This window comes from Oryzias latipes, chromosome 20, assembly GCF_053564925.1.
Source record: "Oryzias latipes strain Hd-rR chromosome 20, Olatipes_Hd-rR_3.1".
Taxonomy (NCBI): Eukaryota; Metazoa; Chordata; class Actinopteri; order Beloniformes; family Adrianichthyidae; genus Oryzias; species Oryzias latipes.
In genome coordinates this window covers 13,740,843-13,811,549 of record NC_136256.1, presented here as the reverse complement: position 1 = coordinate 13,811,549, position 70,707 = coordinate 13,740,843, and the positions used below count along the sequence as shown (strand labels likewise).

Here is a 70,707-nt window from a genome sequence, read left to right as displayed (position 1 = left end):
CGCCCCCTGAATTCCCTGCTAGTTGGTATACCAGCAACTAAAAGATCAGGTACGCAGAGGATCGTATGGACTCCTGACTGTAAGGCCTCTTTTGATGCTCTGAAAGAGGCATTGACGCAAGCACCAATTCTGGCATACGCAGATTTTAACAAGCCTTTTGTGGTGTATACTGATGCCAGTCATCACGGACTTGGAGCTGTCCTTGCTCAAGTGCAGGAGGGGAGGGAGCGTGTGATAGCGTACGCCAGCCGGAGCTTGCATCCCTCTGAGCGTAATGACGCGAACTACAGCTCATTTAAGTTGGAGTTGCTGGCACTGAAATGGGCTATCACAGAGAAGTTTAAGGACTATCTGATGGGGGCCAAATTTACTGTGTTCACGGACAACAATCCACTTGCACACCTGCAAACTGCCCGGCTGGGGGCTGTGGAACAGCGTTGGGTTGCCCAGCTGGCATCTTTTGACTATGACATCAAATACCGATCAGGAAAGAATAACACTAATGCAGATGCTCTCTCCAGATTTCCTGCCTCTGTGATTCAGGATGACCCGGACACGGATGCTCCAGCCATAGCTTCCACTGCAGCGGTGGAGTTGACCCCAGAAGGGTCCGAATGGGAAGAAGCCCAAGCTACTGACCCAGACATCCAGATGGTGAGACGGTATGTGGAGAAGCAAGAAAAGCCTAGGAAAGCAGACCGTCAGGCCATGTCCAGCAGAGGGCAGCGTCTCCTACAACACTGGAAAAGGCTGCAACTCAGGCATAATGTCTTATGCCGTAAGGTAATGGACAACAAGTCGCATGAAACCCATTATCAGATAATCTGCCCAAGTTCCAGGTGTCAAGAGGTTTGGAGGAGAGTCCACGAAGCTGCTGCCCATGCGGGTATTGACAAGACCCTTGTAAGCCTCCGAAAGAACTTTTATTGGCCTGGCATGGAGGGAGAGGTACGTCAGTTTCACCAGGGGTGTGCTGCTTGTAGTCTGCAGAAGAGTAGGGTGGAGCCCAAAGCCCCATTGCACCCAGTGACTGTTTCTTACCCTCTCGAGGTAATCGCGTTGGACTTCTTGTCATTGGGCCGCACCGCTGACGAATTCCCATATATTCTAGTGGCCACGGATCAGTTCACTCGTTTTGCTTGGGCCATTCCTACTAGGGACCAAACGGCGCAAACAACAGTTAAAGCAATATGGGCGAACATCATCCAAAACTTTGGTTGCCCAACACGTTTCCATTCGGACCGGGGGACTAACTTTGAGTCGGCTCTAATGAAGGAGTTATGCGAGGCCTATGGGGTTGTCAAGAGTCGGACCACACCTTACCACCCGGCTGGTAACGGTAGTGCTGAACGATTCAACCAGACTCTGCTTAAAATGCTGCGTGCTTTGGAGGAGGAGAAGCAAAACTTTTGGCCACAATACCTGGCTGAGCTTGTGCATGCCTATAATAATACTGTCCATTCAGCCACTGGTTACACGCCTTCTTTTTTAATGTTCGGTCGTCACTTGCGCCTTCCGGTTGATCTTAACCTAGCTGTGGGGCCCCAACAACCCGGTTACCTTGTAGGTGGGTGGGTGAAGGACCACCATCAGAAAATGTCTGTAGCCTACCGCATTGCTAGAGACCAGATGAAGACTGCTTCCTTCCAGCAGAAGCGACATTATGACCGCTCTGCTAAAGCGTTGCCTTTTTTGCCTGGTGAGAGGGTGTTGGTACGCCTTCGAAATAAGCGGGGTAGGGGAAAGCTGGCACCGTGGTGGTCCCCAGAACCATTTGTTGTTTTAGAACAGGTAGGCGACACAGGACTGGTCTACAGAATTCGGCCTGAGAAAGGTGGTCAGGAGAAAACATTGCACAGGAACTCTATGAAGCCCTGTGTACTGCCTCCAGTGGTTCCACAGCCAGCTGAACAGCTGCAAGAACCAGAGACTGCCTTACCTGTATTTTATGGATTTTTACCAACGGCGGCTCAAGAACGGGTGAATGTGGAGCCACTTCCCAGACGTTCCACTCGGACTAATCGGGGGAAGCCCCCAGCTCGGTATGGCGATTGAACGCTTAAGGTTGCAGGGACTGACAACCTCAAACTGTGGGGGGATGTGATGATGTGGGAGGATTGCATGTTGTAGGGTGTTTTTCTTTTGCATGTTTGCATGTTTGTGGTACTACTTGTTTGTTGCATGCTTTCTATGGACACCCCCCCTTGTAACATAGCGCGCCGATCCACCACACCTGCTCCTCATCAAGAGGGACTTATAAAAGTCCCGACGAGGAAAGCCAAAGCAGGGCGCACGCCGACAGCAGGCGCATGCACGCGGGGCGCGAGTGGAACGTCGGGACCGCCAGACGTCGGGAAGACTCGCTGTGATCGGGACACACACTCTGAGAGCGCTGGGCGCTGGGACCATCAGTCTGCAGAGCGATCGACACGCAAGGGCAGGGCAGGGACCCTGCCTGTGTGTAAGTAGCCGAACGGGCTTCAGCAGACTGGTGGAAATAGGTGGGAGGGCTAGTGGCAGCCTGCATCAGGAATTGCTTTTCGTGCTGCCGCTTGCCTGTTTCCGCAGATTCCAGCGTGTCCAGGAGAGCCAGCTGGAGGTGACGCGGAGGAGTGCCAGTCACAAATCACAGAGGCGGAACGGAGCCCGCCCCCCAGGTCTTTGTGTGTATGACTGGAGGGATCCTCGGAACAACGTCGGGGGAAGAGAGACGTCTCCTGGTTTGGGATCAGTGATTCCCCCCTTTGAGCTGCATTTTTAAACCAGTTTTAACTGTTCTTTGGACTTTTAGCTCTCTTTTATCCTTTTTAACTGTTCCTGGGATTTTTATCGTGTTTTACTGTTTTAATCCGTCCCTAGAATTTTTAGACGCATTTTATGCTTGTTTTAAGTGTCTTTTAACTGAAACTTTGTGGCCTTTCATATGTTTTTTCCATCGGAATAAATTGTCATTGTGGCCAAGAATTTGGGTCCTCTTTGGTGGTGTGCGTGCGCTCTCCCCAGATCATTCCTCTAGCCCTTCAATACCCTCATTCAATTTTTTGTTGTTTACCCCAACTTTCAACCCTCCAGGCCTTACAAATATGTGATGGAATCATTGAATGCAATGATGATGCCGGACTTTTGGCCATACAGGGCAGTTGGGCCGGAAATGGCCAGACTGGCCGCAGTAGAAGCAGAGCCGCTAGTAGATGCGGCGTTGACTTTCCTCAGGAGTGAGAGTCATCCTGCCGAGCTGCACTGGCTCCTCACTGCAGCGCGGCGTGCTCTGTTCCTGGGGAGGCGTGGTCGCGGTGTCCCGCTGAGTTGCAGGTGGAGGAAACACCGGCAGATGGAGGGCGTGACCGGCGTGGAGCTGGCTGGAGGAGAGGGTCCAGCTGCTCTTTCCCTGCGTCTCTCCCGAAGGCGGTTATCCAGTCTTATGGAGAGGGAAATTAACTCCTCTAGACTAGATGTTTCATCACAAGCTGCTAGTTCGTCTTTAATCTCCCCTCTTAAACCCTGGTCGAATATTCTGGTTAGCGCTTTTTCATCCCAACCACACTCCGCAGCAGAAGTACGAAAGTCAATGGATTACTCCGAGACAGAACCGGAACCTTGGCGTAAGAAGAGCAGGTGATTTCCAGACAATTTACTCCGGTGGAAAGGTGTTGGAGGGCGTTCATAATATCCTGGTGTGCTTGGTCGTGCCGTCCAACAAGAGCCCCTTGGGAGGAGAGGGCATGTCTAACCTCTTCAAGCTCTGCGGGATCCATGTTGGCCGGATTTTTCTCTTAGGTTGAGTGGGAGGATCCCAAAGCAGAGACTGAAGCTGATGGCAGGTTGACAATTTTATTCCTCAGGAACAAAAACTAAATCAGACAGGATGCTGAAATTCCGGAGCTACACCGATAAACAGGACAGGTGCTAAGAGCCACTGAATAATAATAAATCCGGCAGGGAGCAGTGACAGGCTCAGGCGTTTAAAGACAGTGACGCAATGAAGATCAGGTGTGCAGTGTAGAGAGGTATCGGGGAAAAGGTCAGCCACGCCCCAACTGCTCACACAGATCAAAACATTATGTTTACATAAATGGTTAAAGAGTCACAGTAAGTCATGGAATGTCAACACTGGAACTAAAGCTTTGGTGTTAAAGGGTTAAGCAAAAGTCTTGGATCTGGGAACAAACCAAACAAAGCTGAAAATCCTAAATCAGAGCCAGATTAAACCATATCTGAGCAGTTTACTGGACAGGCAAAGTTACAATGTTACAGTAGTTTTCGTCATCGCTGGTTTCTTTGTTCTCCTCCTCTTTTTCCTCTGTTTGTTTTTCACTCTTTGCACTCGCACTCTCTATGAAAGAGGGTGGACTAAATTCTTCATAGAGATTTGTCTCATCTCCATAATCATGTCCTTTGTCTTCATCTGCTTTGTACGTTAGTTTTGATGGAAAGGCTTCTCCAAGAAAATTTTCATAATCTGCCTCACAAATCCCTCTGTCCTCTCTGGTGAACCCTGAAACACAAAAAAGCATGGTTAAATGGCCCCTTCACAAAATATAAATATTTGAAAACCTTATGAACACACACTTTGAGTCTGGAAAAGAACCACTGGCTGTTTGGGTTTTCTTCTCCTGTGGACGAGATAGGCCAGGAACAAGACGAAGAGCAACAGGAGCAGGATTCCACCAAATACTGTACAGATCAGCAGCAGCAAAGATTCTGGAAGAGACAATATTTTACAATTTTATTTCAGTAAAGGAGAAATAAATGCTTCTTGTTGGAAAACATCAACAAGGGGTTAAAGCTTTGTAAAGTTAGAAGCAGTTGGAAGAATTTGAATCAAAAATATCAAAATGGCACGAAATCTAGTCAAACCAAAGTGTTTGGTTCATGTCACAGAAGAATCCAAAGAAAAGCTTAGTGGAATTTACTCTGTAAATAAAACGGTCAATTACAAAGAGCAAAGTAATGCTAGACTTCTGTTGGGTTCAAACAACTCCTGAACAAAAAGTATGTCCCCAAATATATAGTACAAAGCGAAGCAAGTAAAGTAAAAATGTGCATCTTACGGGAGCTAACCACCCCATTCACATGAAATGGGGCAGGCCAGCTCTGGCACCTTCCTTAAAACTAAAGTGGGACATACGTCATAAGTGCGTGCAACTTACTTTTGCCTTACAGATACTTTACGATACACATACCACAGAAATGAGCAACATTTGTACATTTAATTTCAGTGAAACCCCATAAGCGGGATGTACAAGGCTTAAGGGAACTCCGAGACTCACCTATGCTCACCCCGTCCCGTCCAGGTGCATGTGACTAATGCTTAAGAGTAAACCACTAGATGGGTCAACTACAATGATGGAAATGAATTATATTAACTCAAACTGTAAACTGGCAACTTGGATTGGTTTGGGAGGGGATGTCATGGTGCCTCTGGCAGAGAGAGGGGGGGATAGGAGGGCGATTATGGGGGGGTAAAGCCATGAAGCAGCATAAAGCAACAAGTTGCTGGATGATTATCATTACGGTAAGGGGCTGGGCCTGTCCACACACACACTCAAATGTTATAAACATACATGTTGGCTCCAAAAATGTCCATTTGTCAACATGTATACAATACAAATAGTGTTCAGACACGCATACTTTGCCTTCAAACCAACTAGTGTGAAATATTTCATTCAAGGCTGCATCCGCCACCCAGGCCAGGGCAATAAGGACTGCCCACGGGGCCACCAGAACCAGAAAGCAGGGAGGCATGGGGGGGACAGAGAGTGCAGCTCCGCCCCAACCAGGAGAATAGCCCCCCCACCCCCCCGCTGCGCAGGGAGGGCCCAACGCAGGGCCCAGCCCCACAAGAGTGCCCACAGCTGCAGAACAGTGCCCACAGCCCCAGACGAACATCTCGTCACCACCCAGGAGTTCTGGGCAGCCCCCCGCCCCAACCCCAGGTACGAGCCAGGACCCCCCAAGTGAGACCTGCCCCGCACTCCAGGCAGCCACCCACACGGCCCACGGTTGGTCCAGGAAGGAGCAAGGCAGAAACCAGATGCCCCTGCTCAGGAGGAAGACATCCAGGAGAAGAGGGGGTCCACAAGAGGTGTTGTAATCATGGCCCGACCAGGCTTGTCCACAGTTGGAAATTTGGTGAGGACCAGCGCTCGGGGGCAAAGACCAGAACCTACACGACAGGGACATGGACACCCCCCAGCTCAGGTGTGTTGTGATCCCCGGCTCTTGGTTTTGCCAGAAAGCTCAGGGATCCCTGTCCCTGGCCGGGCCCAGAAAGCCAGCACCCAGGCAACACGGCCGCCGTTGCCAAGGGCCCAGTACCTCCTACCAGGGATATGGTAGGTGACAGATGGTCCAAGGTCCCACCTTCCTTGTGAAATGTGTGTGTGTGTGTGTGTTTGTGAGGGTGTGTGTGTGCATGTGTGTGTGTTTATGTTGGAATGTATATATGGAGGAGTTAAGGGTGTGTGTACTAAAGGGGGTGCAGTTAAAAGTGGCGGGTAGGGCACTGAGGGGACATCTCCTGATTACTCACAGTGTTGTCCCATCGCCCTCCCCACCAAGGGGCCCTAAATATCTATGGTGCAGTTAAAATTGGCAGGTAGGGCGCTAAAAGGACATCTGCAGCTTGCTGACAGTGATGTCCAAGCACCCCCCTTACCAAGGGCCCTACATGTCTATGTTGCAAATATAACCGAGAGGGGATGGGGCCCATTCCATACAGCAACCAGGGGAGGGGGAACCACTGGCAAGTAGGCCCCCCCACAAGGTGCAACGCAGGCTGACCCCCCCCCCCATCACCCTAATAAGAGATTGGGGTGATGGGGCAGCTTCCCCTCGGACATTGTTTCTTACGTTTCTAAGTTGGGGACAGCTGGTAGACTGTCCCCCGGTGGTCAAACAGCCATCCCCCCTGGATAAATAAAGGTTAAATAAAAATGAATAAAAATCTGCGTCCCGCAACAATAAATAATCAAACTCACCTTACATTCTCCTGTTTTCCTTCCGGGTTCCAGCATCCAGGTCTGTACTGGTTCTTTGAAATCATGACAGAACAAACTGGCCAAACTCCTGACCCAGCTGACCCTGAAGAACTCACCATCTTACAGCAAGGAATCCTTCTCGACCGTCAATCGCATGCGCCAACCCAGATGTCTTCTGCACAATACGACCTTTACCGCCGTCTTGACGGTATGACACAAACTCTCATAGAACTAACGGGACAAATATCCAGTCCTACTTTTTCAGCTCCTCTTCCACGTTCCGGCAAAATTCCGGACCCCACTTCCGCCACGTCACCGGAAAACCTCTGCCTCCAGCCAGAGCCGTTCTATGGAAATGTCAAAGCCTGTGGAGTATTTCTACTTCAATTCCAGTTAATTTTCTAACAGGCACCCAGGTATTACCAGACCGATCACAGCAAAATTACCTTGATTGTTAATGCCCTCTGTAACAAAGCACTACAATGGGCTCAAGCCTTTCTGGCTGCTAATCCCATCTCCCACTTAGCCTTTGACAGGTTCATAAGAGAATTCTGCTTGTCACTGAAGCTCTCCGATCAGATGTCCGCCTTCGAGAATGCCAGGCCGTAAACAAAACCGTAAGCAGTCACCTAACGCTTCTTTCCGCTCCCCAACGACCCACGTTCCTCCTCCATCAGGACTCGAGTCCCCTCGTAACATCACAGGGAAACCCATACAGGTCGGGCACTCAAAATTAACTGCGGAAGAAAGACAAAAACGCAAAGAAGAAGGTTTGTGTTTCTAGTGTGGTAACCACGGCCACTTAGTGACTCAATGTGGGCATCGTTCAAGTTCCAGAACCCCCCCGATAGTGGACAGGCCACAGGGGGAAATTTTGTTAACACTGACGAAAACATTTTTCTCTTTGCCCCTCTTAAAATTTGTCACAACTCTGAGGTTCATGATTTCAAAGCTCTTACTGATTCTGGCGCAGAACAAAGCCTCATAGATCAATACTTAGTAACCTGACTTTCTCCACCTACTGAATCCCTTAATTCTCCCATCAAAGCTGCTGGGTTAGGTGGTCAACACCTTTCCAGAATTACTCACTGTACTAAACCCGTTCTACTTCTTTCTTCCGGCAATTACAGAGAATACCTCCAGTTTTTTGTCACGCAATCCCCTCAGTCCCCAAGAGTTCTAGGGTTTTCTTGGCTTAAACGTCATAACCCTCAGATTAATGGCATCACTAACTGGAGTACGTTTTGTTTGGCTAACTGCCTCCACTCCACTATTCCATCCACGACCACCGCAGTTACCAACGTAGTGGATAACGTGGACCTATCCAGACTACCCTCTTGTTACCACATACCAAAACGGTATTTTGTGAAACCAAAGCCAGCACTTTACCACCTCACAGCCCCTTTGATTGTGCCATCAACCCCCTTAATGACGCTGCCTTGCCTAAGGGGAAATTATTTAATCTATTCAGCCCTGAAAAGGCAGCAATGGAAAATTACATAAAGGAGGGCCTCTCCTCAGTTTACATCTGTCCCTCTTCCTCCCCGGTCGGTGCAGGGGTTTTTTTCGTTGAGAAGAAAGACAAGTCCTTATGACCCTGCATTGATTACCGTTAACTTAACCAAATCACTGTAAAATATAAATACTCACTCCCTCTCATCATCTCTGTTTTTGACTCCGTTCGGGAGGCTCACATTTTTTCCAAGTTGGGTCTATGTAACACTTATCACCTGGTACGAATCTTCTAAAGAAACATTTCTTCGATCCATCTATGAAGAAGGATGTACGCAAATACGTCGCTGCCTATACCACCTGTGCTCGCTCCAAGACGTCCAACTCTCCTCCTGCTGGTCATCTGCTCCCTCTGCCCACTCCTGGTCATCCCTGGTCCCACATTGCCGTGGACTTCATGTATGGACTGCCTGCCTCTCTCATGGCAATACTGTTATTTTCACCATTATTGACTGTTTCTCCAAATCTGCTAAATTTAGTCCCCTTCCCCACCATTCTACTGCTACTGATACCGCCGACATTCTGGTCAACCATGTTTTCCGCCATCATGGCATCCCCTCGGACATTGTTTCTGACCGCGGTCCTCAGTTCATCTCTCAGGTCTGGAAGGCATTCTGCTCTGCTCCGGGAGCCACAGCTAGTCTAACGTCAGGATACCATCCTCAGTCCAATGGCCAGGCGGACAGAGCCAACTAGGAGCTGGAAGCGGCACTCAGATGTCTGGCAGCTCAGATCAATGCGGACTGGCCCGGTATGGGTAGATTATGCCCATAATACTCACCATCTTCTGCCATGAGGATGTCTCCTTTCAAAGCCTCCTTTGGGTACTCATCACCTCTGTTTCCGTCACAGGAACTCGATCTGGCAGTGCCCTCGGTCCAGCTCCACCTCCAACGGTGCCAACAAATTTGGCACCAGACCAGGGCCGCTCTCCTCCGCAACAAGAAGAGCAACTGCCAGATAGCCAACTACCACAGGGTGGTGGGACCAGCGTATCAGCCAGGTCAAAGGGTGTGGCTTTCGTTGCGCCTCTGGTTGCCCGCTGCCCTCAAGGTTCATCCTTCCTTCCACGTCTTCCAGATCCTATCCACGAAAGCCCTCTATGCCCGCTGTCTGCTTCACCTCCACCCGCCAGTGTCATCGACAGTGCCCCGGCCTTCACCGTCATCCGGGGGCTGGACGTCCGGCGCCGTGGTCGCAACTTTCAGTTCCTAGTGGACTGGGAGGGTTATGGTCCAGAGGAAGGCTCTTGGATCTCCCGTTCCCTCATTCTGGACCATTCCCACGTGGACGACTTCTTCGACATCGTTGAAGGGGGGGGGGATGTACTGTCATGGCGCCTCTGGCAGCACTCCTCCCCCTCCCCTCTCTGCTCTGCTCCTGAGGATTCCCAGCTGTGTTCACTCAACTCATCAACCTCCAGCAGTCTTAAGGAGATCCAGCCGCAGCATTCATCGCCAGTTCATTGCTCCTCCATGGAAATACATACCATGAGTGTTTACCTGGGATTCACCTCCAGAGCTATCGGTCCTGTTCCTGTTCATGTTTATGCCAACCCTCCAGCCACGCCACGACTCCAAGTCAAGATTCCCCAGTTCTCACCTTGTTACTCATCTGCAATCCTCAGCCGTCATCCTCGCCTTGGATCTGCGTTCCACAACAATAAATCATCGAACTTACTTTACAATCTCCTGTTTTCCTACCAGGTTTCAGCATCTGGGTCTGTTTCGCTTCTTTGAAATCATGACGGGGGATACAATTTTGGAAAACCTTACTGTTTAATATTGTAATTATTGGTTGCTGTACCTTGTGTTTCTGTGCTCATGTACAATCAGATGTATAGAAATAATTTTCTTCTGACTGACCCTATTGTTCATGGCTTGTTAAATTTTGACCTATCTTGCATTCATAAATAAATTGGCATTAACAATAATCAATAAACAATGAATCAATCTTTTACATACTAATGTAAATTTGGAACCATCTGAAACCAGCTCCCAGAGGTCATTATAAACTGCTAATGCTTTAAATTTGGGAACAGAGTGTGGGAGGTTGGTTTTATCATTGGTGTGTTTCACTTTACTTACGCCTCACAACAACAGTGATGGGTGCTGACTCAGCAGAGGCCACGGTGCGTCCAGACAGGGTAACCTGGTACAGACAGCTGTAGTTACCCTGGTGTTTTAACTCTGCCACAGGAAAGGTAAAGGACGCTGCGTTGTTGACTGCTGGGCTGTTGGTAGTCATGTTGAATCCAGACATGAAGAGAAAGAAATGACCATGAGGAGATTTGGGGTTAATGGAGCAGGTGATGGTAAAGTTCAGACCACCAGTGATCTCTGCTTCTCCAGGACCCCAGACCAACTCTGCACCAGGAGAAGTTAGTGTGATGTTGGGCGCCTGTAGGCTCACTGTGAAAACACAAAACAATGAGGTAATTTAAGTTTTTCAGATCATCTATTGGAGATGAAGCCAACTAATCAGGATGCTTTTGAGGTGTACGTTTCATTTTGAAATTGTTTAAGGGACGAAAGTCAAAATCCAGAATTTAAGAGTTTTTCTGGATTTATACAATTTTATGTGATTACATGTGATTAAAAGAAAACCCAAATTCACTGTAGATGACTAATTTATGAATAGTTTTTAATAATTTTTCTTAAAGATGCAGACCAATTGACATTCTTAATACTTCAGGTATGTTTCCAAATGTCCCTCCATCTGTTGGTATTTCTGAATATTAAGGAGGCGGAAAGTTCCACATTTGAACAGTGAGACAATCTCAGGTTAGCCAGCACAGAGGAGTGGGCTTGTTCTGTAGTTCTATTTATTATGACTCAGAAGATGATGTCTGACATCACCAAAAGCAGGACATCATAAACCAGTGTGCCGTGGGAGATGGTCAGGTGTTCCGTGGAAAATTTCCCTCATCAACTGATCTAAAAACATTTACCATCTCCAGGATATCAGCTCTGTGTTCATCCAAACAGGCCCTGATAAAACACTGAGTAGTTTGGAATATAAATGATCACAAAATACTTTTTTCTTTGTGTTTATTTGATTCTATCGAAGATACTTTGATAAGAATGACAGTACAGCGATTTAGCCACAACTTCAGCTGTTTTTTGGAAAAGTCCCGCCCCTTTAACTGTCTCCACCAATCATTCTTGGGGGCTAAATCACAAGTCATCAGTCTGACCAATCAGAAGTGGTTAAAGTCTTCACTTCCTTGTCCCGATTTAGCTCGTAAAGTCTCTCAACAGTCTCTCTTCCAACAAAAATACCAGCTAAAGCTCGTCTTTAGCAATGTACCTTTCCACAGAATCCGGTGTCAAACCATGGAACAAGTGAACAAAACAATGAAGCTCAGAGAAGCGATCTCCGGCCGTTTGCACACCACATCTCCCATGATGCATTGGGTTAAAGTTACAGTGTCTCAGCACACAATGATATGATGTTGTTAGACGTCATGAAACCACAACGAACACACATCAAATAGTTTTTAAATCTTCTAACTTAACTTTTATTACATTGTTTAGAAGAAGAAAAAACAGCTGCAACTTCCAGCTTTTTCTGCCACAATTATCACAAAAATGCATGTGAGATGGATCAAAACAGACTATGAGTTTCTCCTGTTTTTTTTTTTTTTTTGGATGCTGATGTGCTGCGGGATTTTGTTCAAGGTTAAGGTGTGCCGTGGCTCAAAAAAGGTTGAAAAACACTGTCAAAAAAGATATTACAAGATACTGGGGTGTTGTCTCTTAAAAGAGGCAAATGCTGTACGTCCATAAAGATGACCTTAAACATCCGTAAAACTGAAAAGATGGGTTAACTTCTTTCTAATATTAAGCCTTATTACAGCAATAGAGATTGTTAATTGAAGTGTTGTGACAAAAACAAAAAGCAACAACAAATTTCTTATTTTAAGGCCGGTTCTCCAACTTCTGACTACAACTAAGAAAGAGGTTTTTTAAAGCATTTCAGTTTTTGGTTGAGAAAATTCTCACACTCAGGGAAAACTGCAAAAAATAGAAGCTTATGAACAAAAAAACACAATTTATATTTCAGCCAAAGAGATGTAGTTCTTCAAGACTTTCCGAATTGTGTGGATTTCTTACCGTTTACAGAAACTCTGACAGAGTTGCTTAATGGAGAAGTGAAATTTCGATGTGGTCCTTTTTTCTGATACTGACACTGGTACGACCCGTCATTTTCGATGTCAGCTTTGGAGATTGCAAAGTTGGCTGAATTGTTCCTTGAGGTTTGAGTCTCTTTAAATGAACTCTGAGTATTCATCAGGATGAAAGTTCCACCAAGGACTTGAGTTGGAATTGAACAAGTGAATCCAAATTTCTGACCCCAGGAAACATTAGTAGAACTCACAGAGAGTCTGGGCTTAAAGTAGTACACTGAAAAAATGTAGAAAATATTAAAAAAGAGTGAATCTGACTCCTTTCTCATGTTTTGCATTGCTTTAATTTTTAATTAAAAACAAAATGATATTTTTCTTACCACTAATATTGATACTAAGCAGGTCGCTTAGAGGTGAAGTGAACGTTTGACCAGAAACAGTTTTCTCGTAGTGACACTGGTACGATCCATCATGATCAAAATTCACTTTAGAGATGGTGAAGGTTGCAGTGCGGCTGGCAGAAATTTGTGTCTGTCTGAAGGAACCTGAGATCTTCTGGAGAAAAAAGGTTTCTCCTAAAAGTTCAGCTGCAGTGGAACAGGTGATTCTGAGTTCCTGACCCCAGGAGACCTTTCCAACAGGATCCATGGAGATGCTGGGCTTTACAAGACTTTCTGTTGGAAGTTTAGTTAAAGCAAATTGAAACACTCCTAACTGTGATTTTTGGTCTAGCTGATATTCTAAATATGAAATAGTACAGTGACTCACCTGAACAGATGACACCAGCATCTTCACCATGATTACAGTTATGTTTTCCATAACCGTTGTGACCACACTGTGTCAATGAGCTTTCACTGCCTGAACACTCCACATCATCCAGCCAGATTTTGCCTGATCCTTGACCAAAAAGAGCTGATCGTGGGGCATGTAGAGCTGTCCCACAGGACAACTGTCTACAGACCACTTTTGCATCATTTAGATTCCACTTGTCGTGACAGACTGTTCCCCAGACTCCATCGTGTAGGACTTCAACTCTTCCAGAGCAGCGAGTCGATCCAGATCCAACCAGCCTGATCTGACCTTAAAACACATCACAAAAAGGCTATTTCTATTATTTGTTTTGAACTGCAAATTAAGCAAAGGAAATAGGAGAATACACTTACCTGAGGCAAATGAGCTCAACAGACATAAGACTGAATTTTTTTGGGGAAAAAAGGTTCTTAATTAAATTAGAGACACAATTTTAAATCTCTCAGAATGCCTTATTTTGTAAACTGACTCTTACCTAAAGTCAGAAACTGAGAGTTTCTTTGCTGTTTGCTGAACATGGCTGAGATATTCCTGCAGTGTGTCACCAATTTGGATACAAAAAGAAAAATGGTGTTACATTTTTGCAGGAGAGCAAATGTTTCTTACTTCCTCTTTTGTGAATCATCTGTTTTGAAAGAAAAAAAACAGGGCGTATTTTCTGTGTTTGTCATTCAATAGAAAATTGCTGATTGTGTTTTCTATTAAAAAAAATAAAAGAACTTGGGATGATGTCATGATCAATGTGCATGACTTCTTGTTTCCATGAGTAAAGGTGATGAGATTTTTTTGGTAAATTGGCAAGAAAAATGTAGAGCACTTTAAAAATGCAACCAAGAAATTGCAGCAAGAAGGTATTACAAAGTCACAAAACCATGCACACTCAGTGAACACAGCAAAAAATTCTGGCTATAGCTTCAAAGAAATTCACCATTGAGCTCTCCCTAATGGAAATTCTTAATTCTTCTAATAAAAACATTCTGTCCACATCTCGGGCGTGCAGATTTGCCGTCTTAATTAAAATCTAACTCCATGTGTAGGCACCTGTCCTCTCTTAGTTCTGACGCCTACCTTAAAGGTGAGTCAATTTAAGTACCTTTCAGTACCTTTTGCTGTGTCATAAAAGTATTTGTTAAAGTCCTGTAAGATATAAAAAAGGAAATCCTAATCTTCAAAAGAATTAGCACTTCCAGTAAATATTTTGAAACTGAATCATGGCATCTGGACCTAAAGTCTTCTTTTTTGAAACCTTTCACCACTCATCTAAGTGACTTCATCTGTCCCTGTGGTGCTGGCTTAAAGCCTAGTGTATGTCCTATAGGTGGTTAACTAAAAAGACCCCACACCCAAAGAAAGAAGAAGCACTGCAGTTTACACTCACTGAGCAGTTTTTAAGGCACACCAGTCCAACGGCTTGTTAATGAAAATTTCTCATTTGCCAATCACATGGCAGCAGATCAATGCATTTAGACAAGTAGGCATGGTCAAGACAATCTGCTGCAGTCCAAACTGAGCATCAGAATGAGGAAAAAAGATGATTTAAATGACTTTGAGCATGACAGGATTGTTGGTGAGAGTCCCCGGTCTGCGTATTTCAGAAGCTGCTGATAAACTTGCTCCAAAAATTGAAAACATTATTCATCCTTTTTTTATTAATGTAACATAATTTTGCACATATTTTAACATTTGATACTTGATCAAATTTGGCTATGAAAATTTCTACAACAGTGTTTTTTTTATTTTACTGATATAGTATTTTATTAATCATATACACAACTTTTATAAGTAACATAATCTGAAAATATTTTGGATAAGTTATCTGCATTTACTTTATTGATTTTAAAAGTGAATGACCCTGGGAGTATTTCAGGCAGGCAGCTCCAGCAGTGTGTTTACCTGGTTACTCCTCCCTGCGGGCGGTTCAGTCTAATCAACTCGCCTGTTCAGCATCCTACTTAAGTCCAGGTGAGGTCCAATCCTCTTCTTCCATTTCTGCGAGCTCTGCGTTCGTCACCCCACCCTCCTGCCCGGCTTCCACCTGTGAGCTCTGTTTAGGGTTGGTTTAATACCCAAAGTTTCCTATTAAGATCTTTATTTATGTGTCTGAACGGAGCCTTATGCCAAACTAAAAGAAATATGGGAAAAATCTTCTTTACTGCAAGAGTTGTCTGACTGAAGTTAATTTTTTAAAATAATAATTTAGGCAATTTATCTTTGTCATGTGCTTTATTGATATTTCAGGAATCTTAATTCTGTCTGATAAAATGTATGAACCTGATAATGATAAATCATGTAATAAAATAGTTACGGTAGAACAGGGGTGGGATTGTATAAGTTTTCTTCCTTCCACTCCCTTTCAAGCAATATTTATTAATATGTCTAATTATCCTAAGTTTGATTTGTCATTGCATGAATCTATAACTGATGATTGTATTATTTTTGTGTATTATTCTTATTTGATTGCTTGAAATAAACCATTTAAAAATTAATGGGATTTTCACAAACAACTATCATTATTGATTTGCAGGAAATGGTCTAAAAAGAGAAAATATCCAGTGGGCGACAGTTCTGTGGGCAGAAATGCCTTGTTGATATCATTGGTCAGAGGAAAAAAGTCAGGCTGATTCCAGCTGATGGAAAGACAACAGTAACTCAAATAGGTCTGCACATGAGCATCTCTGAACACACAACGTGTCCAACCTTGAGGCAGATGGGCTACAGCAGCAGATAACCAGACTGGGTCCACTTCTTTCAGCTAAGAACATGATACTGAGGCTACAATTCACACAGACTCACCAAAATCTGGGCATGAGTCTCCATTTTTGTGACCATCTTGAGATGGTAGGGTCAGAATTTGGCATAAACAACATGAAAGCATGAATCCATCCTTCCTTGTATCAATGGTCAGGGTGGTGGTGGTGTAATGGTGTGGGGGATATCCTTAGTACCAATTGAGCATGGTAACGTAACACAGTTGAAAGTTATGGCTAGTGGATAGTGCTGTTGCCCCGTCATTGCAACTGAAGTTGCATTTGTTGTCCTTTGAGAGAGACCGTATCCCCGGGTAAAGTTGGGTCTGTGCACCATTTTGATTTCAGAATGTCTGTTACTCCTTTGAAAGGGGAGCTACAAGGTGGCGGCTGAGCATTACACAGATATATATGAACCTGAGTTCCTTTAGGAACAAAATAAATACCTGCCTTGTTGTATTTGGTCTTCACCTCAACTGCAATCCCTGAACCAACTGTTGTGTCTGATGCTCCGTGCGACTCTTCCTCTCATCAACATCAAAAACACAACGCAAAACCTCAGGGTCCCCAGAGAGGTATCAGTAAGGGAGGGTTATAGTTACAATGCCACAGCCTTCCTGAGTATTGTTGCTGACCACGTCCATCCCTTCATGACCACAGTGTACCATCTCCTGATGGCTACTTCCACCAGGATAAAGCGCCATGTCATAAAGCTTTCAAAAGAGTGTTCTTGTGTAATTAATTAGTTTATTTGGGTTTTTGTGTTGTAAAAAGTCCTACCTAATTAATAAAAAAAATATATATTATCAATTAAAAGAAAGAGTAGTTATAGTAAAATAAAAATGGGATTTTTGGAGTGATGGATTTAAGGCAGATTCTTGCAATTTAGTTTCAGTCAAAAGGGTCATGTCCCAGCTGTAGTTTTCCATTTTTTGCTGTTAGGAATGCACCAACACTTCTTAGAAAATAGGAGACGAGAAATAAAACATTATGTAAATGGTTTAAGTTGTATGCACATAAAGGCTTTTCTATCCTGATTGAGACCAAAAGCGCAGAATACATGCACAATCACAGTCCCATTCACCCATGCACACACACAATTACACACTGATGATGTCTCCCCATCATACATGGCATTAACGTCAAACAACCAGAAGTATGACAGGATTTGCTGTCATGTGATCATTTTTGTGCAAGTAATAGTGATTTGTGATTAATTAATCTAATTTTAATCTGACATAGTTGTTGCTGTAAAAGCCTCAATTTGAGACATTTTATTTAAATTGGTGACATTGTGGTGCAGTAAAATATCAAAATACAACTAAAAAAGTTGCTTCATGAAGTTTTTCTATTAGAACAGACTGCCAGATTTTACATTTACATCAACAAGGGATATTATTGTAAATCCTGAACTTTAGAGGAAAAAACCATCAGGTTTAGAGTGCTTTAATTTAACACATTAACAAAAAGCAGAGTCACTTCTGCGCAATCCCAAAAAATACGTACCATAAACTTTTTATTAATGGCCTACCATAGTGCATATGTTGACCTTATTCCACATATTTCAGCTGAGTTCCGATAAAAATGAATTTAAGCAAATAGTTGGAGCCTTATTTTATACTCTATTTGAGAAAACCACAATACTTATGGTAAAGGAGATTTGTTTTCTTTAGGCATATCCCTTCAGGGGTCGCCACAGCAAATCAGCTTTCACTGATTCCGACATTTGGTTTGGTTTTGTCACGTCCTGACACAACCCTGTATTTTATTCGGGCTGAGAACCGGCACAGAGAGACCCACAATTGGGCCCCCTTGTGGCTACATAGTTTGGCAGTAGCGTAAAGGGTCTTGCCAAAGGACCCACACTGGATTGAGCTCAACGCCACCCTGGTTTCCCAAGTGCCAGTCCTGCATACAACTGAGCCATCCAGCAGTGAGTTATGTAAAATGAAATTTATGCAATTTTTAAAAAAGGACTGATTTGTCTGTATTTATTCAATTGCAATAACGTAAAATTTTGACACCTCTATTGTAGGGTTCTACCACTGCACCACAGCAGATAAACTGTGTCATTGTCCCCCTCCCAAGTCCCAAGAGGGAGTCGAAGATCTGTGTTGCTCAGCAACAGCCCCAAAACATCACAGCTCTTAAAGGTATGCATAGAAGAATAGGCCCTGAACTTGATATACTTAATCTAAACTAGAAAAAGTTTTAAAACCAATAAAATAAAACCAAAACAGAGGAAACAAAATAAAGAATTAATGTAAGAAAAAATAAAAAAATTAATGTAAGAATCTTAAAGAAAAAAAAAACCTATTTACCAAAAAATGTACTTTCTATTTTCAATGTAAAATTATGAGACATTTGATCGGAACAGTAAGCTTACCATATGTGTTTTGCTCTAAAACAATAGTTAAATAATCCTTTCTGCCAATACAAACCATATTCTGTTATTTGCTCTTGTTTTCTGGATGAGATGATTAAAGTTTGATGAAATGAGACATGTCCATCTTTAAGGTATTTGTGTTTAACCTTTACCACCAGAGCTATTGGCAACAAAAGGACATGAACGACCCTGGGAGAATTTCAGCCAGGGAGCTCAGCAGTGCGTTTACACCTCCCAACAGGCAATTCAGCCCAATGAACTCATCTATTCCGTGTCCTACTTGAGAACTAGTTTTGCGCTTCACGCCCTCTTCATCCATTTCCACCTATGAGCTCCGTTAGGGGTAGTTCTGTACCCGAAGTTTTATATGGAGATTTTGTTTTATTGTATCTGATCAGAGCCTTCTGCCAAACTAAAAGAAATCATATGGGAAATAAAGCTATATCTACAGCATAAGTTGTCTGACTGAAATAACACACGCTTTCCCAACTACTGTGACTTTTTGACCCTTTACACAATAATGTGATTCCAACAGATTCTAAGGCGGAGTAAACCAGATTGCTGATTTTCTTCTTATTAGAGTCAGTTGGTTTGAATTTGTTGCATAAACATTTTAATATTGCAGCACATTTTGAAGGTTCTGTGTTAAAGCGACAACTCTTTATCACAGGTGACTTGAAATTATATCCTTCTTGAACTACCACAAGTCCTCAACATTTTACGCAATACACATAATTCCAACAGAATCTGAAGCAACAGTCATTAAGTGTTGCATATCAGTAATAAGATGCTTTGTCAATTACAGAATCTGTTGCAATTATGTTTATTACATAAATGGTTAAAGAGTCAAAGTAAGTCATAGAATGTCAACACTGGAACTAAAGCTGTGGTGTAAAAAGGTTAAGCAAAAGTCTTGGATCTGGGAACAAACCATACAAAGCTGAAAATCCTAAATCAGAGCCAGATTAAACCATATCTGAACAGTTTACTGGACAGGCAAAGTTACAATGTTGCAGTAGTTTTCGTCATCGCTGGTTTCTTTGTTCTCCTCCTCTTTTTCCTTTGTTTGTTTTTCACTCTTAGCACTCATACACTCTTTGAAGGATGGTGGACTACATTCTTCATAGAGATTTGTCTCATCTCCATAATGATTTCCTTTGCCTTCATCTGCTTCTGCCTCACAAATCCCTCTGTCCTCTCTGGTGAACCCTGAAACACAAAAAGCACAGTTAAATGGCCCCTTTATCAAATAGTAAATCTAAACTTTTGGAAACTTCATGAACACACACTTTGAGTCTGGAAAAGAACCGCTGGCTGTTTGGGTTGTTTTCTTCTCCTGTTGACGAGATAGACCAGGAAATAGACGAAGAGCAACAGGAGCAGGGTTCCACCAAATACTGCACAGATCAGCAGCAGCAAAGATTCTGGAAGAGACAATATTTTACAGTTTTAGATCAGTCAAGGAGAAATAAATGCTTTTTGTGGGAAAACATCAACAAGGGATGAAAGCTAAGTAAAGTTAGAAGCAGTTGGAAGAATTTGAATAAAAATATCAAAATGGCACAAAATCTACTCAAACCAAAGTGTTTGGTCCAAGTCATAAAAGAATCTAATGGAGGCTTAGTGGAATTTACTCTACCATGCTCAACCTATTTTTATGGTGTGTTTAATTTTGACCTATCTTGCATTCATAGTTAAATTGGCATAAACAATAACCAATAAACAATGACTCAATCTTTTTCATACTAATTTGGGTCCATCTAAAACCAGCCCCCAGGGGTCATACTATGAACTGCTAAAGCTTTAAATTTGGGAACAGAGTGTGGGAGGTTGGTTTTATCATTGGTGTGTTTCACTTTACTTACGCTTCACAACAACAGTGATGGGTGCTGACTCAGCAGAGTCCACGGTGCGTCCAGACAGGGTAACCTGGTACAAACAACTGTAGTTACCCTGGTGTTTTAACTCTGCCACAGGAAAGGTAAAGGAGGCTGCGTTGTTGACTGCTGGGCTGTTGGTAGTCATGTTGAATCCAGACATGACGAGAAAGAAATGACCCTGAGGAGATTTAGGGTTAATGGAGCAGGTGATGGTAAAGTTCAGACCACCAGTGATCTCTGCTTCTCCAGGACCCCAGACCAACTCTGCTCCAGGAGAAGTTAGTGAGATGTTGGGCGCCTGTAGGCTCACTGTGAAAACACAAAACAATGAGGTAATTTAAGTGTTTCAGATCATCCATTGGAGATAAAGCCAACTAATCAGGATGTTTTTGAGGTGTTCATTTCATTTTGAGATTGTTTAAGGGACGAAAGTCAAAATCCAGAATTTCAGAGTTTTTTTGTATTGATACAATTTTATGTGACCACCTGTGATTAAGGGAAACCCCAAATTTAATAATTAATTTCACTTAAAGATGCAGACCATTTGACATTCTTAATGCTTAAAGTATATTTCCAAATGTCCCTCCATCTGTTGGTGTTTCTGAATATTAAGGAGATGGAAGGTTCCACCTTTGAACAGCCAATCACAGGACAGCCAGCACAGAGAAGTGGGCTTGTACTAGTTCTATTTATTATGACTCAGAAGATGATGTCTCTTCTTTCTCTTTCGGCTTTTCCCATCAGGGGTCGCCACAGCGAATCATCCTTTTCCACCTCACTCTATCATGAACATCTTCTACCCTAACATTAGCCAACTTCATGTCCTCTGTCAAGACATCCATGTATCTCCTCTTTGGCCGTCCTCTTGCCCTCCTGCCAGGCAGCTCCATCTCCAACATCCTTCTACCAATATATCCACTATCCCTCCTCTGAACATGTCCAAACCATCTCAGTCTGGCTTCTCTGACTTTGTCGCTGACACAGGCAACATGAGCCGTCCCTCTGATGTACTCGTTCCTTATCCTGTCTAACCTGGTCACTCCTAAGGAGAACCTCAACATCTTCATCTCCGCTACCTCCATCTCAGCCTCTTGTCTCTGTCTCACTGCTACCGTCTCTAACCCATAGAGCAGAGCTGGTCTCACCACTGTCTTGTACACCTTTCCTTTGAGTCTTGCTGACACTCTTCTGTCACACAACACTCCTGACACTTTCCTCCACCCGCTCCAACCTGCCTGCACTCGCCTCTTCACCTCTTTTCCACACTCCCCATCACACTGAACTGTTGACCCCAAGTACTTAAACTCCTGCACCTTCTTCACCTCAGCCCCCTGTAACCTAACGCTTCTACCTTGATCCCTCTCGTTCAGACACATGTATTCTGTCTTACTACGACTGACCTTCATGCCTCTTCTTTCCAGAGCAAACCTCCACCTCTCTAGCTGTTCCTCCACCTGCTCTCTACTCTCACTGCAAATTACGATGTCATCCGCAAACATCATTGTCCAGGGAGATTCCTGTCTTACCTCGTCTGTCAGCCTGTCCATCAGCATAGCAAACAAAAAAGGACTCAAAGCTGATCCTTGGTGTAGTCCCACTTCCACCTTGAACTCCTCTGTCTGACCTACAGCACATCTCACCACCGTCATACTTCTCTCATACATGTCCTGAACTACTCTGACATACTTCTCTGCCACTCCAGACGACCTCATACAGTACCACAGCTCCTCCCTCGGCACCCTGTCATACGCCTTCTCTAAATCTACGAACACACAATGCAGCTCCTTCTGACCTTCTCTGTACTTTTCCATCAACATTCTCAAAGCAAAAATGGCATCAGTGGTGCTCTTACGGGGCATGAAACCATACTGCTGCTCACAAATCTCCACCTCTTTCCTAAGCCTGGCTTCCACTACTCTTTCCCACAGCTTCATTGTGTGGCTCATCAACTTTATTCCTCTATAGTTGCTGCAGTTCTGCGTGTCACCCTTGTTCTTAAAGATCGGAACCAGAACGCTTCTCCTCCATTCCTCAGGCATCTTCTCACTCTCTAGAATCCTATTGAAAAAACTCGTTAGAAATTCCACTGCTGTCTCTCCTAAGCACTTCCATACCTCCACAGGTACGTCATCAGGACCAACGGCCTTTCCGCTCTTCATCCTTTTCAGAGCCTTCCTAACCTCATCCTTTCCAATCTCTGCTACTTCCTGCTCCACAACAACCACATCTTCCTCCCTTCTTTCCCTGTCATTTTCCTCGTTCATCAGCTCCTCAAAATACTCCTTCCATCTTTTCTGTACACTCTCCTGGGTTGTTAGCACCTTTCCGTCTCTGTCCTTAATCACCCTTATCTGTTGCACGTCCTTCCCATCTCTGTCTCTCTGTCTGGCTAGCCTGTACAAGTCCTTCTCTCCTTCCTTTGTGTCTAACCTGTCATATAGCTCATCGTAAGCTTTCTGTTTGGCCTTTGCCACCTCTCTCTTCACTCTACGCTGCGCTTCCTTGTACTCCTGTCTACCTTCCTCAGTCCTTTCTACATCCCACTTCCTTTTAGCCAACCTCTTCCTCTGGACGCATTCCTGTACTTCCTCATTCCACCACCAAGTCTCTTTACCGTCTTTCCTCTTTCCAGATGACACACCTAGCACCTTCCTACCTGTTTCCCTGATAATCTCTGCTGTAGTTTCCCAGTCATCTGGAAGCTCATCCTGACCACCCAGGACCTGTCTCAACTTCTGCCTAAATTCCTCACAAGTTTCTTCATTCTGTAGCTTCCACCACTTGGTCTTCTTTTCTGTTTTCCCTCTTTTCTTCTTCCTGACCTCCAGAGTCATCTTACACACCACCATGTGGTGCTGTCTGGCTACACTCTCTCCTACCACCACCTTGCAGTCATTAACCTCTCTCAAATGACCTCGTCTACATAGGATGTAGTCCACCTGAGTACTCCTACCTCCACTTCTGTATGTCACTCTATGTTCCTCTCTCTTCTGGAAGTAAGTGTTGACTACAGCCATTTCCATCCTCTTCGCAAAGTCCACCACCATCTGTCCCTCCAGATTCCTTTCCTTCACACCAAACCTGCCCATCACCTCCTCATCACCTCTGTTGCCCTCACCAACATGCCCATTAAAGTCTGCTCCAATAACAACTCTCTCTCCTCTGGGGATACCCTCTATGACCTCATCCAACTCACTCCAGAATCTCTCCTTCACTTCTAACTCACAGCCAACCTGTGGCGCATACCCACTGACTACATTCACCATCACCCCTTCAATTTCTAACTTTAGGCTCATCATCCTGTCTGAGACTCTTTTCACCTCTAGAACACTGTTTACAAACTCCCCCTTCAGAATCACACCTACCCCGTTTCTCTTCCTATCAACACCATGATAGAACAGTTTGTATCCTCCTCCAATACTACGTGCCTTGCTGCCCTTCCACCTTGTCTCCTGCACACACAGTACATCTACCTTCCTTCTCTCCATCATGTCTGCCAGCTCTCTGCCTTTCCCTGTCATTGTGCCAACGTTAAGAGTCCCTATTCTCAAACCTATGTTCCTGCCTTTTCCCTTCTCTCTCTGGCCACGGACCCTTCTGCCTCCCCTCTTTCTTCGACCAACAGTAGTCAAATTTCCACCGACACCCTGTAGGTTAACAGCATCGGTGGCGGTCGTTGTTAACCCGGGCCTCGACCGATCCGGTATGTCAAAAGTGTTGTGGATGATTCGCATGGTTATTTTGGCAATTTTTACGCCGGATGCCCTTCCTGACGCAACCCTCTCTATTTATCCGGGCTTGGGACCGGCACAGAGGCAACTGGCTTACAACCCCTGTGGCTAGATTACTCAGAAGATGATGTCTGACATCACCAAAAGCAGGACATCATCCAGGATATTAAAAATTATTGGGGTGTTGTCTCTTAAACAAAGGGGCAAATGCTGGTTTAAGTCCACAAAGATGAGCTTACACAGTCTTAAAACTGAAAAGACTGGTTAAGTTCTTTCCAATACTAAGCCTTAATACAGCAATATGTCTCTAATCAAGAGATTGTTAATTGAAGTGACAAATACAAAAAGCAACAACAAATTTCTTATTTTAAGGCCGGTTCTCCAATTTCTGACTACAACTAAGAAAGAGGTTTTTTAAAAGCATTTCAGACTTTGGTTGAGAAAATTCTCACACTCAGGGAAAACTGCAAAAAATAGAAGCTTATGAACAAAAAAACACAATTTATATTTCAGCCAAAGAGATGTAGTTTTTCAAGACTTTCCGAATTGTGTGGATTTCTTACCGTTTACAGAAACTCAGACAGAGTTGCTTAATGGAGAAGTGAAATTTCGATGTGGTCCTTTTTTCTGATACTGACACTGGTACGACCCGTCATTTTCAATGTCAGCTTTGGAGATTGCAAAGTTGGCAGAAATGTTCCTTGAGGTTTGAGTCTCTTTAAATGAACTCTGAGTATTCATCAGGATGAAAGTTCCACCAAGGACTTGAGTTGGAATTGAACAAGTGAATCCAAATTTCTGACCCCAGGAAACATTAATAGAACTCACAGAGAGTCTGGGCTTTAGGAGGTTCACTGAAAAAATTCATAAGTGTTAAAAAAAAGTGAATCTGACTCCTTTCTCATGTTTTTCAGTAATTACATTTTTAATTAAAAAGTAAATGTTTCTTACCAGTAACATTAAGTAGGTCGCTTAGAGGTGAAGTGAACGTTTGACCAGAAACAGTTTTCTCGTAGTGACACAGGTACAATCCATCATGATCAAGATTCACTTTAGAGATGTTGAACGTTGCAGCGCGGCTGGCAGATATTTGTGTTTCTCTGAAGGAACCTGAGATCTTTTGGAGAATAAATGTTTTTTCCAAAAGTTCAGCTGCAGTGGAACAGGTGATTCTGAGTTTCTGACCCCAGGAGACCTCTCCAACAGGATCCATGGAGATGCTGGGCTTTACAAGACTTTCTGTGGGAAGTTTGGTTAAAGCAAATTTCAGTCAGACAACTCTTGCAGAAGAATATTTATTTCACAACATCTTTAGGTTGGCATTCACAACTTTGTTTTGGCATAAGGCTCCATTCAAAACCTTGAGATCATTTTTTCTTCCTTAAACTTTCGGGTAACAAAAACCCCACAATGGAGCCCACAGGTGGAAGCCGGGGAGGATGGAGGGGTGAAGAATGAGCACTAAAGTTAAGAGCACAATTGTGCACCTTACTTAAATAGACGCTGAGCAGGTGAGTTAATTGACTGACCCGCCCTAGGGGAGTAACCTGTAACTGCTGAGTGCGCCTGCCTGAAATGCGACAAGTCGCTATATAAACATTGTGATTTTTAGTCTAGCTGACATGCTAAATAAGAAATGGTACAGAGACTCAGAAGATTAAAAGTCTCCTCACCTGAGCAGATGACACCAGCATCTTCACTGTGACCACAGTTATGTTCTCCATAACCTTTGTTGCCGCATTGATTTAATGAGCTTTCACTCCCTGAACACGCTACATCATCCAGCCAGATTTTGTCTGATCCTTGACCAAAAAGAGCTGATCCAGAAACATGAAGTGCTGTCCCACAGGACAACTGTCTGCAGACTACATTTGCATCATTTAGATCCCAGTCATCATCACAGACTCTTCCCTAGACTCCATTGTGTTGGACTTCAACTCTTCCAGAGCAGCGAGTCGATCCGGACCCAACCAGTCTGATCGGATCTTAAAACACATCACAAAAATGTATGTTTTCCCTGGAAATGGTTCAGAGCCTCAGCAGAAGATTGGCAGCATCACAAACTCTGAGCAGCATGTCAGAAAAGGATTATCATAAAACTCACAATAATGTAGGAAGTCTCCTCACCTGAGCAGATGACACCAGCATCTTCACCGTGACCACAGTTATGGGTTCCATAACCTCTGTGACCACACTGTGTTAATGAGTTTTCACTGCCTGAACATGCTACATCATCCAGCCAGATTGGGTCTGATCCTTGACCAAAATGAGCTGATCCGGGAGCTTGAAAAGCTGGTTCACATGACAACTGTCTGCAGACCACATTTGCATCATTTAGATCCCAGTCATCATCGCACACTGTTCCCCATGATCCATTGTGGTAGACTTCAACTCTTCCAGAGCAGCGAGTTGATCCAGACCCAACCAGCCTGATCTGACCTTAAAACACATCACAAAAAAATCTATTTCTCTAAGTCATTTTTGTATAGCAAATTATGAAAAGGAAATAGGAGAATACACTTACCTGAGGCAAATGAGTTCAAAAGAAATGAGACTAAATAATTGGGGGGAAAACGCTTTTTTTTAATTAAATCAGAGACACAATTTTAAATCTTCAGAAAGCCAGATTTTGTAAAGTGACTCTTACCTAAAGTCAGAAACTGAGAGTTTCGTTGCTTTTTGGTGAACATGGCCGAGATATTCCTGCTGTGTGTCACCAATCTGAATGCAAAAAGAAAGGAGAGCAAATATTTGTTACTTCCTTTTTATAAGAATCTTCTGTTTCCCTTTAAAACAGGGTCCTTTTGTGGTTTTTTATTCTACATAAAACTGCTGATTGTGTTTTCCATATAAAAAGAAATGTAATGAAAGTGCATGACTTCTCCTTTCTGTGAGTAAAGGCAATGAGATATTGCGAGAAACTCAACGAGAAAAATCTAGAGTACCTTAAAAAAACAAAAAAACAATTACAGCAGGAAAGTATCACTTACTCACGAAACCATGCACACTCAGTGAACACAGCAAAAAATGCTGACTATGGCTTTAAAGAAATTCACCATCGAGCTCTCCCTTAAGGACATTCTTAATTCCTCCAGTTCTTGCCCAAATCCAAGCACAGGCAGCATTTGACTAAATTTCACGTTCTCTAAAAATCTAGTTTCTTTAATGGCAACCTTAATCTTACTTTCAATCAGTCATCATTAGCTGCGGTTACATGGGCAAAATATCTTGATCGGATCAATGGTCGGATTAAAATTCAACCATGCACATGGGCACAGAAAACCTTTTTCCGATTAGAACAAACGTACACATGGTCACACTTTCGTTCGGAATAAATCATTAGGGCATGCAAAGTGGTGTTGAAAATAACGAAAAAAGGAAACGAGTACCACAGTAAACAAACCTTTGCTGTCATATACGTTTATGCAGCAGCTCGGTAATATACGAGACGATCTTCCAAGCGTGTTTTTATTAATGTTATAAATATTATGAAGTGCCTGTTCGCTCATTATTTTATTTTTTTACCGTGTCGTCAGTGCTTTTTTTTGTGGAAGAACGGAGCTACCAACATTTGTCTTGTGTGATGAACATGCGAGAAATGCCGCAATGTGCATCTTGGCTGCACTTACATATGTGGGAATAACATCAGCCTTTATTTTGTCGGTACACGACTGGAAACACAAATCCATGTGATTGTTTGAACGGTTTCTAAGGACTGAGCAACATTCTGCTTTGAAAAGTTCGCACACCGCCCCAAAGCCGCTGTGTGTGCTGGAAGTCTGAGCTCTGCTAGGACAAACGGTTCTCCTGACAGCAGCAAACCGAGAGCGGCGGGACGGATCGCAGTCACACACAAACAAACAACAAAACGCACACGTAACAAAGCATCCTCCCTCCCTTCGAACACAAAGTTATTAATCCAGCTGCTCTGCCCCAGAGACACAGTTCGTTCGGTCCACCGGCACACGAGCCAGCACCGCGAAGGGTCCCGCTACTCCCCGGCAACCCCCTCGTGAGGGGCGTAAGAGAAGTGAGAGGCGGAGAGCCAGCAGGGCGAGAGCAGAGCGGCGAGAGCAGAGCGGCGAGAGCAGAGCGGCGAGAGCAGAGCGGCGAGAGCAGAGCGGGGAGAGCAGAGCGGCGAGAGCAGAGCGGCGAGAGCAGAGCGGCGAGAGCAGAGCGGCGAGAGCAGAGCGGCGAGAGCAGAGCGGCGAGAGCAGAGCGGCGCTTCGCACCGGGCTTCCGCAGAGCAGCTGGTTGGTCCTGTTTGAGCTTCAAAGCTTTCTCTGGAGCGATACACCGTCTATGCATGACGTTAAACCAGAGCAGAAGTGACACACGATCGGAATGAACCGTTTACATGAACAACAATCGGCATAACCCACATATCTCGATCGGAAAGAGATATGATCCGAACGAGTCTGATCCGGGCAGAGTATTCTGTATTCAGGCATTCTTTCCGCATGTAAACGCAGCTACTGATGAGCAACATACATGGAGGAAACATTCTATAAATGTTCTGTAAACCATCTGTCCCCTACCCCATCCCTGGAAGGGAATTACCAGCCTCTCGCCGATGGCGGCCGCATCCCTTGGGTGATGGCTTTCTGGGCCCGGCAGAATTCTCAGCACGGATGGAGAGCGATCCATGAGTTCTCTGGCAAAACCAAGAGCAGGGGATGACATCACAGCTGAGCCTGGGGGTGTCCCTGTGGTGTGGGTTCTGGTCCTTGTCCTTGAGTACTGGGTCTTGCCAAAATTCCAACTGCGAGTGAGCCTGGTCGGGCCATGTTTACAACACCTATTGTGGAACCCCACTTCCCCTGGGTGTCATCCTCCTGGGCAGGGATGGCTGGACACTGCTTTGCTTTCTACTGGACCAACCATGGGCCAGGAGCCTGGAGCGTCGGGTGGATTTTTCTTGGGGGTCCTGGCTCGTGCCTGGAGCGTGGGGTGGGGGGATGCCCAGAACTCCTGGGGGTTGGGGTACTCTCCTGGGGCGGGGCCCCACATCGGGCCCTCCAGGCGTGCCGGAGGGGCTAGTCTTCTGGTTGGGCTGGAGCTTGCACTCTGTCCCCCCATGCTTCCCCTGCTCTCTGGCAGTGGGGACCCCTGTAGCGGTCCTGCAGACCCTGGCCTAGGTGGCGGATGTGATCACCCGGGGGGCGTTTGTTCTTTATCCGCTGCCATGCAGGTGTTGGGGGGGGTTCTAGCTGCCACTGCTGCTGTGGCAGGGGTCTTGATGTGGGAATGAGTGGGCACTCTCCCTTATTTTTACATTCCATCATCCATTTTAGAAGAACATAAACACTTACTTGAGCACAGGTGTTAGCTCACCTTTGCTCTAATATTTTGCGTGGTTGAATGAAATATTTCACACTAGTTGGTTTGAAGGCATAAGTATGCGTGTGGGAACATTATTTGTATTGTGTACATGTTGACATGCGAACATTTTTGGAGCCAACAGGTATAGTTACAACATTTCAGTGTGTGTGTGGACAGGCCCCGCCCCTTTTAGATTTACATCTGAACCTGATTGTAATGATTATAAACATCCAGCAACTTGTTGTCTTATGCTGCTTCATGGTTTTATGCCCCCCCTTCTATAATCACCCTCCTACCCCCCACCCCCCACCCCCCCCACACACACACTCTAACATCCCTCTCTCTTCTTCCCTCATTACCTTTTCCGTCCAACACAAAAGATTTTTAAATATGACTAAAATGAATAAGGTTTGGCCTTGATTACAAAAGGGGTTTATTCAGACATACCTCTGGTTTGTCTGAAGAATCATAACCCCTATTGTTAAAATAAAACATGTCCAACACAAGAGGCCTTCAGCTCCCATCTGTTTACTCAGCTGTTGGACAGGACAAGTAAAAAAAAAAAAAAAACATTCTGTAAATTTATGTGACATATTTGCCCTCTAGATCAAAATCCAACTCCATGTGTAGGCACTTGTCCTCTCTTGGTTCTGACGCTACCTTAACCCCTGTGCTATCCTATGTCCCCACCCTTACATTGACGTGTTCTCCTTACCATGACAAAGGTGGATAAAGTTGAAGAGGATTACATGTAATTCACAGAAACCAATGAAGATCACAAATCATTGAAGAAAGAAGTTCAGTGCACTGTCTCTGATTGTTAAAGTGCCTAGTTTAGCACAAGGGTTAAAGGTGAGTCAATTTAACAACTACCTGAACTTTACTATAGTTCTGCAGCCCTTTAGATTCACTGTTATTTAATTATTATTATTATTATTTTATTTTAATTCATTTGGTCACTTAGCATTAAAATTAGGTATAAAAAGGCTTTTTTTTTGTCTTTGCTAATACAACACTTCACAATGCAATGCCTATAGACAAAAATGAATATCAATTAGAAAAAAAGAATCAAATAAAAATTGAATTTAAAAAATATTTGAGATTTTAGCTTATGTAAGAGAGGCCGACACAGTTTATACATTCAAAGTAAGACTTAAAACATTCTTCTTTCGACAGGCTTATTGTCACTTCCAGATTTCAGTTGGATCATTCGTGCTTCTGTACCTAACCGTGTACCTCGTCTCTGGCTTGCATCTACCGCTCCTACACTTGGCTGTGGATCCTGTCTCTGGCTCGTCTCGCACCCCCAGCCGTCCCCCAACTTCATCTGCATGAAGATCATCTGCTGGACTTTAAATATGTAGTTGTAGCGTTAGATAAGCTAATTATTCTCTAAGAGTTCTGGAACATCGTCTGTCCGTTCTGGGGGACAGAGTTTTTCCTTACCGCGAAAGGGAGGTCTAAGGGCAGGGATATCCAGTTTAGTTTAGTCTGTTTAGTTAAAGTTTAGTATTATCCAAATGAATTCAATGCATTTATGATCCTTTTTGATTGTATGTTTACCTTACAATTGTTGATACAACTGTTGTTGTGAATTTGGGCTATACAAATAAAATTGAATTGAATTGAATTGAAGAATACCTTTTTCTCTGTCATAAAAATATTTAATACAGTCCTGTAGAATATACAAATATGAAATCCTAATATTCAAAAGAATTAGCACTTCCAATAAATGTTTTGAAATTGGATCATGGCATCTGGACTTAAAGTCTTCTTTTTTGATACATTTCACCACTCATCTAAGTGACTTTATCAGTTGGCGTGGTGCTGGTTTAAAGCCTTGTATTTGTCCCATAGGTGGGTAACCTAAAAAAACCAACACCCAAAGAAAGAAGCAAATGCAACTTACACTCACTGAGCAGTTTTTATGGCACACCAGTCCAGCGGCTTGTTAATGAAAATTTCTCATCAGCCAAGCAGCTCAATCCATTTAGGCAAGTAGACATGGTCAAGACAACCTGCTGCAGCTCAAACTGAGCATCAGAATGAGGAAGAAAGAGGATGTCATGGCAAGCTAGGCGAGGCAGACCCAAGAAGGAAGGAAAACACAAGGTGAGTAAGTTGGTAAGTAAAGTTTTAATGTTATTCGGAGTTGCTTGAGATCTTGATTTGGCTGGAGAGCAGCGGGTGAAGTTGCTGGAAGTAGCTATGGCTCATGGCGTTGCTGGAGGTCAGAATTGGCTTGTGGTGTTGCATGAGGTTCTTGGAACTCCGTGAGGTTCTTCGTCTAAGGTGAACAGGCGACTCAGGTGTCCACTCATGATATGAAGGTCCTGAAGGCGAGGCATAAACAACGTTAGACGAGAGCATGAGCACATGGACTAGACTAGACATGAGACCAAACTAGGCACCATCAGGGGCAACCAACTGGCGATGAATACTGGTTCTTGATCTCCTTTTGAAGGTCTGGTGGTTGATGAGATGAGTAGATACAGCTGAGAGGAATCTGGAGCCAAGCAGAGAGGGGAGGGGAAGGAGAGATGACAGAGGCACCATGACAGTACCCCCCCCCCCCCCCCCCCCAACGACGGCCTCCGGGTGGTCCAGGAAGCCGATCGGGGTGGGCCAGGTAAAAGTCTTCGATCAGGGAGGGGGCCAGGATGAAGGAGCGGGAGATCCAGGACCATTCCTCAGGACCGTAACCCTCCCAGTCGACCAAGAACTGGCATCCACTGACCCGGCGTCGGACATCCAATACCCGACTAACCTTGAAGGCGGGGGCGCCGTCAATGACACGGGCGGATGGAAGGGAAGCGGACGGCGGGCACTGAGGACTGTGAATGACCGGTTTAATTTGGGAGACATGGATTGAAGGGTGTACCTTGAGAGCAGCCGGAAGTTTAAGACGGACACAGGTAGGATTGATGATCCTGTCAATCTCGATGTATCTGGGAGCCAGTTTCCGGTAGAGGGCTTGGAGGGGGATGTTCCACGCCGAGAGCCAGACCCTCTGTCTAGGCTGGTAAGTGGGTCCCACCACCCTGTGTCGATTGGCGATGTGGCAGTTGCTCTCTTTGGTGCGGAGGAGAGCAGCCCTGGTCTGACGCGCAGACAATGCTGGAGGTGTTGCTGGACCGACGGCACCGCCAAATCGAATTCCTGGGACGGAAACAGAGGTGGTGAGTACCCGAGGGCGGCCTCAAACGGAGACACCCCAGTAGCGGAGGATGGATCAGCGTTACACAGTTGAGAGAAAACAGGAGCCAAGCAGAAAGGGTAGGGGGAGGAAAGCTGACAGAGGCACCATGACTGGGGATTTAAATGACTTTGAACATGACATGATTGTTGGTGCCATCTGGTCAAGACTAAGGGTGTCGAACTCAAATCCACAGTTAAGCGTTGAAGTACGTCACGGGCCCAAATTCCATTTGTATTAAATCTGTATTAAAAAACATTTTCATATGGGAACAAACTTTAGTTGTGGTTAAACACATAATCTGGAACAACCAAAGCAACGTCAACGATCCCATTGGGGAAACATAACTAAAGTACCAGAAAACTATCAACTTTATCTAAGACGGGTTGTATCTTTCAACTATTATAATTGAACTTTAAAGTTCCTCTCTAATCCTATTTTGATCTATTGTAAAAAGTGTTTAAAATGGTGTTTTATTATTATGCAGTTTTAAGCCAAAATAAAAAAATCTGTTGTTTTGTAGGACATAGTTTCTATAGAGCAGCTGGAGTTTATTAAAAAATTTGCCTCTGGGTTGTGGATGGCACTGTTGGCGCAAAGTAAACCAGACCCGTTTACCCATCAATCCTCCGTTGACACCTTCTCCCGCTAGCTTACAGCCCCTCACAACCCCAACCTGAAATTAGCAGTGCAACTTATAAAAATGCTGAAGCGATACTGGAGTTATCCAGCCATACAGTTTTGAGCCAGATGCTTCTGGCTTCTTCGTCACATAGAAATGCAATTTTAAGTTTAATTTTCTTTTTATATGTCCTCCATTGTAAGACATGTGAAAAAAGAACATGTTAAAAACAACAAAAAACATGATTTTTAATGGAGTGGGTCCTTAAAGCCGGAAGGAAAAGTGATCACAACTTGGCAATAGGGAAATCCAAAAATAAAAATAGCTTAAAAAAAAATTATTTTTTTTAAACTGGGCTACAGCACAAATGTACTTCTCGTTTTCAGAGCTTACTGGCAGATTTTATAAAAATGTCAACAGAAAAACAAAAAAAAATCAAACGAATGAGGCTGAGTTACTGTACTAGTGTGACGGACATCAGGAAGAAGGAACACGAGAAACTGCAGAAATACCAGGGACTCAGAGAAGAACTGGAGAAAGCATTGAAAGTGAAGGTGACAGTGGTGCCTGTGGTAATTGGAGCACTCGGGGCAGTAATCCCCAAGCTGGAGGAGTGGCTACAACAGATACCTGGAAAGAAAGATAGACAGACAGACAGACAGACTTTAATGATCCCAAAAGAAATTTTAATTGGCCAGCTGCCCATACTTAAAATACACAATCATTCCAAAAACAAATAAAAACACAAAAAATCTAAAAGGATAAAAAAGTTAAAAAAAAGTATGAACAATTTTAAAAACAAGTCAAGTTTCCCAGAAATTCGGCTTAATCAAATACAAAAGTAAAAGCTCTCAACACAGAGTGTTGTGCAGTCTGATGGCTCGTGGGACAAAAGACTCTCTAAGTCTGTCCGTGGTGCAGCGTTGGGATAAGAGTCTGCTGCTGAAGCTGCTCTTCCTCTTACCGAAGGCCTCATGCAGAGGGTGTGTCACATTGTCAATGATCCCAGACCTCTGGTAGAGGACCCGAGCTTGGATGAGAAACCACCCGCGTTTGTGAACCTGAGTTCCTCTGGGAACAAAATGAATACCTGGCTTGTTCTATTTGGTCTTCACCTCAACTGCAATCCCTGAACCAACTGTTGTTTCTGAAGCTCCGTGTGACGCTTCCTCTCATCAACATCACAAACACAATGCAAAACCTCGGGGTCCCCAGAGAAGTATCAGTAAGGGAGGGTTATAGTTACAATGCCACAGCCTTCCTGAGTATTGTTGCTGACCACGTCCATCCCTTCATGACTACAGTGTACCATATCTTGATGGCTACTTCCGGCAGAATAAGGAGCCAGGTCACAAAGCTTTTAGAACAATGCTCTTGTGTAATTAATAAGTTTATCATGTGTCATGAAAAGCTGTTGATAAAGTCCTACCTAATTAAGAAAAAAATATATTTTCAATGAAAAAAAAGAGCAGTTTAAGTGGGATTTTTGGAGTGATGGATTTAAGGCAGACTCTTGCAATTTAGTTTCAGTCAAAAGGGTCATGTCCCAGCTGTGGTTTTCCATTGTTTGCTGTTAGGAATGCACCAACACCTCATGGAAAAAAGGAGATGAGAAACAAAAAATTATGTAAATGGCTTAAGTTTTATACACATGAAGGCTTTTCTATCCTGATTGAGACCAAAAGCACAGAATACATGCACAATCACAGTCCCATTCACCCATGCACACACACAATTACACACTGATGGTGGCTCCCCATCATACATGGCATTAACTTCAAACAATCAGAAGTATGACAGGGTTTTGCTGTCATGTGATCATTTTTGTGCAAGTAATAGTGATTTGTGATTAATTAATCTAATTTTAATCTGACATAGTTGTTGCTGTAAAAGCCTCAATTTGAGACATTTTATTTAAATTGGTGACATTGTGGTGCAGTAAAATATGAAAATACATCTAAAAAAGTGGCTTCATGAAGTTTTTCTATTAGAACAGACTGCCAGATTTTACTTTTACATCAACAAGGGATATTATTGTAAATCCTGAACTTTAGAGGAAAAAACTATTAGGTTTAGAGTGCTCTAATTTAACACATTAACAAAAAGCAGAGTCACTTCTGCGCAATCCCAAAAAATATGTATCATAAACTTTTTATTAATGGCCTACCATAGTGCATATGTTGACCTTATTCCACATATTTCAGCTGAGTTCCGATAAAAATGAATTTAAGCAAATAGTTGGAGCCTTATTTTATACTCTATTTGAGAAAACCACAATACTTATGGTAAAGGAGATTTGTTTTCTTTAGGCATATCCCTTCAGGGGTCGCCACAGCAAATCAGCTTTCACTGATTCCGACATTTGGTTTGGTTTTGTCACGTCCTGACACAACCCTGTATTTTATTCGGGCTGAGAACCGGCACAGAGAGACCCACAATTGGGCCCCCTTGTGGCTACATAGTTTGGCAGTAGCGTAAAGGGTCTTGCCAAAGGACCCACACTGGATTGAGCTCAACGCCACCCTGGTTTCCCAAGTGCCAGTCCTGCATACAACTGAGCCATCCAGCAGTGAGTTATGTAAAATGAAATTTATGCAATTTTTAAAAAAGGACTGAATTGTCTGTATTTATTCAATTGCAATAACGTAAAATTTTGACACCTCTATTGTAGGGTTCTACCACTGCACCACAGCAGATAAACTGTGTCATTGTCCCCCTCCCAAGTCTGGCTGCCATACAGACAACATGGCTGGTCAGGATTATACCAATTCAACTGGGTTATTAACTTTCTCCAGAAACTCCATCAAGTCAGTTGATAATGCTGTACCATGGCTACTCTACCAGATGCAGATGCCAACTACTCCTGGTGGGTGATTTCCATTGACAATCAGAAAGGGAGAGAACCTGGTTGTGTTCACAAGGGAACTGTGGGCACACTAAGCCTAGGGAAGTAAGGTTGACCATGTGCTGGGGTTCCTGGAACACATGGCCTGCAGTGGAGTCTTACAGTCCTGATTAAAGCACTATAGCTGGTCATTGATATATAAAAACCCAGAGCTCAAACTGATCTTATCCAGTAATGGTTTGTTCCTGACAAAAACATTAAATTCTCTACTTCAATTTGTAGTTCAGGAGTTTTTCTTTTTTTCTAATAATGCATGTACAGTGTATATGATGAAAGTTTTGAAGAGTTGTATAACTATACTTTATTTTAATTTTGTTTTTTTAACTGTTTTGAACATTTACTAATGAAATAAAATACACAACGTTTTTTAATCCCAAAAGCTTGATGGAAAATCCAGACACAAACTGATGTCCACCATCAGTTTGAGGCGAAATTAGTCCAGCAGGAGGTCTTGAGTGACCAAGCCAGTTTTAAGACCTCAGTTCAACAGAGGAACCTGTGGAGAGGGAGTCGAAGATCTGTGTTGCTCAGCAACAGCCCCAAAACATCACAGCTCTTAAAGGTATGCATAGAAGAATAGGCCCTGAAATTGATAGACTTAATGTAAACTAGTAAAGTTTTAAAAGCAATAAAATAAAACCAAAATAGAGGAAACAAAATAAAAAATTAATGTAAGAATCTTAAAGAAAAAAAAAACGTATTTAGCACATAAAATATTTACTTTCTATCTTCAATTTAAAATTATGAGAGATTTGATAGGAACAGTATGTTTATATGTGTTGTGCTCTAAAACAAAAGTTAAATAATCCTTTCTGCCAATACAAACCATATTCTGTTATTTGCTGTTGTTTTCTGGATGAGATGATTAAAGTTTGATGAAATGAGACATGTCCATCTTTAAGGTATTTGTGTTTAACCTTTACCACCAGAGCTATTGGCAACAAAAGGACATGAACAACCCTGGGAGAATTTCAGCCAGGGAGCTCAGCAGTGCGTTTACACCTCCCAACAGGCGATTCAGCCCAATGAACTCATCTATTCCGTGTCCTACTTGAGAACTAGTTTTGCGCTTTACGCCCTCTTCATCTATTTCCACCTATGAGCTCCGTTAGGGGTAGTTCTGTACCCGAAGTTTTCTATATGGAGAATTTGTTTTATTGTATCTGATCAGAGCCTTCTGCCAACCTAAAAGAAATCATATGGGAAATAAAGCTATATCTATAGCATAAGTTGTCTGACTGAAATAGCACACGCTTTCCAAATTACTTCAACTTTTTGACCCTTTACACAATAATGTGATTCCAGCAGATTCTAAGGCGGAGTAAAGCAGATTGCTGATTTTCTTCTTATTAGAGTCAGTTGGTTTGAATTTGTTGCATAAACATTTTAATATTGCAGCACATTTTGAAGGTTCTGTGTTAAAGCGACAACTCTTTATCACAGGTGACTTGAAATTACATCCTTCTTGAACTACCACAAGTCCTCAACATTTTACGCAATACACATAATTCCAACAGAATCTGAAGCAACAGTCATTAAGTGTTGCATATCAGTAATAAGATGCTTTGTCAATTACAGAATCTGTTGCAATTATGTTTATTACATAAATGGTTAAAGAGTCAAAGTAAGTCATAGAATGTCAACACTGGAACTAAAGCTCTGGTGTTAAAGGGTTAAGCAAAAGTCTTGGATCTGGGAACAAACCTTACAAAGCTGAAAATCCTAAATCAGAGCCAGATTAAACCATATCTGAACAGTTTACTGGACAGGCAAAATTACATTGTTACAATAGTTTTCGTCATTGCTGGTTTCTTTGTTCTCTTCCTCTTTTTCCTTTGTTTGTTTTTCACTCTTAGCACTCATACACTCTTTGAAGGATGGTGGACTACATTCTTCATAGAGATTTGTCTCATCTCCATAATCATTTCCTTTGCCTTCATCTGCTTCTGCCTCACAAATCCCTCTGTCCTCTCTGGTGAACCCTGAAACACAAAAAGCACAGTTAAATGGCCCCTTTATCAAATAGTAAATCTAAACTTTTGGAAACTTCATGAACACACACTTTGAGTCTGGAAAAGAACCACTGGCTGTTTGGGTTGTTTGCTTCTCCTGTGGACAAGATAGACCAGGAACAAGACAAAAAGCAACAGGAACAGGGTTCTACCAAATACTGCACAGATCAGCAGCAGCAAAGATTCTGGAAGAGACAATATTTTACAGTTTTAGATCAGTCAAGGAGAAATAAATGCTTTTTGTTGGGAAACATGAACAAGGGGTTAAAGCTTAGTAAAGTTAGAAGCATTTGGAAAAATTTGAATAAAAATATCAAAATGGCACAAAATCTAGTCAAACCAAAGTGTTTGGTCCAAGTCATAAAAGATTCCAAAGAAAGCTTAGTGGAATTTACTCTACCATGCTCAACCCCGTCCCGTACAGGTGCATATGACTAATATTAAGAATAAACCAGTAGATGGGTCAACTACAATGATGGAAATCAATTAAGTTAAATCAAACTGTAAACTGGCAACTTACTGTTTTTTTTTGTAATTATTTGTTGCTGCATCTTACTCCTCACAACAACAGTGATGGGTGCTGACTCAGCAGAGGCCACGGTGCGTCCAGACAGGGTAACCTGGTACAAACAGATGTAGTTACCCTGGTGTTTTAACTCTGCCACAGGAAAGGTAAAGGACGCTGCGTTGTTGACTGCTGGGCTGTTGGTAGTCATGTTGAATCCAGAAATGATGAGAAAGAAATGACCCTGAGGAGATTCAGGGTTAATGGAGCAGGTGATGGTAAAGTTCAGACCACCAGTGATCTCTGCTTCTCCAGGACCCCAGACCAACTCTGCACCAGGAGAAGTTAGTGAGATGTTGGGCGCCTGTAGGCTCACTGTGAAAACACAAAACAATGAGGTAATTTAAGAGTTTCAGATCATCCATTGGAGATAAAGCCAACTAATCAGGATGTTTTTGAGGTGTACATTTCATTTTGAGATTGTTTATGGGACTGAAGTCAAAGTCCAGAATATCAGAGTTTTTTCTTGTATTGGTACGATTTTATGTGACCACCTGTGATTAATGGAAAACCCCAAATTTACAGTGACCACCTGTGACTAAGGGAAAACCCAAATTTACTGTAAATGAGTTATTCATGAATAGTCTGAAATAATTTCACTTAAAGATGCAGAGCGATAGACATTCTTAATGCTTCAGGTATGTTTCTTCTGACTGACCCGATTGTCCATGGCTTGTTTTATTTTTGTCCTTTCTTGCATTCATAGTTAAATTGGCATGAACAATAACCATCAAACAATGAATCAATCTTTTTCATACTAATGTAAATGTGGGACCATCCAAAACCAGCCCCTAGTGGTCATATTTTGAACTGCAAATGTTTTTATTGGCGTGTTTCTCTTTACTTACGCCTCACAACAACAGTGATGGGTGCTGACTCAGCAGAGGCTACGGTGCGTCCAGACAGGGTAACCTGGTACAAACAGCTGTAGTTACCATGGTGTTTTAACTCTGCCACAGGAAAGGTAAAGGAGGCTGCGTTGTTGACTGCTGGGCTGTTGCTTGTCATGTTGAATCCAGAAATGACGAGAAAGAAATGACCATGAAGAGATTCAGGGTTAATGGAGCAGGCGATGGTAAAGTTCAGACCACCAGTGATCTCTGCTTCTCCAGGGCCCCAGACCAACTTTGCACCAGGAGAAGTTAGTGAGATGTTGGGCGCCTGTAGGCTCACTGTGAAAACACAAAACAATGATGTAATTTAAGAATTTCAGATCATCCATTGAAGATGAAGCCAACTAATCTGGATGTTTTTGAGGTATACATTTCATTTTGAGATAGTTTATTGGACGAAAGTCAGAAATCCAGAATATCCAAGTTTTTTGTATTGATATGATTTTATGTGACCACCTGTGATTAATGGAAAACCCAAATATACTGTAAATGAGTTATTTATGTATAGTCTGAAATAATTTCACTTAAAGATGCAGACCGATAGACATTCTCAATACTTCAGGTATGTTTCTTCTGACTGACCCTATTGTCCATGGCTTGTTTTATTTTTGACCTATCTTGCATTCATAGTTAAATGGCCATGAACAATAACCAATAAACAATGAATCAATCTTTTTCATACTAATGTAAATGTGGGATTATCAAAAACCAGCCCCTAGTGGTCATATTATGAACTGCAAATGTTTATATTGGTGTGTTTCACTTTACTTACGCTTCACAACAACAGTGATGGGTGCTGACTCAGCAGAGGCCACGGTGCGTCCAGACAGGGTAACCTGGTACAAACAGCTGTAGTTACCCTGGTGTTTTAACTCTGCCACAGGAAAGGTAAAGGAGGCTGCGTTGTTGACTGCTGGGCTGTTGGTAGTCATGTTGAATCCAGAAATGATGAGAAAGAAATGACCATGAGGAGATTTAGGGTTAATGGAGCAGGTGATGGTAAAGTTCAGACCACCAGTGATCTCTGCTTCTCCAGGGCCCCAGACCAAATCTGCACCAGGAGAAGTTAGTGAGATGTTGGGCGCCTGTAGGCTCACTGTGAAAACACAAAACAATGAGGTAATTTAAGAATGTCAGATCATCCATTGGAGATGAAGCCAACTAATCAGGATGTTTTTGAGGTGTACATTTCATTTTGAGATAGTTTATTGGACGGAAGTCAGAAATCCAGAATATCCAAGTTTTTTTGTATTGATATGATTTTATGTGACCACTTGTGATTAATGGAAAACCCAAATATACTGTAAATGAGTTATTTATGTATAGTCTGAAATAATTTGCACTTAAAGATGCAGAGCGATAGACATTCTTAATGCTTCAGGTATGTTTCTTTTGACTGACCCTATTGTCCATGGCTTGTTTTATTTTTGACCTATCTTTCCTTCATAGTTAAATGGCCATGAACAATAACCAATAAACAGTGAATCAATCTTTTTAAAACTAATGTAAATGTGGGACTATCAAAAACCAGCCCCTAGTGGTCATATTATGAACTGCAAATGTTTTATATTGGTGTGTTTCACTTTACTTACGCCTCACAACAACAGTGATGGGTGCTGACTCAGCAGAGGCCACAGTGCGTCCAGACAGGGTAACCTGGTACAAACAGCTGTAGTTACCCTGGTGTTTTAACTCTGCCACAGAAAAGGTAAAGGAGGCTGCGTTGTTGACTGCTGAGCTGTTGGTAGTAATGTTGAATCCAGATATGACGAGAAAGAAATGACCATGAGGAGATTCAGGGTTGATGGAGCAGGTGATGGTAAAGTTCAGACGTCCAGTGATCTCTGCTTCTCCAGGGCCCCAGACCAACTCTGCTCCAGGAGAAGTTAGTGAGATGTTGGGCGCCTGTAGGCTCACTGTGAAAATACAAAACAATGATGTAATTTACGAGTTTCAGATCATCCATTGAAGATGAAGCCAACTAATCTGGATGTTTTTGAGGTGTACATTTCATTTTGAGATTGTTTATGGGACAAAAGTCAGAAATCCAGAATCTCCAAGTTTTTTGTATTGATATGATTTTATGTGACCACCTGTGATTAATGGAAAACCCAAATATATTGTAAATGAGTTATTTATGAATAGTCTGAAATAATTTCACTTAAAGATGCAGAGCGATAGACATTCTTAATACTTCAGGTATGTTTCTTCTGACTGACCCAATTGTCCATGGCTTGTTTTATTTTTGTCCTATCTTGCATTCATAGTTAAATTGGCATGAACAGTAACCAATAAACAATGAATCAATCTTTTTCATACTAATGTAAATGTGGGACCATCCAAAACCATTCCCTAGTGGTCATATTATGAACTGCAAATGTTTTTATTGGTATGCTTCACTTTACTTACGCCTCACAACAACAGTGATGGGTGCTGACTCAGCAGAGGCTACGGTGCGTCCAGACAGGGTAACCTTGTACAAACAGCTGTAGTTACCCTGGTGTTTTAACTCTGCCACAGGAAAGGTAAAGGAGGCTGCGTTGTTGACTGCTGGGCTGTTGCTTGTCATGTTGAATCCAGAAATGACGAGAAAGAAATGACCATGAAGAGATTCAGGGTTAATGGAGCAGGCGATGGTAAAGTTCAGACCACCAGTGATCTCTGCTTCTCCAGGGCCCCAGACCAACTTTGCACCAGGAGAAGTTAGTGAGATGTTGGGCGCCTGTAGGCTCACTGTGAAAACACAAAACAATGATGTAATTTAAGAATTTCAGATCATCCATTGAAGATGAAGCCAACTAATCTGGATGTTTTTGAGGTGTACATTTCATTTTGAGATAGTTTATTGGACGAAAGTCAGAAATCCAGAATATCCAAGTTTTTTGTATTGATATGATTTTATGTGACCACCTGTGATTAATGGAAAACCCAAATATACTGTAAATGAGTTATTTATGTATAGTCTGAAATAATTTCACTTAAAGATGCAGACCGATAGACATTCTCAATACTTCAGGTATGTTTCTTCTGACTGACCCTATTGTCCATGGCTTGTTTTATTTTTGACCTATCTTGCATTCATAGTTAAATGGCCATGAACAATAACCAATAAACAATGAATCAATCTTTTTCATACTAATGTAAATGTGGGATTATCAAAAACCAGCCCCTAGTGGTCATATTATGAACTGCAAATGTTTATATTGGTGTGTTTCACTTTACTTACGCTTCACAACAACAGTGATGGGTGCTGACTCAGCAGAGGCCACGGTGCGTCCAGACAGGGTAACCTGGTACAAACAGCTGTAGTTACCCTGGTGTTTTAACTCTGCCACAGGAAAGGTAAAGGAGGCTGCGTTGTTGACTGCTGGGCTGTTGGTAGTCATGTTGAATCCAGAAATGATGAGAAAGAAATGACCATGAGGAGATTTAGGGTTAATGGAGCAGGTGATGGTAAAGTTCAGACCACCAGTGATCTCTGCTTCTCCAGGGCCCCAGACCAAATCTGCACCAGGAGAAGTTAGTGAGATGTTGGGCGCCTGTAGGCTCACTGTGAAAACACAAAACAATGAGGTAATTTAAGAATGTCAGATCATCCATTGGAGATGAAGCCAACTAATCAGGATGTTTTTGAGGTGTACATTTCATTTTGAGATAGTTTATTGGACGAAAGTCAGAAATCCAGAATATCCAAGTTTTTTTGTATTGATATGATTTTATGTGACCACCTGTGATTAATGGAAAACCCAAATATACTGTAAATGAGTTATTTATGTATAGTCTGAAATAATTTGCACTTAAAGATGCAGAGCGATAGACATTCTTAATGCTTCAGGTATGTTTCTTTTGACTGACCCTATTGTCCATGGCTTGTTTTATTTTTGACCTATCTTTCATTCATAGTTAAATGGCCATGAACAATAACCAATAAACAGTGAATCAATCTTTTTAAAACTAATGTAAATGTGGGACTATCAAAAACCAGCCCCTAGTGGTCATATTATGAACTGCAAATGTTTTATATTGGTGTGTTTCACTTTACTTACGCCTCACAACAACAGTGATGGGTGCTGACTCAGCAGAGGCCACGGTGCGTCCAGACAGGGTAACCTGGTACAAACAGCTGTAGTTACCATGGTGTTTTAACTCGGCCACAGAAAAGGTAAAGGAGGCTGCGTTGTTGACTGCTGAGCTGTTGGTAGTCATGTTGAATCCAGATATGACGAGAAAGAAACGACCCTGAGGAGATTCAGGGTTGATGGAGCAGGTGATGGTAAAGTTCAGACCACCAGTGATCTCTGCTTCTCCAGGGCCCCAGACCAAATCTGCACCAGGAGAAGTTAGTGAGATGTTGGGCGCCTGTAGGCTCACTGTGAAAACACAAAACAATGATGTAATTTACGAGTTTCAGATCATCCATTGAAGATGAAGCCAACTAATCAGGATGTTTTTGAGGTGTACACTTCATTTTGAGATTGTTTATGGGACGAAAGTGAGAATTCCAGAATAACAGAGTTTTTTTGTATTGATATGATTTTATGTGACCACCTGTGATTAATGGAAAACCCAAATATACTTTAAATGAATTATTTATGAATAGTCTGAAATAATTTTACTTAAAGATGCAGACCGATAGACATTCTCAATACTTCAGGTATGTTTCTTCTGACTGACCCTATTGTCCATGGCTTGTTTTATTTTTGACCTATCTTTCATTCATAGTTAAATGGCCATGAACAATAACCAATAAACAGTGAATCAATCTTTTTAAAACTAATGTAAATGTGGGACTATCAAAAACCAGCCCCTAGTGGTCATATTATGAACTGCAAATGTTTTATATTGGTGTGTTTCACTTTACTTACGCCTCACAACAACAGTGATGGGTGCTGACTCAGCAGAGGCCACAGTGCGTCCAGACAGGGTAACCTGGTACAAACAGCTGTAGTTACCCTGGTGTTTTAACTCGGCCACAGGAAAGGTAAAAGAGGCTGCGTTGTTGACTGCTGAGCTGTTGGTAGTCATGTTGAATCCAGAAATGACGAGAAAGAAATGACCCTGAGGAGATTCAGGGTTAATGGAGCAGGTGATGGTAAAGTTCAGACCACCAGTGATCTCTGCTTCTCCAGGGCCCCAGACCAACTCTGCTCCAGGAGAAGTTAGTGAGATGTTGGGCGCCTGTAGGCTCACTGTGAAAACACACAATACTTCAGATCATCCATTGTAGATTAAACCAACTAAGATGTTTTTGAGGTGTACGTTTCATTTTGAGATTGTTTATGGAACAAAAGTCAAAATCCAGAATATCAGAGTTTTTTTGTATTGATACAATTATATGTGACCATCTGTGATTAAAGGAAAACCCAAATTTACTGTAAACGAATAATTTATGAATAGCTTTGAATAATTTTTCTTAAAGATGCAGACCAATTGACATTCTTAATGCTTAAAGTATATTTCCAAATGTCCCTCCATCTGTTGGTGTTTCTGAATATTAAGGAGATGGAAGGTTCCAACTTTGAACAGTGAGCCAATCACAGGACAGCCAGCACAGAGAAGTGGGCTTGTTCTGTTGTTCTATTTATTATGACTCAGAAGAAGATGTCTGACATCACCAAAAGCAGGACATCCTTAAAAAAATATAAATAAATAAATAAATAACTAAATTTAAAAATTTTTTAAAAAAATAAATAAAAAATGTTATGAAAAAAAATAATAAAAAAAGCAGGACATCATCCAGGATATACCAAAATATTGGGGTGTTTCTTAAACAAAGATGCAAATGCTGGTGTAAGTCCACAAATATGAGCTTAAACAGCCTTAAGCCTGAAAAGATGGGTTAAGTTCTTTCTAATATTAGGCATTTCTACAACAAAATATCTCTTATCAGGATTGTTACTGGAAGTGTTTTGACAAACAAAGCAACAACAAATTTCTTATTTTCAGGCCGGTTCTCCAACCTCTGACTACAACAAAGAAAGAGGTTTTTTAATAGCATTTCAGTTTTTGGTTGAGAAAATTCTTACACTGAGGAAAACTGCAAAAAATAGAAGCTTATGAACAAAAAAACACTATTTATATTTCAGCCAAAGAGATGTAGTTCTTCAAGACTTTCCGGATTGTGTGGATTTCTTACCGTTTACAGAAACTCTGACAGAGTTGCTTAATGGAGAAGTGAAAGTTCGATGTGCGTTTTTCTGATACTGACACTGGTACGACCCTTCATTTTCAATGTCAGCTTTGGAGATTGCAAAGTTGGCAGAATTGCTACTTGAGGTTTGAGTCTCTTTAAATGAACTCTGAGTATTCATCAGGATGAAAGTTCCACCAAGGACTTGATTTGGAATTGAACAAGTGAATGCAAATTTCTGACCCCACAAAACATTAGTAGAACTCACAGAGAGTCTGGGCTTTAGGACGTTCACTGAAAAAATGCAGAAAATATAAAAAAAAAATGTGAATCTGACTCCTTTCTCATGTTTTTCAGTGCTTTAATTTTTAATAAATAGGAAATTATATTTTTCTTACCAATAATGTTACGTAGGTCACTTACAGGTGAAGTGTACGTTTGACCAGAAACAGTTTTCTCGTAGTGACACTGGTACGATCCGTCGTGATCAAAATTCACTTTAGAGATGGTGAAGGTTGCAGCGCGGCTTGAAGAAATTTGTGTCTGTTTGAAGGAACCCGAGCTTTTCTGGAGAAAAAAGGTTTGTCCTAAAAGTTCAGCTGCAGTGGAACAGGTGATTCTGAGTTCCTGACCCCAGGAGACCTCTCCAACAGGATCCATGGAGATGCTGGGCTTTACAAGACTTTCTGTGGGAAGTTTGGTTAAAGCAAATTGAAACACTCGTAACTGTGATTTTTGGTCTAGCTGATATTCTAAATAAGAAATAGTACAGTGACTCACCTGAACAGATGACACCAGCATCTTCACCGTGATTACAGTTATGTTCTCCATAATCGTTGTGACCACACTCTGTTAATGAGCTTTCACTGCCATAACAGGCCACATTATCCAGCCAGATTGTGCCTGATCCTTGACCAAAATGAGCTGATCCAGGAGCATGAAGAGCTGTCCCACAGGACAACTGTCTGCAGACCACATTTGCATCATTTAGATCCCATTCATCATCACAGACTGTTCCCCAGGATCCTCTGTGTTGGACTTCAACTCTTCCAGAGCAGCGAGTCGATCCAGACCCAACCAGCCTGATCTGACCTTAAAACACATCACAAAAAGGCTATTTCTTTCTCCTGGAAATGGTTCAGAGACTCAGATGAGGAGAAGATGACTGCATCACAAACTCTGAGCAGCTTATCAGGAACAGCAAAGGATTTTCATAAAACTCACAATAATGTAGGAAGTCTCCTCACCTGAACAGATGACACCAGCATCTTCACCGTGATGACAGTTATGTGTTCCATAACCTCTGTGACCACATTCTGTTAATGAGCCTTCACTGCCTGAACATGCTACATCATCCAGCCAGATTGGGTTTGATCCTTGACCAAAATGAGCTGAATCAGGAGCTTGAAGAGCTGTCCCACAAAACAACTGTCTACAGACCACTTTTGCATCATTTAGACCCCAGTCATCATCACAGACTGTTCCCCAGACTCCATCGTGTTGGACTTCAACTCTTCCAGAGCAGCGAGTCGATCCAAACCCAACCAGTCTAATCGGATCTTAAAACACATCACAAAAATGTCTTTTTTCCCCCTGTAAATGGTTCAGAGACTCAGCAGAAGATGACAGCATCACAAACTCTAAACAGCATGTCAGGAAAGGATTTTCATAAAACTCACAATAATTTAGGAAGTCTCTTTACCTGAACAGATGACACCAGCATCTTCCCCATGATTACAGTTATGTTTTCCATAGCCGTTGTGACCACACTGTGTCAATGAGCTTTCACTGCCTGAACATGCTACATTATCCAGCCAGATTTTGTCTGATCCTTGACCAAAATGAGCTGATCCAGGAGCTTGAAGAACTGGCCCACAGGACAACTGTCTGCAGATCACTTTAGCATCCTTTAAATCCCAGTCATCATCACAGACTGTTCCCCAGATTCCATTGTGGTAAACTTCAACTCTTCCAGAGCAGCGAGTCGATCCAGACCCAACCAGTCTAATCTGACCTTCAAACACATCACAAAAAGGCTATTTTTAGTTGTTTGTGATTTTGATCTGAAATTATGAAAAGGAAATAGGAGAATACACTTACCTGAGGCAAATGAGCTTATAAGACATGAGACTGAATTATTGGGGGAAAAAACGTTTTTTTAATTAAATCAGAGACACAATTTTAAATCTTCAGAAAGCCAGATTTTGTAAACTGACTCTTACCTAAAGTCAGAAACTGAGAGTTTTGTTGCTTTTTGGTGAACATGGCCGAGATATTCCTGCTGTGTGTCACCAATCTGAATGCAAAAAGAAAGGAGAGCAAATATTTCTTACTTCCTTTTTAAGAATCTTCTTTTTCCCTTTAAAACAGGGCGCTTTTTGTGGCTTTTAATTCTATCTAAAACTGCTGATTGTGTTTTCCATATAAAAAGAAATGTTATAAAAGTGCATGACTTCTCATTTCCGTGAGAAGAGGTGATTGGATATTGCGAGAAACTCAACAAGAAAAATTTAGAGTATCTCAAAAATGCAACCAAAACAACTGCTGCAGGAAAGTATCACTAACTCACAAAACCATGCACACTCAGTGAACACAGCAAAAAATGCTGACTATGGCTTTAAAGAAATTCACCGTTTAGCTCTCCCTTATGGACATTCTTAATTCCTACAGTTCTTGCCCAAAATCCAAGCACAAGCAGGATTTGAATCAATTTCATGTTCTCTAAAAAACTAGTTTCTTTAATGGCAACCATGTGATCGCCTGGGGGGCAGTTTTTCTTTATCCCCTGCCGTGCGGGCGTTGGGGGTTCTGGCTGCCACTGCTGCTGTGGCGGGGGTCTTGGTGTGGGGATGACTGGGCACTCTCCCTCCTTTTTACATTCCATCATCCATTTTAGAAGAACATTAATACGAACTGAAGCACAGGTGTTAGCTCACCTTTGCACAAATATTTTGCATGATTGAATGAAATATTTCACACTAGTTGGTTTGAAGGTATACGTATGCGTGTGTGAATGATATTTGTATTGTGTACATGTTGACATGTGAGCATTTTTGGAGCCAACAGTTGTGTTTATAACATTTCAGTGTGTGTGGACAGGCCCCGCCCCTTCTAGATTTGTTTTACATCTGAACCTGACTGTAATGATTATAAACACCCAGCAACTTGTTGTCTTATGCTGTTTCATGGTTTTACGCCCCCCCCCTTCTATAATCACCCTCCTACCCCCCCCCCCCCCCCCCCACTCTAACATCCCTCTCTCTTCTTCCCTCCTTTCTTTTTCCGTCCAATCCAACACAAAGACTTTTAAATATGACTAAAATGAATAAAGTTTGGCCTTAATTACAAAAGGGGTTTATTTAGACATACCTCTGGTTTGTCTGAAGAATCATCCTTTTGTTAATATAAAACATGTCCAACACAAGAGGCCTTCAGCTCCCATCTGTTTACTTAGCTGTTTGACAGGACAAGTAAAAAAAAACAAACACATTCTGTAAATGTATGTGACATATTTGCCCTCTAGATCAAAATCTAACTCCATGTGAAGGCACTTGTCCTCTCTTGGTTCTGGCGCTACCTTAACCCTTGTGCTATCCTATGACCCCACCCTTGCATTGACGTGTTCTCCCTACCATGACACAGATGGATAAAGGTGAAGAGGATTTCATGTAATTCACGGAAACCAGTGAAGATCACAAATCATTGAAGAAAGAAGTTCAGTGCACTGTCTAGTGGGGTCTAGATGAACTCACTCCCAATAGTAAAGTGCCTAGGATAGCACAAGGAATAAAGGTGAGTAAAACAACTACCTGAACTTTACTATCCAGTTCTGCAACCCTTTCCATTCACTGTTATTTTATTATTATTATTATTATTATTATATTTTTTAATCTATTTTTTATTTTGATTAATTTGGTCACTTAGCATTAAAATTAGGTATAAAAAGGCTATTTTTTTATCTTTGTTAATACAACACTTCACAATTCAATTCCTATAGACAAAAATGAATATTAGTTAAGAAGAAAGTATCAGATAGAAATTGAATTTAAAAAAGATTTGAGATTTTAGCTCATGTAAGAGAGGCCGACACAGTTTATACATTCAAAGTAAGACTTAAAACATTCCTCTTTGGACAGGCTTTTTCTCAGACTAGCTAGTGTTCAGAAAATATTTACCTTACTGTTAATTGTTTTTTTTTTGTTTTTTTTTTGTTTTTTTTAACTTGTCCTGTCCAACAGCTGGGCAGACAGATGAGAGCTGAGGGCCTCTTGCGTTGGACATATTTTACTTTAACAAGAGGGGTTATTAATCTTCAGACAAACCAAAGGTATGACTGAATAAACCCCTTTTGTAGTTGAGGCCAAACTTTATTAATTTCAATCATGTCTGAAAACCTTTGGTGTTGGACCGGACGGAAAAGGAAAGAAGGGAAGAAGAGAGAGGGACGTTAGAGAGAGGGGGGGTAGGAGGGTGATAATAGGAGGGGAAGGGGGATAAGACCATGAAGCAGCATAAAGCAACAAGTTTACTTGTTGTTAATCATTATGGTAAGGTTCAAATGTAGTACAAAAAGGGCGGAGCCTGTCCACACACACACACTCAAATGTTATAAACACACCTGCTAGCTGCAAAAATGTCCACCTGTCGACATGTACACAAAACAGATAGTGTTCACACACGCATACTTATGCCTTAAAACCAACTAGTGTGAAATATTTCAGTCATTCAGTCATGCAAACTGTTGAGCTAACACCTGTGCTCAGGTGAGTGTTTATGTTCTTCTAAAATGGATGGTGGAACGTGAAAAGAAGGAGGGAGAGTGCCCAGCCATCCCCACCCCAAGACCCCCACCGCAGCGGCAGCCAGAATCCCCCCAACCCCACACGGGAACCGGCAGGGAACATCCGCCACCCGGGCGAACTGTTAATTTGTTTAAATTAAACTTGACAATAAAGTTGTCACTAGGCTGCTAAAGGTTTGAAGCTGGGGAAACTATGGTGCACTGGGGTTCTGTCCTCTTTTCTCGTCTACTCTCCTTCTCTCCTCTCTTCTTGATACTTTCATCATGATACTAAACATGAACTAAATCTTCTTCCACTTTCGGCTTCTCCCATCAGGGGTCGCCACAGCGAACGAGTCGCATGGTAAAATTGGCAATGTTTTACGCCGGATGCCCTTCCTGACGCAACCTTCTCAAACCGGGCTTGGAATTGGCAGAGGTAGAGAAGGGAACAGGGAGCAGCCCGGAGTCGAACCCGGGTTTCACGGACGGAAGGCGCCGCAAACCAGCACGAGCTAAACTGGCTCCCACTAAACATGAACTAAATGATACTATCGTTTAGTTCTCCATGCCTCTGTTTGGTGCAGTGCGATTCATGTACTGTCCCTCTTCCCCACTCCCGTCCTGGTGAGTGGGAGTGCTTCCAGATTCCAGTTGGCTCATCTGTTGGCTCATCCCCAACTTCATCTGCTGGACTTTAAATATGTAGTTGTAGCGTTAGATAAGCTAATTATTCTCTAATAGTTCTGGTACATCAACTGTCTGTCCTGGGGGAGGATCCCTCCTTCATGTGGGCACCTCTGAGGTTTCTTCGTTTTTTTTCCGGAATCCGTTCTTTTAGGAGTTTTTCTTTACCGCGAAGGACGGGTCTAAGGGCAGGGATGTCCAGTTTAGTTTAGTCTGTTTGGTTAAAGTTTAGTATTATCCTAATGAATTCAATGCATTTATGATCCTTTTTGATTGTATGTTTACCTTACAATTACTGATACGAAGCCCATTAAGATGACTGTTGTTGTGAATTTGGAAAATTGAATTGAATTGAAGAATACCTTTTTCTCTGTCATAAAAATATTTAATACAGTCCTGTAGAATATACAAAAAGGAAATCCTAATATTCAAAAGAATTAGCACTTCCAATAAATGTTTTGAAATTGAATCATGGCATCTGGACTTAAAGTCTTCTTTTTTGATACATTTCACCACTCATCTAAGTGACTTTATCAGTTGGCGTGGTGCTGGTTTAAAGCCTTGTGTTTGTCCCATAGGTGGGTAACCTAAAAAAAAAAAAAAAAAAACAACACCCAAAGAAAGAAGCAAATGCAACTTACACTCACTGAGCAGTTTTTATGGCACACCAGTCCAGCGGCTTGTTAATGAAAAATTTCTCATCAGCCAAGCAGCTCAATGCATTTAGGCAAGTAGACATGGTCAAGACGATCTGCTGCAGTTCAAACTGAGCATCAGAATGAGGAATAAAGAGGATTTAAATGACTTTGAACATGACATGATTGTTGGTGCCATTTTCATGAAAGCGGAGAGCAAAAAAAAAGAGACCCAGAGGCTGGAACCCAGAAAGATCACACAAGTATTGTAGTGGAATATAAAGGATTTATTGTCCAAGAGTATCGGAGGAACTTGGGATGAGACAGCTGAGACGAAGGAGATGGAATGTGGGCCAATCGGTGAGTAGCGTCCCAATGTATGGAGACAAAGTGAGGAGTCTTGGCGTGAGGCTGAGTCCTGGAGTTGTGGATTGACTGGAGGGCAGGAGCTCAGGCATAACCGGACAGAAGCTAGAAGGGTGGACCCAGGTTGGCAGAGATAGCTCCTGTAGACAAGGAGGTAGACATGAATACATGAACGAGAGTGGATCTAGATTCAGATTATGATCACGTGAGATCGTGAGACTGAGTACTGCACCGTTGAGGGCAACGAACTGGTGATGAATGCTGGTGAAGGTCCATCTTAAATGGAGCAGGAGGCTGATGAGGAGAGTGCCAACAGCTGGGTTCAATCTGGGGAGCAAGAGCAGAGAAGAGAAGGGGAAGGCTCCTGGAGGTACCATGACAGCAATCTGGTCAAGACCAGGGGTGTCAAACTCAAATCCACAGTTAAGCAGTGAAGTAAAGTCACGGGCCAAACTCAATATGTATTGAAAAATAAACTGCAACTGGTATGTAATGTTTAGCGTTTTCATATGGAAACAAACTTTAGTTTTGCTTAAACACATAATCTGGAACAACCAAAGCTTGATTGTCAACGATCCCATTGAAAACTGGTATCTAAGAGGGGTTGTATCTTTTAAATATTATAATTGAACTTTAAAGTTCCTCTCTGATAATATTTTGATCTATTGTAAAAAGTGTTTAAAATGGTGTTTTATTATTATGCAGTTTTTAGCCAAAATCAAAAACCTGTTTTTTTGTAGGACATAGTTTCTGTGGAGCGGCTGGAGTTTATTAAAAAAAATTGCCTCTGGGTTGTGGATGGGACTGTTGGCGCAAAGTAAACCAGACCCGTTTACCCATCATTCCTCCGTTTACACGTTCTCCCGCTATCTTACAGCCCCTCACAACCCCAACCTGAAATTAGCAGTGCAACAAAAATGCTGAGCGATACTGGAGCTATCCAGCCATACAGTTTTGAGCCAGATGCTTCTGGCTTCTTCGTCACATAGAAATGCAATTTTAAGTTTAATTTTCTTTTTATATGTCCTCCATTATAAGAAATATGAAACAAGAACATGTTAAATACACCAAAAAACACGATTTTTGATGGAGTGGGTCCTTAAAGCCGGGAGGAAAAGTGATCATAACTTCGCAATAGGGAAATCCAAATATAAACATAGCTTTAAAAAAAAAGTTTTTTGGGGGCTACAGCACAAATGTACTTCTCGTTTTCAGAGCTTACTGGCAGATTTTATTAAAATTTCAACAGAAAAAAAAAAAAACAAATCAAACGAATGAGGCTGAGTTACTGTACCAGTGAGATGCACATCAGGAAGAAGGAAGGAACATGAGAAACTGCAGAAATACCAGGGACTCAGAGATGAACTGGAGAAAGTATTGAAAGTGAAGGTGACAGTGGTGCCTGTGGTAAATGGGGCACTTGGGGCAGTAACCCCCAAGCTCGAGGAGTGGCTACAACAGATATCATGAAAGACCTCAGTGTAGAAAAGTGCAGTGCTAGGAACAGCTAAGATACTTCAGGACCCTCAAGCTCCCAAACCTCTGGTAGAGGACCCAAGTTTGTGTGAGAAACCACCCACGGAAGGGTGAGAGGGGCATTTATATATATTTGGTGTCCCAAAAAATTTTTTTTCGGAAAACAAAAGTGATTTCCAGAAAACAAAAACAACTTTTTCCGGTCTCTTATCACGTTTCATTTTTTTTTTACATTTTACATTTTTTTTTACATTTTTTTACATTTTGATTTAATTTCTGTATATTATTATTTTTTTCTTTTTTTATGGAAGCTGGAAAAGAAACCCAGCCAGCAAGGCCAAGTGGGCCCCATATGGTTCAAAGTGCAAAGAAATCTCAGGCCCCGAATGGATTTGTCTGCAGTTTTCGTGGTGGCCCCACCAATGTTTGCCCACATTGGCTTAAGTGGGCACTCAGTAGGTTGGCACAGTATGCTAGCCAGCCACCCTGGCCCACATTTACTTCCCACTTTTAAACCACATGGGGTCCACTTGGCCTTGCTGGCTGGGTAGGTACTATGGGAGATCATACAATCAGCGATGTCCCATAGTACTCAATCTTTCCAGTTTTCTTATTGTGTTTCGTTTTTAAACATTTTGTTTGATTTCTTTAAATTACTTTTGTTTTCCAAAAAGGTTTTTCATTTTTGTTTTTTGTTTTTCTGGAATTTTGTTTAAATCTTTTCTAAAATGTAATGCTGTTTTTTTTTAAATATTTTTTTTATTTTTTAACTGCCATTGTAATCTATAAAATGTTTTTGCGTTGTGATATTTGTTGATGTGATTTGCAATTCAGGGCCATCATAAGATGTAGATATAGATAAAGATAGATACAAAAGTTTTTTTGGGCTTGGTTGTTTTAAAAGTAGCTGACATGCCAAAAGAGTGTGGGTTCCCCAACTGTAGGAGATAATGAAACATGCTATTATAAATGACACTGTCCTCACCAGACATTTATTTTGTTTTTGTTTTTTCTGTACCTAATCCAATCCTTCAGCTTTTCTCCTTTTAAACTAACTGCATTTTAACCACAGGGTCCTAGATATCATTAATCTGACTTTTACATGCGGTTGCATTCAGGTGCACTAGTGGTTATTTCTATGACCTATGAAACTGAGTGTGAGAAGAGGTTGGGCATGTCAAAATAAGAGCTTTTGGATGAGAGGGGAAGAGAGCAATGACTGCTCTATAAAGAACAAGGAGGACTTCAAATAGGTTTCTAAAAAGGGATTTGAATTTGCTGTAACAATGGGGGGTTGAATGGTGGGGGGTGTGGGAGGTCAGAAAGCACTGGTGTGGTAAATGAATTTAAGCAACTGCTGAGGCAGTTAAAAATCCCAAAACAGAGGGTGCACATGTTAATTTGTCCTGTCAGAATTTTTAAAGTGTGTCTTTTTCTTTAAACCACTGTTACTAATAATAAGAAAATAATATTAGCAAAATATTAGGCAACTGTGTGACCAGACGACGGGGTCAGGTTCAGTATAAAAGGAAATTTAAAAAAGACCGGATATATATGGATGGTCAAGAAAGTCCTGTTTTTTGTCTTTGTCAGCAGTTTTCTCACTCAGATATTGTTTCAATTTCCATAAAAAAATGTCCTTTTCAGGAAGTCTTTTTTGTGTTTAAACCCGTTCGTCTGTCAGCAGTATGATTTTTCAATGCTTAAAACCCTTCTAACCATGCTGCTGCTCACAGCTGCCAAACTCTGGCCTCTTTTTCATCATTCTGCACACCGTGACCCTAAGTCTGGTTGCAGTTCCCCTCCTATACACCTCTTTTAGATTGGAACATCTGTATGTTGACCACATCAGCTTTCATTTTTCCCACCCCCCACTCCCTCAACCCCCCTCCATTTTGCATTATGGCCAACCACTCAACTGGTGATTTCGAATACTGTCACTCTTCAGCCATTAACGCAGTTAAGATAATTCCAGCAGAATGTGAAGCGGAGAAAAGTGGCTTTGCACTGTGATGCGTATCGGTGCAAAGCCGATTTGCAAAGTTGCCTTTCAGAATCAGCTGATTCACGTTGATCATGTAAACAATGGAAGAGTTACAGTATGTCAAAGAGAGAGTGTTATTTGGGTGTCACCGGTTAAATGTCCAGTAGGTAAAGGTTTAATAAACTTTAGTTCTCATCTCATCTTTTACCTGTGTATCTTTTCTTTCATTGGGTTTAATCTGCTTAAGCAGCATGTATTATTGATCTAGTTCTATCTTGTTTTAACATTGTGGAGTAGTTTGTGAGTTGCTCTCTGGCAAAAGTACTACATATATATATAAAGATTTTCTTTCTTATTTATTTACTGGTCCTTCTGGGAATCAACACTCTGCAGTGGGGTTGCTTAAACGCCCTGACCGGGGGGTATCAGGCAGTTTAGGTGGGTAGCAACAAATCCAGCATATTTACTCTGAACATTGGAGCCCCTCAAGGCTGAGTGTTAAGTCCCCTCCTCCTCCCTCTGTTGACCAATGAATGCATACCGGCACACAGCTTCAACATCTCCAACAAATACACAGACAAAACGTATGTGCAACTGTGGTTGGTCTCATCAGTGGCAGGGATGAGACAAAATAAAGAATGTAGGTGAACCTCCAGGTCAGGTGGGGTAGAGACAACAATCTCTCTCTAAACATGGAGAAGACAAAGTGGATTGCTGTGGACTGTGTGGACTCAACATGCTCCTCTCAAACGTCAACAGAGCAACTGTGGAAATAGTGAACATCACCAAATTCCTGGGTTTTCACATCACGAAGACCCTCTCCTAGACCAAGATCACCAAAGCACTAGCCTAGAAAACACATCAATGTCTCGATTTCCTTTGTAGATTCAGAAAATCTACTTATAGCACCTACATCATGGCTACAAGCTTTTTCCAACGACTTTTTTGTTTGTTTGCTTCTTATCAACCACAATTTGAATAAAAAAATAAACAGAAACACAGTCAAGCACATCTAAATTTTCTTTATATATGCCTTCCGTTTAGAGAAAAGTGCAAGAACATGGTAAAAACACAATTTTTGATTGGAGTGGGTCCAATCAATCTGTAGTGGCACCAATTCATGTGTACATAACAAAAGTTACAACACAATAGAACGGTGCAGACATTGTTTAATTAAAAAAAAAGGTCCCAATGCAAATCTTTTGATTAAAAACTAAATAAATCAATGAAACAACCTTACTGGGATGAGTTTAAACGAGTTTTAAACCTTGTTACTGCACAAAAATGGCCTGCTTTTGCATGTGTTGACTACATACTGACTGTAGAGTGACAAAGTGCCCAAAATGCTCAGGATATTTTATTTTTTGCCATGACTTTTGCATGACACCTTGATAAGGCAATTATAGAGTAATTACCTTAACTGGTGGCATTAGAGGAAATTGTCCTATGTTTTCTGTGAAAAAAATAGCACCAAATCACCAGTGAGTGAATTTTCAAATCTCTAATCAGCAACTCATTATGCGCTGCAACTGCCTGATTCATGCAGCTGTCAAAGACAAATGCAATTAGGGCTACAAAATTTAAAAAGGGCAACATTGTGCCCAACAAGCCAGATTGAATCTGTCACATCCTTTAGAATTTTTTTTCTGTTTATTCAATTCATAACTGCTAATTGCACTCAGAGAGCCTGTGTGCACGATTTGAGCAACCTGGGAGATGTTATCTGCGGCCCAGGTAAAACAAAAGGCTCAAAGTCACGATGAGAGGAAGCGAGGGAGAGCTGCTTTTCCCTCAGCAAATGGAACAGATAAGTGGAAACGTTGTCTTCCACTCCCCCCTTGAGTTAGCTGGTGCAGCAAGGTCAGGCGAACGTGCTCAGCCAGTGTGTCCATGCACATTATCAGGTAAAAATTTGCCGAGCGATGTGAGCGAACCGGGCCAGTCAGCTGTCTGAAAAAAATCATTACAGACATTTTGGATAACTTTGGAGGCAATCGGCCACGTGGGATGAGGAATGGATCGCTCTGTGACCAGAACGCCCTTGAATGAACCACTTCCTCATTGCTCCGCTCAGCAGCCTAATCGAGAGATGACTGCTTTTAGTGAAACAATCCCAAATGAGCCTATGACCCTTAAAAACACACAGTGGTCTGTGGAATTGGATGCTGGGGTACCTAGAGTGATGAATAGCGCATAAATGTCATTTTCTGGCATTTAAAAAAATCTTGTTTGCTGTAAACAAGCCTTTAAAGCCTTTCCCTTCAGTGTGAAGAGCTATGAATATGTTACAGGTTCACATTACCCAAAAAACTGTCATGAAAAAAAAATAAACAGATGATACCCAACCACCACCATTAATACCTTTTATGGTTGACCGTATTTTCCGTATAATAGTGTGCACTTAAAAGCCTTAATCTTTTCAAAAAATGACAATGCGCCTAGGCTTTCTGAGTAGTGTGGTGTGGGTACCGGATCGACTCGGGACCCCGAGAACATCCGGCAGCCCGAGTGGATCCGGTACCCACAGTGGCTGTTATTGTGAATATGCTAACATGTACGTGAAACGTGTTGGACTGTGTTTTTTTGTTATCTTTTACTAAAAAGGTTGGGAGTTAGTGTTAGTCACAGTAATGTTTGTTTCAGCTGTATCACACTTTTTCTCCTGACTTGCAAATAATTTGCAGGTATTGTGAAAATGCTGATGCATCTAACGTGGCTAAAATTTTATTTTGTATTTGTTTTATGGTGCTGCTACTACAACTGAATTTCCCTAGGGGGATTTATAAAGTTAATCTTAATCATAATCTTTATATTAATGCAGTTAATGAAGTCTTACTGACATGTTGACTTGTAATTGACTCTTCACTTGCTTGCCTGTCTCCCTATAGTTTGGTGACATAGGTTCGAATATAGTTCTGTGCGCTCTATAGTGTGGAAAATATGGTAATGACCCAACTACAATTCACTATTGTTATTTTAAGAAAATCTAACAGGTTTGGGAGGGTAGCTCGCAAAAACATCGGGCTCCAGTAAAGAAAACTTAGACCAGGGGTGTCAAACACACGGCCCGTGGGCCGTATCCGGACCGCCAGGTACTATAGTCTGGCCCAGACATGAAGAATAAAAATCAAAAGGATGTTTTAAAAAAAAGCACATTTGTAGTCCATTCCTGTGGCGAGTTATGATTTTTTAAAGAAATAACCGAAATGCGCAATTCCGCCACTAGGGGGAGCAAAGGAAAAGCAAAACAGGAGAAACAGCATATCTCTGCATATCCCAAAAGCAAAGCCTAACAGCTCTGCGTCTGGGTAGTCCGGTTCCCTGTGAGCCTCACCAATGTTACGTTGCTATAAGAATGATCAGTTGTGACACAATAATGACCAAGTTGTCGGCAAAAAGAAAAAAAGGTTGATGTGAAGTCCTGAACTTTCCAGGAAAAATTGACAGTTTTGTCTGTTCACAGAGCTGAATTCAAAACCTGGATGGTTGGTATGTCATCAACAGGTCACAGTGCTCAGAGAATATAACTTTCAGCACCACAATGAGACTCACCATAGAGAAAAGTTTCACCATTTGCAGTTAAGAAAAAATAGGATTTATCAACTATTAGCTGGACTGATAAATAACTGTCTGCATTTACTGAAGCCGTGATGTCAGTGATGGAGCAGTGAAAGCTAGCTACCTTATTGCAAAAAAGTTGGTGCAAACATTCAAACCATTTTTAGATGGTGAACTTGTTAAAAAAATGCTGAAGGCTACAGAAAGGTTGTATCCCAAAAAGCAGTCGACCTTTGCTAGCATAAGTCTGTCAAAGATTACGATTATAGATCCAACATCTCTGAGGAGACTTGGGCGCCAAATGAAGGAATCCAGTCATTGATAGCCTTTTCAGTCGCTATTGATGAAAGCACCGACATCACAGGTATATACAGCTGTGTGCTCAGTCCAGCCCTCTTCACACTTTTTACACAGGACTGTGCCCCATCCACTCTTCCAACACCATAGTGAAATTTTGCGGATGACACTACAGTGGTGGGCCTCATTGCTGACAATAATGAGACCTGGTACAGGCAGGAGATTCAACACCTGGAGGAGTGGTGTTCAGCCAGCGATCTGGTCCTCAATCCCACCAAAACCAAGGAAGTCATTATAGACTTCAGGAGGACCAGGAGAACAACTCAACCCCCACTTCACATCAGAGGTGAGGAGGTGGAACAGACCGACTCCGTCAGGTTTCTTGGCATCCACATCTCCAAGAACCTGACACGGACACTGAACACCTCCAAACTGGTGAAAAGGGCCCATCAGAGGCTGTTCTTCCTGAGGAAGCCGAGGAAGGCGGGTCTGGCTCCGGGACTTCTCAGGAAGTTCTGCAGAAGCACCGTGGAGTCCATCCTCTCCCAGGGCTGTACAGTGTGGTACAGCAGCTGCACAGCAGAGGAGAGGAGAGACCTGTCCCGGGTGGTGAAGACAGCGCAGAGGATTGTGGGAGCCAAGCTCCCAGACCTGGACGTTATCTATAAAGACCGTCTACAGAGAAGAGCACGGGCCATCAGCACGGACAGTAGCCACCCTGGACATTCCCTGTTTGTGCCGCTGCAATCGGGCAAAAGGTACGGGGTTTTAAAAACAAGGACAAACAGACTGAGACGCAGCTTCTTCCCCAGAGCTGTAGTCTCCACCCCCCGCTTTCCATCTCCCATTGACTTAATCTTATCCATCAGAGACACCCCTCAGTACAACACACAACTATATGTGCAATAAAACTGTTTAATTTATCATGACATCTTTATTTAAAGCTTCCTAACGTTTTTTTACAGATTTTTTATATTCTTATATTTTTCTTTTATTTATTCTTGATGTTTACTTCTTTTTGACTGAGTGCCAACGGAATTTCGATGTAGAAATACACTGACAATAAAAATCTTTGAATCTGAATCTTTGAATCTGTGCATATTTATTAGATGTGTTGAAGAGACGTCACAGTGAAGTTTCTGGAGTTGATGGACACAACAACAGCTGATGACATAGTCAGCTCTCTAGTTAATGTGCTGGATGATGTTGGAGTGAACTGGTCACGTGAAGTTACTGATGGCGCCCCATTAAAGGTCAGGATGTAGGCAGGTGTTGCCACTGTGTTTTGCACACTTGAATGACAGTAAATGTGTTGCTGCACAGGATTTGAATCCTGACATTAATGGCCGGGTGAAATTTCAGGAGAGAAAGGGAGGTTAACTCCAAACTCCTATGTTCATAACAAGGTTATAATAGTTTCGGATTTTTTATTAGTTTTAGTTTTTATTTAGTTTTGAAATTTTTGTTTTTAAATTTATTTAGTTTTAATTAGTTTTTAGAGGCTGCTTTACTAGTTTTTATTAGTTTTTATTTTTTGAAATTGCTTCGTTTTAGTTTAGTTTTTATTAGTTTTAGTGTTAGTTTTAGTTTTTTCTTCTTTTTTTTTGTAAATTAGGATATTTGTCAGGTGCATGATTCAAAATCACCAGAATAAGTATTGTATGATAAAAACGCAATCAAAGATACATTTTGAAACACTTATTATTCAGAGGACACAAGGACAACCATCCTTAAATTAAAATACAACAGCCGATAACAGCATTACGTTATCTGCTCTCGCTTCTTTTTCGGGGGAAGGCGGGCGACAGGCTAGCTTGTCTAGGTACTGTTGATTTGCATTGTTGTGTGCGCTTTTTAAATGTACTTTTAGATTCATAGGGTTTTTCCCTTTGAGGAGCGTTCCACAAATGTTGTCTCCTGCTTCGACTACAAGGCACTTACTTTAGTTTTCGACGCTGTTATATTCAAAAAAGTCCCAAATAGGACTCTCCCGCTTTCTCCCAACTTTTAATGCAGCCATCACGCTCATGTAAATGTCTATGACCACGCTAGCCCGCAGTGTCCGACAGACATCATGTGACGTCACAGACTACGTGATGCCGTAAGGTTCAGATTAAAGCCCTGCGCGGGACCATTTTCTTCATCCCGCTCCCGCCCGCGCCCGCTGAATTTCTGACCAATCCCGCCCGCTCCCGCAACGTATACGTTACACTCCCGCCCACACCCGCAATATGTATGTCCGCTCCCGCCCGCACCCGCAAAACTCATAGAATTTAGTCCCGCACAGTAATAGAGATGCATTGATTTTGTAATGTCTCCCGTCCCGCAGGAAAAAAAAACACGTATTTGTATTGATATTATTAAAGAGATTCATGTCCCTCCTCCAGCCTCATCTTTTCATGCATTCCTCTTTAGTGTAATTTGCAACTTAATTATTAAATATATTTTCACAAATCCCGTTCGGTTAAAAGTGTGCGTGTGTGCGCGCGCAGACAGACGGCCTGAAGCGCGCTCTTAGTAAGAGGCGGGGCGGGGCGTTGCACACCCCCAACAACAGGTTAAATGACAGAGGCCAATAGGCGTTTCTACCTGGTGCCTTCACGGAGCTTCAGTACATAAGAATCCAACAGCCGCTCAGCCTTACGTAGTCCGCTAATATATATTCATGAGATATTCATGGCAGCACTGATCCCGCGGGGTTTTTTTTCTGCCGCCCGCTCCCGCCCGCAGCACAATTCAAACCGCCCAATCCCGCGAGATTTGGGTCCCGCGGGACCCAATCCCAATGCAGCCCTCTAGTTCAGATACACAGTAAAACTAGCAGGGTGAAGTAAATAGACTTTATTTCAACCCAAAAGACTTATTAACAAAGACGAAAACGAAGTATTTTTTGGGGTTAATATTAGTTAGTTTCAGTTAGTTTTATACACACAACAAACAGTTTTAGTTAGTTTTCGTTTTTTTAAAAACTCTCGTTTTTATTTTTATTTCAGTTAACGAAAATGTTTTTTCAGTTCTAGTTTTAGTTTTTTCGTTCGTTTTCGTTAACTATAATAACCTTGGTTCACAAATGTTTGCAAGTTTAATTTAGTGTAATTTTTTAATGGTTTGGACATTTACATTTTAGGCAGGCGTTTCATTTTTTCCCGTAGCCCCTCATGAGTTTATTATCGGGATTGCTTCAGTGTCAGATGTAAAATATTCAGACTGTATAAAATTGAATAGACCTTTTTTTTTTAATTGAAATTAATTTTATTTAAGATCCGTTGGCCTCTATGAAAGAATGTGCAATAAGAAATGATTAGGCTACCATGTTGGTTGAGGCATGCTTTCCAATTAAGTAAACAAAAACTAAAACAAAGCTGTTATTTTGCCTTTACGTTACTGGTACGGCCCACTTGAGATTAGACGGGTTGAATGTGGCCCCCGAACCAAAATGAGTTTGACACCCCTGACTTAGACAGAAGTGTTAAATTTGTCTTATGGTCGGTCACCTGCTCATTTGCACATAGAGATATGACAGCTGATAATTTGTCCTTCAGTGGGGAAATTTTGACATTATTATACTACATTCACAATGGGTTCGGAAATGTGTGTTTAAGCAACTACGTCCAATTAAACGGTTTTGTAAACGTGTTTATGCACATTTCGGGCTTTCGCATTCAAAACTCTTGTGTGTTCGTGTGTCTCTATGAGAATTCTTGTGTCAGTTTTCGCGCTCTATGTGCAAAATGCGTGGCTGTTGAACTCGCATTGAAAGTTAAACCAGTTGAACTTTGACAAATCAGGGTCTTGGATTTGGTAGTGACATATAGATGGGATTCTTTTTCATTCACAGTTTGAAAATTGATCATGGAGGAGAAATGAATGATTGTGGTTTGTTCTCCACCCGGAATTATATAATACCAAGTCTTTCTTTGATCGGAATAGAGCTGTGAAAGAAAAAGTCTGGAGCAACATTCGCGCAACAATGAAGCAAAAGAACAGCATGTACAGTTTATAAGAAAACATAATGCATTAGATATATTTACACAATCATGCAGACAGAAGGTATTAGGTCATGGCACCATGGTTGAAAAATATGGCACAGGTTGGAGAAGTGAATGGTAACAGTACTACCATCAATTGGAGGATTTACTGTGAGTGGCTCTGGTTATACAGCCTTAGAGCAGCAGAAAGAAACGACTTCCAATGACGCTCCTTCAGGCACTTACTGAAGGAACTGCGTAGAGATGACATCATGTCATTCAGGGGGTGGATGTCATTTCTCTTTCTCCCACCTCCTGCGCTGAATCAAGAAGCAGGCCCAAGATGGAGTGACCTTTAAGTTCAGTGTAAATAACATACGCTAAAAGCGCGGTCAAGAATACCTATAGTTTTTATAATCCTCTTTTTTGATTATACTCAAATTAAAAGCTTTTTTAATTAACAAATGGGTGAACCTATTGGAGCATACATGTACATTCTTGCACCTAAGTATGTTCTGCTCATTTACCTGCTTTAGAACCAATGTTGAGTTAGTAAAGTAACTCCTGCCGACATTGCTGCAGCACTTTATTGTCTCCCCTCAGACTCTTCTGGCTGACGTCATTTTATAAGTGAACCTGGGTTATAAGTGAACCTGGCCTTAAACTCTGCTGTAAACTAGAAACTCACAAAAACACCAAAATATTTACCATAAGTCCAACATTTTCCTGAACACATATGACGCAAATGTTTGGAATCATTAATAAACTAAAGAAATACAACTGCAGTTTCCAGGTGTCAATCAAAAACAGCAAACCAAGCTTCTTTAACACATCATGCAAAGTTCAACTTGGAATTCATAAGTAGTCTCGTAATCACAGCTCATTAATTATAAGCTATAATTAGTTGGGGATCAGCTTAATGATAAGACACAATTAAGTCTCCAGATGCATTGTTCCTAATAAAGCGCTAATATTCCATCACAGCTCAGTGAGTTTAAGATGTAAACTGTCTGTCATTATGAACCCTTGCTTTTGTGACGCCTATCCTCACCCTTTGGAATGTGTTCTCACCGTCTGCCGGGTGCATTAGGCGTGTCCGACAGTGTGAGCTCAAATGCATGTTGCGTCTGATGAGGTAAAGTTATTACACCGCATAAACTTCCCCTTTGAAGTAAAATACTGTTAAATGACTCATTTGAAGTGTCTGAATTGCAAAACGGAATGGGACTTCCCTTTGAAGCAGGAAATGCCATATTCCAATCAAACGTTTGGTTGCTACAAAGGTTAATGACTACCATTAGCCCGGTGCCAATAAATTCAGACTTTCTCAAGATGCATAAATTAGATAAACACCCAAAACTCAAAGCTTCGTGGAGGGGAGAGGGAATGTTTGAGAAACAAATTTAAATGCCTGTAAAAGGAATGAGAATGAAGCAAAGTCAATTTGACAAGCTTCAATGACTGGAAGTTGGTGCTTCAAACAAGTTTCACTCGTTCATTGTCTCAAGTTCAATATTTATCAACTTCAAAATCAGTTTCATTTCCATATGTTTACAAAATCCTCCACTAATTGCAGCTTATCTACCCTCACATTATTAATATTCAAACTGAATAATGTATCACAAAATCGTTTGCTGCATCAGTGAATGGGTGAAAATGTTTATTTTTGGCGATAATTACTCACCGATTTACACTTTAGGTTTCCTTTGGGAAGATAATTCATCGATTGTACAGCTGTGTCTTTCTGACCAATGCCTCATCCCTTCTTTAAGTGTCCTGCTTGGCTTTAATAATGCCTGACGCAGGCATTTTCTATACTTCATTACTCCTTTCAAACAATCACTGGCCTCGTTAATTAGACAATAGTTGAGTTATAGCTCTTGTGTAGGCGTTGACCTTGAAGGAAAGTGAATATCCGACAAATGGTACAGCAGCACAGAAACTTAAGCTCTTTTCATATGTGACAGGTCACATGCAACCATATAGGACCTGTTTGGGGGGTTTTGAGCTGTCCGGGCCATTTGACAGTCATAGAAATTAAAAAAGGAACAGTAATTACAAACACTCTTGGTTACAATCTCTGGACTTGGTAGAGCAACTGCTGTCAACTTCCCCTTATGAACTCTCCTTAGAAGGTTGTGCCCTAATATTGATCATATTTGATCAAAAATGTTCAATAACTCTGAAGACAATGGAAAGGCAAGGCAAGTTTATTTGTATAGCACAATTCGCACACAAAGTAATTCAAGGTGCTTCACAAAACAGAAAAATGCATTAAAATCACAATACATCATCATGAAGCTACAGTCACCAAACATTCAGTCAGAGCTACAGTAATCATGGCCTTACTGTCCTACAACAACAACAATTTGGTGAGAAAATCACTTTGATTAAGTTTAAAAAAATTTATGAATGTAACTATGATCATATTTAATTTTATTTCTTGATTTTTTTCCCAAAGTCTCTGTTATAGTTGGAAAGTAAGGTGATGATTGGTTGTGTGTTACGGGTTAGTCAAGGAGGATAAACCCAGGAGCAGGAAGAATCGAACACATCCAGAATGTTTCAAGGATTTAATCAAAAGGCCAAACAGACAGCATAGAAGACGCTCCAACACAAAACACAGAATAAACCGTCCTTAAATAAGGTAGGGGACCAGAGGTAGAAGCTGATTGTTCGTGGTGGGGAAAAAGGGGTGGCTGATAACCGAAGGCTGCTTGAAAAGGGGAATATCCTAAAGAATTTAGGAGGATTTTATGCGAATACTTAGTTGATTGTTGCTGATGGGAAAAGCCGAAAGGGAAACAACAACAACTTAGCCCAGGGCATCTGAGAAAACCAAGTGCTTGGGTTTTTGACACACATGGCTGAAAAGTTGTCTCCAAGTCTTGATTGTAACTCTCTACCTGTTGGTTTTGAAAGTGGAAACCAGAACCACAACGCTCGCATAATTCACTCAAGAAGGTGGTAACAAATTGCGGTCCTCGATCCAAAGGGGTGTTTTGTGGAAGGTCATGTAAACAAAACACATGCTTGGTAACCTTAACAGCCAACTCCTTGGGTCATGGCAACTTCCCAAAAAGCACTACGTGAACCAGTTTGGGGAACCTGTCTACGATGGTCAAGATAGTAGTGTTACCCTTTGATTTGAGGTCCATCGCAATATGGGATCAAGGTCTAGAGGGCACAGGTAGAGGTTCTAGTTAACCAGCGAGTGCTTATTGGGTACCTTGACACTGGCAAACACAGGGCACAAGGGACAGAAAAGCCCCCATGTCCAAGGACATGGTGGACCACCAAAACCATTGAGTCACAAGGAACTCAGTCCTCGTCACTCCAGGATGGCAAGCTAACCGAGAGTAGTGACCACACTTGAGAACTGCAAGACAGAGAGAGGGAAGAACGATTAGGCAGTCAGCAGGGCATCCTGCAGGAATGGTAGCCACATGAGGAACTGAAACTTTGACCCTGCACTCCAAGGCCCATCGAAAAGCTCCCAGCAGAAGATGAGGAGGAACAATGGTGGCAGCTGCTGTAGAATCCTCAGAATCCTCCTCTTGCTAAAACTGGTGTGATAGAGCATCCTGCTTGACATGTATACTGCCCAGCTGGTAGAAGAGGGAGAAATTAAAACCTGTCATAAAACAGGACCCATCTGACCCATCCTGCTTGCCCAAAAAGAAGAACCCCTACCCTTGCCAGAGAGGAAAACCAATGGTTGATTTCAGCCTGTAGACTCTCCTGTAGGTACTCCTCCATGGCCTCCTGTTCAGGAAGAGACAAAGGCGTAGTTGTGACCCTTAGGTGGTTGAGTCCCTGGTGGGAGATCCATGGCACAGTCATGGGGCGTTGAGGGGGCAGAGACTTAGTTCAGACCTTACTGAATACTGCACTCGGGTCATGATAGACAGAGTTAACATAGCTGATGTCTAGAGGTTCAGGAGGAGGTTGCCTTTTAACGGTGGACTGTTCAGCAGCCGCGACCAAACAGCTGAACATGCAAAAAGGACTCCAGGACAATATACATCAATGCAAGGTGTTTGTTTACATAACCAATAACCAATATGTTTACAAGATTCCAATACCAAAAAAACCACAAGTTCATTGTGGTTACCCGACTCAGTCACTTTAATATTCACAGTGCGTGCAGAAACCCGGTGCGTGACTGAACCGTTAAAAGCAAAAATTAGCAAAATAGTTGTGAGAGGCTGAACAGGAATTGAAAGTTTGTTCACTACGTCTTTTGAAATCAAGTTACCGTCAGAGCCAGAATCAATCAGGGTCTTGAACTCCTCCTTTGCTCCTGCATGTGCCACCAGGACTTTTATGAGTGGTCGTGAGGGTGGGGAAAAGGAGGAAATACGACTTACCAGGATGCTCCTGTACTTAGGGCATGCCAAACAGTTACCGATGAAATGCCCAAATTGTCCACAGTGCAATCATAGCCCCGCCCCATGTGCCTCCATCGCTCAGCAGGGGAGAGACGTCCTGATCGGAGCCGCGCTGGGTCCAAGAAGGAAGTGGAATTCACACGAGAAGCTTGAGAGACAGATAACACCAGGGGAGAAGAGACACTTGATATCACTTGTAAACTTTTATTAAAAGGCTTTACCAAATTAGGTTTTGGTGATGTCAAAGTCAAGGAACATCCACTTAAAAAGTTCTGAAATGTCATCGTTTCCATTGAAGGACTGGTGTTTAGTAACGGTGTAAAGAGTCCACAACACCTCTTTCAGCATTAGTGTTGACCAATAGGACGCCCACAGACAGACTCTAGCTGCAGTCATTGTGGGAGGGGCTGCAGACAGTGCGGGGGCGCAAGGACCAAGCTGGCTAGCATGTGCTGCTGCTTCGGGGGCATTAACAGCTGGCTGGATAGTTAGCAGGAACAATGATTGAAGGAGTTTGATCGTTTTTCTGGACGTACATCAAGTGCTCCATGCCCAAAAAAAAACTTAAAAACTTGCGTAATGTCGAGAAAATGCATGAATTTTCAACGTGGAAGCCCGAAACATGCATTTACATTACCCTGTCATTGGGACTGCATGCTTGAGAGCGCGTTTCCAAGCTTAATGTATCAGTAGCTTTAGATCAAAAGATGATTGGTGTGGGAATTTAAATGTGTAACTGCTTCTTAAAAAAATGTGATGTCTCCTGTTAAACAAAATAACCAGGGGGATTTTTTTCCCTCTGAGACGTGAAGCGTTGGTTCTGGAATGTTCCATGTCCTGGCTGGAGGGACCTCTAACCATTTATAATGGATTCTATTGGAAGCATTGTTACTTCATGGTAAAAATTGTATTGCATAGGAATTAAAGTCTTCAAATAAATTTACTGATTATCACTGAAATCGAAAAGCAGGATTACAGATAACTTGGAGCTTGCCGAACGCTGCGGCTGCTCCATCATTAATGCAGTACGATCACTCCTCGTGTTCACAACTGGATCACTCGGGTGAGCCAAACCCTCCCATGAGACCAGTCTTTTTTTTCAGTGCTAACATGTGAAATATTGCTTTCCTGGGTGTTCACTCAGGCGAGCAAAAATCATTGCCTTTCTGTGGGTAACGCTGACAGATGGCCGTCTCCACCATGAGCAAAACAAAGGCTTGGATGGGAGAATGAACAACCAGGTCAGCCCATGTTTTATCCCCCTTCTCTCTGTAAAACGGCCTCCAAGGTTAACCCCCTGCTGTTTTTATTTAAGAGAAGATATATAAAAGCAGCGGGTTAGCTGAAGCTATATTTTATCCTTTAGATTAGTTAAAAGTTCTTTTGATTTATGGATGAAAAGAAAAAAAAATCTTTTTAAACTTTTCTACCTTGGTTTTGATTTGAAATCCACTTGAATACCTGGCAGGATATGACATATTTTGTCAGCTTCCTCAGAAATTAACCACTTCAAACTGAAATGGCAATTTGCATGTGTCCGCCTGTGCAGAATAATCAAATCATGCAGTGTTAGGCCGTGCATCAAGCACTGCAGACGGTAGTTTTATTCAGTCTGAAGTAATTGAGCCCCTCTGCCATCTTTTCAGAACAGTGCCTGACATAACCACTGGTTGTCAAGAGTCTGAGAAGTATCAGATGAATCGTTTTAATGTTAATTATACAGCAGCAGAGATACATTAGAGAATCCTTTCATGATGGGCACTGGAGGAAACTAAAGACCATTAAGAGCAGTCCCTTGGGCTATTTTTAAAAATCAGGACACGCAAATGTTAAAGTTAGACCACGGTCAAACTAAAGTTTCTTTTTTTCCGCTTAAGTGTGCTACAGTCGGTGTTAAGCTTCATAATGCAAAGTAATCAATGTCAAATTACATACAAAATATTCATTTTAATGGAACATAAAGCTTTTTGAAGGTCAAGTACTGATGAAAAGACTGTTGGTTAAATTTCCCTCATTTCCTACAGTGCAGGAATGTAATCTTGGTAGCAACGACTCTGTTATTGTTTTTCATGGATATGATTTACTTTTAATTTCCAGTATATATGTTATTGATTTGCTTCTGGACCTGCTGTGATCTCGTCTACATAATTGCTGATGATCTCATTCTCTGACACTGCCACACACTCCACTGTTACCGTGAAATAGAAGATTGATTTGGAGAATAACACTAAAAAAAAATCTGGGGCTATTTGCAGGAACAGCCCTGAACATTTTTTTTGTCCTGATCTTGGTATTAGTGACATATTGTAGGAAGCAAAAGCAATTCCAAAAACACATTCAGTTCAAATCTTTTGTTATCCAAGTGATTTTCAAAAACATCTAGGGTGGTTGTTGTATATAATCTGCGTTGAATCATAGGAAACTGCAACAAAGTCGGGAAAAACACCAATAAAGCAACAACATTCTAAAGGCCTGTTCACACCGGGACAAATTTCGCCCGCGGTTTTCGCCGACGTTTAACGCCTCCCGACTAAAGAAAGGGCACCAATGTGAGTGTGCACACCGACACGAAAAAACGCCACGCGTAAAAGCGTCACTTTTTAAAAAACGCCTCGGGGTTCGTTTTTTTTTTTTTTGACGCGTCGCGTCGAAATCTACCAATGAGAATGGCGCTTTTGCACACGTGTCTGGAGCTTCTGAAGTTACAGTAAAACACAACTTGGGGGCGCTCAAACACAAAACTGC

General features: G+C 42.1%; 5 protein-coding genes and 1 long non-coding RNA gene across 6 annotated transcripts; all 6 read right to left on the bottom strand.

Moving 5' to 3' along the window:
- Window positions 1-3,817: 3,817 nt before the first annotated feature.
- Window positions 3,818-14,044, bottom strand: LOC105358433 (uncharacterized). Its single transcript, XM_078938380.1, has 8 exons — window positions 13,907-14,044; window positions 13,785-13,814; window positions 13,390-13,701; window positions 13,002-13,295; window positions 12,608-12,898; window positions 10,580-10,903; window positions 4,570-4,701; window positions 3,818-4,495 (listed from the first exon to the last, which is right to left on the bottom strand). The coding sequence occupies exons 1-8, from the start codon at window positions 13,947-13,949 to the stop codon at window positions 4,224-4,226; spliced, it is 1,698 nt and encodes a 565-aa protein (XP_078794506.1). The 5' UTR covers window positions 13,950-14,044; the 3' UTR covers window positions 3,818-4,223.
- Window positions 14,045-19,160: 5,116 nt separating this feature from the next.
- LOC105353568 (uncharacterized) lies at window positions 19,161-27,243 on the bottom strand. Its single transcript, XM_078938386.1, has 9 exons — window positions 26,823-27,243; window positions 26,700-26,729; window positions 26,303-26,614; window positions 25,849-26,160; window positions 25,127-25,414; window positions 24,739-25,029; window positions 20,430-20,753; window positions 19,854-19,988; window positions 19,161-19,773 (listed from the first exon to the last, which is right to left on the bottom strand). The coding sequence occupies exons 7-9, from the start codon at window positions 20,602-20,604 to the stop codon at window positions 19,550-19,552; spliced, it is 534 nt and encodes a 177-aa protein (XP_078794512.1). The 5' UTR covers window positions 20,605-20,753; window positions 24,739-25,029; window positions 25,127-25,414; window positions 25,849-26,160; window positions 26,303-26,614; window positions 26,700-26,729; window positions 26,823-27,243; the 3' UTR covers window positions 19,161-19,549.
- A 10,715-nt stretch (window positions 27,244-37,958) lies between these two features.
- LOC144988230 (uncharacterized) lies at window positions 37,959-39,282 on the bottom strand. Its single transcript, XR_013652073.1, has 2 exons — window positions 38,283-39,282; window positions 37,959-38,202 (listed from the first exon to the last, which is right to left on the bottom strand). It is a non-coding gene; the product is annotated as an uncharacterized LOC144988230 (long non-coding RNA).
- Window positions 39,283-39,292: 10 nt separating this feature from the next.
- Window positions 39,293-41,622, bottom strand: LOC144988497 (immunoglobulin superfamily member 1-like; the record flags this gene model as incomplete). Its single annotated transcript, XM_078938930.1, has 3 exons — window positions 39,293-39,969; window positions 40,463-40,786; window positions 41,283-41,622. Coding segments are annotated over 3 exons (996 nt in total), but the record flags the coding sequence as incomplete, so codon positions are not given.
- A 469-nt stretch (window positions 41,623-42,091) lies between these two features.
- LOC101167265 (immunoglobulin superfamily member 1-like) lies at window positions 42,092-46,001 on the bottom strand. Its single transcript, XM_023950390.2, has 5 exons — window positions 45,827-46,001; window positions 44,556-44,879; window positions 43,737-44,060; window positions 42,917-43,240; window positions 42,092-42,423 (listed from the first exon to the last, which is right to left on the bottom strand). Exons 1-5 carry the CDS (start codon window positions 45,999-46,001, stop codon window positions 42,092-42,094), a joined length of 1,479 nt encoding a protein of 492 aa, XP_023806158.2.
- A 63-nt stretch (window positions 46,002-46,064) lies between these two features.
- On the bottom strand, window positions 46,065-48,085 carry LOC144988496 (scavenger receptor cysteine-rich domain-containing protein DMBT1-like). The gene is made up of 5 exons (XM_078938929.1): window positions 48,043-48,085; window positions 47,921-47,934; window positions 47,523-47,856; window positions 46,219-46,912; window positions 46,065-46,114 (listed from the first exon to the last, which is right to left on the bottom strand). The coding sequence occupies exons 1-4, from the start codon at window positions 48,083-48,085 to the stop codon at window positions 46,416-46,418; spliced, it is 888 nt and encodes a 295-aa protein (XP_078795055.1). The 3' UTR covers window positions 46,065-46,114; window positions 46,219-46,415.
- Window positions 48,086-70,707: the final 22,622 nt, after the last annotated feature.

Excerpts from the sequence above, each read along its gene's own strand:
- LOC105353568 (XM_078938386.1), bottom strand. The coding sequence starts at position 20,604 with ATGTCTGGATTCAACATGACTACCAACAGCCCAGCAGTCAACAACGCA. Across the intron at positions 19,989-20,429 it reads CATCACTGTTGTTGTGAAGC|AATCTTTGCTGCTGCTGATC; the intron begins GTAAGTAAAGTG and ends TGTCTCTTCCAG. Across the intron at positions 19,774-19,853 it reads GGTTCTTTTCCAGACTCAAA|GGTTCACCAGAGAGGACAGA; the intron begins GTGTGTGTTCAT and ends TTTGTGTTTCAG.
- LOC144988496 (XM_078938929.1), bottom strand. The coding sequence starts at position 48,085 with ATGTTCACCAAAAAGCAACAAAACTCTCAGTTTCTGACTTTAG. Across the intron at positions 46,913-47,522 it reads TGCTGGTGTCATCTGTTCAG|GTCAGATCAGGCTGGTTGGG; the intron begins GTAAAGAGACTT and ends ATGTGTTTTAAG.
- LOC105358433 (XM_078938380.1), bottom strand. The coding sequence starts at position 13,949 with ATGTTCAGCAAACAGCAAAGAAACTCTCAGTTTCTGACTTTAG. Across the intron at positions 13,702-13,784 it reads GTTGAGCTCATTTGCCTCAG|GTCAGATCAGGCTGGTTGGA; the intron begins GTAAGTGTATTC and ends ATGTGTTTTAAG. Across the intron at positions 10,904-12,607 it reads TGTCAGAGTTTCTGTAAACG|TGAGCCTACAGGCGCCCAAC; the intron begins GTAAGAAATCCA and ends GTGTTTTCACAG.
- LOC101167265 (XM_023950390.2), bottom strand. The coding sequence starts at position 46,001 with ATGAATACTCAGAGTTCATTTAAAGAGACTCAAACCTCAAGTAGCAAT. Across the intron at positions 44,880-45,826 it reads TGTCAGAGTTTCTGTAAACG|TGAGCCTACAGGCGCCCAAC; the intron begins GTAAGAAATCCA and ends GTGTTTTCACAG. Across the intron at positions 42,424-42,916 it reads CATCACTGTTGTTGTGAAGC|TGAGCCTACAGGCGCCCAAC; the intron begins GTAAGTAAAGTG and ends GTGTTTTCACAG.